Source organism: Neolamprologus brichardi, chromosome 17, assembly GCF_056152115.1.
Source record: "Neolamprologus brichardi isolate AB-2024 chromosome 17, ASM5615211v1, whole genome shotgun sequence".
NCBI classification, from domain to species: Eukaryota; Metazoa; Chordata; class Actinopteri; order Cichliformes; family Cichlidae; genus Neolamprologus; species Neolamprologus brichardi.
In genome coordinates this window covers 3,734,529-3,806,617 of record NC_142120.1, presented here as the reverse complement: position 1 = coordinate 3,806,617, position 72,089 = coordinate 3,734,529, and the positions used below count along the sequence as shown (strand labels likewise).

The following is a 72,089-nucleotide window of genomic DNA, read 5'->3' as shown; positions in this document are numbered from 1 at the left end:
TTTCTTTGTGAGTATTTATTACACAGCGTGCTGCAGGGAAAAGCCTGGTGGCTCTTTTTTACTTTTCATCCGTAAATAATCTGCTCTTTCACGTGATTCCGTTTATTTTGAAAAGTCTCAACAGGATCTTGAGCTTTATTGTGAAAGGTTTATGTGGAACATAAACAACGCATGCTAACCACAACGCATAAAAACAGGCGCTTGTCCGTCTGTAGTGTGGTTATATTAAGTATAAGAGAAAGAGAGAACTTTAAGAAATTAATATAGCCACTACAGCGACCATCAAAACCATGATAAAAATATTGCCGTAAAGAGTTTATTTTGCGACACCACGAAACAAACGATAGCGTAAAATGAAATGATAGACGTTTTTATATCGTCATCCGCTATATATCATTATATCGAACAGCCCTAAAGGGTAAGCTATATTGTTATACTAATTGTAATGAACAACTGGTGCTATACTCAAAATACATCATTGTTAGCATAAGCAGACTCACTACCACATCCACTTTCCACTATCTCTATGCCTAGCTTGGAGAGTGTGCATCCATGTTTGAAAGCCTGGTGAGTATAGTGCCGCTACCCAAATGCTACTACACGTGTCTTTCTGAAAGATCACAGTATCAAAACATTCACATTCTGCCACACAAAAGTCAACTTTAGAAGTTTGAAATCACTCACAGTTGTTGTTTTCTTCTTAAATAATTTGCACAGGTACTAGATACGACATATTTCAGTCACATCTCCTGGGTGGACATCAAGTATGGCCTCCAAATCTTTTATTGTTTATGGTGAGTAGATTACCTACCATTCACAAGGTTGGTGGCTTGATTCCCAGCTGCTGCTGTTTGTTTTTAGGCAAATACCATGTGGGTGTGCACAGTGTATGATGAGCATTAAAAATGGGTCTGTGGATGCAGCTTTGTGTGCTAAGAGAGAGTAAAAAAGAAGAGTAAAAGTTGCAGAGGACAAAGATGTGATTAGATTAGTTATGTGATGCAGCCGATATAACAAATAACTTGTGCACTGGTTGCTTTGACATAGGAAGTTTCTTGGAGTGAACCCATCCACAGACCTGCTTGTCAGATTAATTGGCGATGTTAAAGTAGCTGCTGGTGTGACACTAAATAGTTATCTGTCTCTCTGTGTTAGCCTGTTACATAAATAAGCATTGTGCCAGCAATGAGAGAGCTGAGCCAAGGGTACAGGAAAGCCTTCATGCGTCAAATACATGACATTCGGGAATAAATTAGCACTGGATGAATGTTAAATGTCTGAACGTCATGGCGCTATCAGAAAGCTTAAAGGGCAATACTCTCATACTGACCTGTCATCGGACCATTGGAGCAACATGCAGCATATGTACCACTGCAATGATTTTAAAGACTCTCTGACAAAGTTATAAATTTGACTTGCAGTAAAAATGACAATTCAAGAGTAAAACCTCTGAAATGTATCTAGTGGTTGAAATGTTGCTTCCTAAAATCGAAATTATGGCCAAATAGGAACATTTTGAAATTTTAAAACTTCAAAAGGCTAATGATATTTTTCAAATGAATGGCTCCAGAGGGCCAAACACTGCAAAATCTGGTACTTTTATCCACTTTGGAAAGGTTGATTCAGTTAACGGCTGCACTAGTGCGACTGTTTGGGAGTTTCGAGAATATGTCTCCAAAAACCAATTTGTTGAGTGCAGTGAAAAGGTGAAAAAGTATGCCCAATTAACTCCATCAAAGGCTTTTTTTCCCCCAGTATCCAACTTTTCTTTTGAACTCTACTGCTGTTGGTTTACAAACTATTAAGACAATGTTCTGAATTTATCCGACCTCTAAGGTGAGAACTGCTTTTTAATCAGTCAGGTTTCAGGAGAGAATGATGCTTCATCACCCTGGTCATTAAACTGCTAGTTTCAAACCCAGAATATTAGCACACGGTCGCTTTGAAAAGCCTGTTTTAAAAGAGAATCAGTCAAAGACAGACCCATCAGGCCTCAGTGCAGTCCTTCTGGACAGATCTGTGGATTTTGACTCAGACAGGGTTTGTCTGAGGAAAAAGTGGGAAATCCCCCCTTTCTCTCCCATCTCCTCAGCTCCTAGCTGTTGCTCCTGTAACTGATGTCATAATTTCTCACTGAACCCTTAACCAAACAATAATATTTGACAGCTCAGTTGCTTTAAAAAGCCTGAGCTGTTTGCACAACAGTGCCTGCCAGAACATGCTCACAAAGCTCACTGGGTATGATGGTATTGTCAGAGACCAGGTTAGAAATGCAAAGCTGCGTTTCTTCTGTAAAGCAACTCCTGATTTCTGTCCTTACACTCTACTCTTGTCGAACTTCTTTGGATCTGGATTCACTTTCCACCCAGCCATGATGGAATCCAGCGGACAGACTGGCCACATTGTACTCATTAATAAACTGGCACACATGAAGAAAGTATCAAAGAATTGCTGTGACATTTCAGCTAACGTATAAACTCAGCGGTCTAAACATTCCTTCCCAAAGAAGCCGTTGAAAATCCAAGTGAGTTGTAGGCCAACCATCAGAACATCATTAAACCTTTGTTTGGAAGTGTCGCTCCCCAGTATAGCACAGCAGGTTTCACATGCACCATTTGGCGTCCCTGGGTCTCAGTAAATAGTAAAGAGGTTAACTTATGAAAACACTCACACCCTGTTATCAGATTAGGACTCTACAAAGAGCTCTCAGCATCAACAAAAGGGAGAGATTTTTTTCAAAGAAAGAGGCTCGATGAACACTGTGTCCTGTTGGTCTTTGCTGCCCCCCCAAACCAATCCCCATTCCTTCCTTTGCTTTCATTTGTTCGAGCTGTTGACAGCAGGCTTGGCCTGAAATTAAAAACCTTTAGTGTTTGTTTGCTCGTTGTCAGCGCTAGGCTTTTCCCATCATTTCCCAGAGACAGCATCACTCACGTCTTTTGAGAACAGCTTGGTGGAGGGGATAGCATCCAAAAAGGCGAGGAGCGTCCAAATATTAAAGAATGCATGAAATTGATCATTTTTTAAAAAAAGGAATGCAACAGGAACACAGCATTTGCTAACTAACAAAAAAAGCATAGTTTCTATGGCAAGTTTGCATCAGTTTGTAGGTGTGAGATTTTTAGCACATAATCTGGGGTCAAGCACACACTCAGTGTCAGTGTGTTTGACCCAGGAGTGTCTGAAGTGTTGATGCTCTATAAGGTCAAAAGTCAGGCGAAGAGTGACGACTGAGCTATTCTACCAAAGGCCCCTTTAAAAACAGTCTAAAAGCAGGGAGGGTCTACACAAATCCATTTGTCGTCGTTTTTATTTGACAAATTTTAGCATTTTTTCCACTGATATTTATTTTTCGCTTTATTTGAGTCACTACTTGCTGCTGTGCATTACCCCAAGAGGATCAATACATTGTTGTATAATTGTTGAAATCCCTCTTCTACCAGCTGTGTGCAGTGTAATACTGAAAAGATACTATATCACAAAAGGCTCTCTGAGAGATTACTTAAGTATTCAGTAGGAAATAAGACAGTAACAGCAAAATAAGCACTTTGCACTGAAAAAATTATGGATAGATGTGCAACTGAAGCAAGAGCCCACATGTAAAGATTTAGTAAGATTTAGAATTGAGTCAGAGTTGGGCGTGTTGCAACACGACATGCCAAACTGATTAGTTTGCTGTTGTGTGGATCTTTATTTCTGCCTATTAAAGGTATTACTGCGATCTGCATTTGTCTGTCTGAAATATACAGAATGTGGCTATCCATAATTCACCTTCTATACTGTATCTGTGGGTGTTTTTATCATCATCTGCTTTGAAATGGCTCTCCATATACTCTGTCAAGGGGATCAGACAAACTGAAAAGATAATTGCAGACCGTTTGCAACAACTACTAGCCACCATAGCACAGCCTTCTTTACATACAATGAAGGAATGCAGCCTGTCTGAAGCATCAGATGGGCAATGACAGGATGAGCGGAAACCACCTGGATCTTAAACTTAACCCACAAGGTCACCTTTCCTCATTTATCTCCTACTGTGGCTTGTAAAAAAGGGAAAAAAATGTGGGTTAGTGCTTCACCAGACCTGATTTATCCAGACCGAATGGTTAACCTAAGCTAAATATCAACAGCAATTACTTCCTAATTGGTAAAGTGTTTGAGAGTTTCTGGGTGTGGAACAATGGAAACAATATCAGTTGTTCTCAGTAATGTTCCTTTCACTTTAAAGATAATTTCAGATTTAATAGAAACTTAATTATATGGTATCAAAATACACAACATACAATTTGTTAGTTTGCCATTTGCAATATGTAGGTATTCGAGAGATAAGTAAGAGCTGTTAAGAAACAAAACAAACAAAGCAACTATATCCCAGGTGCAGGGAAACAGCTAACCCTCGGGCAGTTTGTTTTCAGTGTCTTGCTTATAAACCTACACTCTCATCACTACCAGACCTCACACCTCACTCCCACCCACCAAAACCTTATTATAAAAAAACGTATCTAAAACAAGGCTGGAGGAGCACAGTTGAACTCTGTTAGAGAGCTAAAGCTAATCTAATAGCATAACTGAAATCATTTATGCTAAGCTAACTAGCATCCTCATCATAGAGTTCTCCAGGCAGAACCTTTGCCCTTAAGATGCCATAAATTTAAGATGCCAATTCAGTACACCTTTAGACAATTATGTAACTTTATAACTTATAATATATAAATATAGCAGTTGTCAGTGAGTACAGTTTAAAGTTTTGCTATAGGTGGTGCCGAACGCTTTTAGCATGCTAATATTAGCTAATTCCAAAAGGTAAAGCTAATAGGAGTGCAAAGTTAGTAAATATTTGTTTATGAACTAAAGTTATATTGAAGCAGATGACTCTAGATGAAGCATTAAGGCATCACTAAAGTTACTACAAATTAGTCAACGTTGAACAGGGATTTTTGTCCTCTATTTCATGGCAATACATGCATAAAAAATGTTGAGTCATTTCTTTTGAAATCCTTTATGACTTAGGGGTTTTAGAGGAAAAGTCAGGGGATCTCCAAAGTAATTAGGATTCATCCTCTGGGTACCTTGGATATCTGTACAGAAATTTCATGGCAAGTCATCCCACAGTTTTTGAGACACTTAACTCTGAACCAAAATACTTCCATCCCTGGAGCCCGCCACTATCTCTCTTGTTAAATCTGTGCACTAACTCTGCTCCCACTCTATATGATAAGCTAATCACTCAGCACTTAAGCTTTGTGAAAATTTGGATATTTTTTAATGTATAGTACAATGACTGATCCAAACTGCCAGACACTTTTCTGTAACTTTTGAATCCCATGATTTCAAACTTTCCATCCAACTTCGTCAGCCACTCCTCAAATCAATTTACAGCGTAAAATAACCTGCAGAACAGGAAAAATTGGACTTCAACTGTCCAATTCCAGCGGCCCTTAATTGGCTTCCCCTCCTTGTCAATATCAGTGTAAAACTTTTAAAAGTTGCACGGATGGTGGTGAGGATTTAAGCTTTGAAAGTTGCCTACAGACAGCATTTTGCTCCAAAGCCCCAGAGACTGTGATTCACAGCCTGGTCTCCATCTCAGCCATTATGGTCACGTCTTTTTTACGGGCATGGGGGTGTCGGTTACAGACACACAGGCAGACTGACTGATTTAGCTCTTTAGATTTGTGTGGAATTAGTCACAGTGGAGGGCTAGCCAGGCCAGTGGGGAGTTTAAGACATTGTGGGGGAAAGAGAAAGCCTGGAGTGGGCGGGCTTTTCTTTCTAGTTTTACGACCCCTCAGGTTTCCACCTGTGCTGACATGGCTGAGGTTTTACAATAGTCCTGAAAGAGTTACAAGCAGCCGGATAGAAATTCCAGACTTCTTTCTGTTTTTTTTTTACCCCCCTTTTCTTTTTTTCTCTCTCTTTTACTGGAAGGGTGGGGTGGGGGCTGTAGTTATTGTGGAGCATTTGTCAGGCAGCCAGTTGCAGAGGCAGGGCCAACTGGTGATTTATGGTAACATCTGCAAGATGCAAAGCTCTTGTATATGCTTTTAATCATACAAAGAGCTAGAGATTGAAAAGAGATGGGCTGATGGAGGTTTATGGAGTCCATGCTGGGATTCACACTGATGGCAACTCGTGTGAACGTCTCACGCGGCCAGGGGATTTCTCTAGCTCAGTGTTTCCAGGCTGAATTTGGCACTGGTGTGTTTTTGCCAAGCAAGTGCTGTTTCTCTTGTCTGATACGGTCAGTAGATTCTCTGCAGGCTTGAAGATAATCTGTAATGATTGAAATGTTTTGCTACATAAAAGGATAACCCAAACGGACAGCCAGGAAAGGTGAAAACCTTCCAAGAAAACAGCACTACACAAATCTCTCTGGATTCATCTGTCAGCAGTTGAGAAGTCAGAGTGAGTGTGACCTTACATACCAACAATCCAGGGTCACCTCATTTTTAAAATCTGTATTCTAGTATCGACAAAGCATATATAATCCTGGAAAAACAGCTCAGCAGTCGTAAATTTCAGACACCAATCCCTGAGCAGCTTTCCCGAACTTCATAACAGAGGAATAATCATTTCTATGAGCCGCCTGTAGCTATTTAATATAATAAACATCTGTCTGCATGTCACCACATCTGGTAATAATGAAAGCAAATTAGCTACAAAATTCAGGGTGTCTGGCAGTTTGATAAGAACATGGCATGCTAAATTCATTTTCTTGGCTCAGACCCTGGGGGGTCGAGAGCAACGATGACCTAAGGAGCTGAACCTAGATCGGCATGCGACTGCTATTGTGTATACAGTAGAGTTTGAAAATGGAGATCAGAGTCTGATCTGAGACCAGGATTAGTGAGCTCCAATGTTTGTCTGCCAGTCATTGGTGGTCTGGAGGAACAGTCAGCTTCCTGTCTCGTTTCTCTGGACACAGAATCAAAGAGGGGAAATTATTCTGCAATCTGGCGGGTGTTTCCCCCGGCTGGAAATGGGAAGGTTGTCACTGACTGCTGGAGACTTCTGGATACACAGTCTTGTTTTTTTTTTTGTTAGAGTGGGAACCTTCCATGCCTCAGTCGCTTGTTAGGCCACAAATTGTTTTTTGGTTGCAGCAATTTCAGAGACTTTAGGAGTAAATAAACCATTCTGAGGGGAATTACATCCACCCACTTAATTGTAACATGCATAGTGTAAAACCTTGCTTTCAAGAGGCAGATCACATATTGTTGATAAGAAGACTCGAATCCACCAGACCAGCTGTAAAATACTAAAGTGGAGTTAAAGTTATTCCCTCTGTTACAGGAAAGGACCTCGAGCACAGCAGTTGGGGTGAAAAAAAAACCCTTGAGAATTTCTTGCTGTCAGCAGACTTTAATCTGAGTTTTTTTAACATAATTCTTGCAGTCATTTTATAGGATGTGAAAAAGGTTGTTTTCCATCAGCCTAGCTGGCCTATCTCATCACCAGCCAAAGATTTAAACTGAAAACAGTGAGATAGATGTGGATATTCCATCAGCTGTATTTAGCAGGTAGAAAATGGTGGCTTTTAATAATAATCAAAAACTATTTATCGAAGATGGATGAAGCCACAGCGATAGAACCCACTGGCGTGTGGACCACATTATTGCCCCAAGCATTTTGGATATGAACATTTTGGTGTTTAAGGGCCAGAAATTAGGAAAAGGTCCAGTAGTAGGCTATCGGCTTACGTCCGTTAGCTTGGTTTTGGAATGTGAGCGCATAGACTGTATGGGTGCGTTTCAAACATACCAGCCAATTTCCTATTCATAAAATACTGAGAAGATTTTCTATTTGTACTCTATTGACTACACAGAAAGTTTCAATTTGCTAAATAATAACATTAAAAATACTACCAAAACCACAAATATGATTGGGAGATTGAGGACGCTCAACTGTTACCCAAAGCAGTATGGGTTGCTATGTGGTTAATTGTACTAACAGACCTCTCAGGTCTGTGGTCCATTTTTGATAAGTGAAATTTGATTATATGTATCTATTTCATAGCAACAATTAGCAGTAATAAGTGTCTGTGCTTTGGATGTGTACACTTTATTGCACTTTGTTAACCGAGCTTGTTTCAATTAACTGATTACCAGAGATGGGCAGTAATGCGTTACAAGTAACGCGTTACTGTAATCCGATTACTTTTTTCAACTAACGAGTAAAGTAAGGGATTACTATTGCAAAAACGGTAATTAGATTACCGTTACTTTCCCATAGGAACGCTGCGTTACTGCGTTACTAAAACCGTGATTTTTTTTGCGAGAATGTCTCATGACAGTGACGTAAGCAAGTGCGAGGTGAAAATAGAGCAACAGGACCGCTAGTCTTTGACTTTATTTATTTTCTGCTGTGTTTTACTTGCATCTATTTGAAAGAGTGAGTGTAAACACAAATATATATATATATATATATATATATATATATATATATATATATATATATATATATTTTATGTGCTGGAATGTGCAGAAAATAGGTTTAAATATTAAACAAATTTCTTCCAGTCAGAGAATGTTGCATATAATTGAATTTTTGCTTGATGCATAAAGTTAAAAGATTAAAACTAATAAAACAAGTTTTAAAAAGAGACTTTTCCATTTGATTACATTTTGTATGATGGATTATGTAGAAAAAGTAGAATTGGGCTGACAGAGCTATCGCTTTATCACCTATTCAGGTTGTAAATCGTGTTTTTAAAAAGTAACTAAGTAACTAAGTAACTAAGTAATTAATTACTTTTGAAAATAAGTAATCAGTAAAGTAACGGATTACTTTTTGGGGGAAGTAATCAGTAATTAGTTACTGATTACTTTTTTCAAGTAACTTGACCAACACTGCTGATTACTTAGTGCTACACCCTCAAAAAATAAAAAAGACTGGCAAGAGGCTAATTGCCCAGTTGAAACGTGAAGTCCAAAAAACTAAAGGTGATGTCACAGTAACTAAGTCTAACTTTATTCATTTTCTATATTTTATTTCTGCTCTGTGATTTAACATGGAGCCAACAGATGTGCACACTTTTAAAGCCAGCATGGTAAACTCTGAATCTGCTGGAAAGGTTTTATATGTCTGTCATGCATGGCTTGGGAATGCTTTGGGATACCCCAGGATGAACTGGAAAGTGTTGCTGAGAGGGGGAGAGGGACTTCTGGAATACCTTGGCTCGTGCACCTCCCCCGTGACCTGACTTTCGGTAACTGGAAGACAACAAATAGATGAATGATGACTGTATACTGTATCAGTCATTATTTGTGTTTTCATTTTCTACAGAGATCTAAAAGATCTCTAGACAGGAATATCTGTAATGTTCTGCAAAACACAAAGCCCGTTGTGTACCACGGTCAACATGGGTGCACCAGGGCCAGCGTGGAAGCTACTAACTGAAATATGTTACTTTACAATGCAAAAGATTTCTACTGTTTATGCACAGATTTTGCAACAAAAGACAAAGAAAAAGTTGCCAAGATAACTCTCCAGATTTCCAAACTTCTCTTCTAAAGTACTTCTAAGTATTGTGCAGTGTTTGGGTATCTGATGCACATTCATAGTCATAAATCTACCATTCAAACTATTTTTTCCCCCTTTCTACTTCTTCTCCTTTTTCTTCACCACTGCATCTCCTGAAAGTACATTTTCTCTTCTGTTCCAACATCTGTTTATGAATTCCTTACATACAGCACCAGATCAGCATATATCATCGAGCTCACGCAAAGGTTTGACTATTTACTTGCAAAACAATACAATGTGACACTCCTATAAATATCACCACATTTTGTCGAACAAGAAGTGTAATCAGAATCCACTGAGTTTATCATTTATCACTCCCCAGCCGCATTTTATCCATGCTTCAGGGCCGTGTTTGCGAGAAGTCCTTTTGTGATGTGAACTAGCTCGGCTCTGCGCTGACTTTAGATTATTAGACAAAAGTGGACCAGTCCTTGAATGTTGCTTCAGCAGCAAAAGCACGGCAGCTGCTTCCCAGGTGTTTGGATGTGTGTGGCTCCACCATCTTGTCTTAATCGCAGCCTCCTCGAAGAACTGGCAAGACTTCCAACAAACCCCCTCATTCCTTTAGACTGGGGTAAAAGCATACAAACCAGACCAGCGTAGCCAACAGCCAGGTGTACTTAAACATTAGTCAACCAGAAGGATGAGAGAGAAATAACACATCCTATGAAAGCAAGAGTCTACATCAGTGTTTCCATACACAAACTGAGTGCACGAATCCAAAGAACTTTACGGTGAACATGACTACAAGAAAAGCAGTCAGTTTCACTGCTTTCCTCTACAACGCTTTTCACACAGTAGACCGAGTGCAAGACTAAAGTTACTGCTCCTGAATAGGGGATCTGATTAAACCCTCTTCCAAACTGCCGGCACCACCATCGTGAATCTGCCATTTCATAAACACACAGCTCCACTGTGGCAGCCAGAGAGCCGCAAGACAAGTTCCAAGTGCAAGTTTCAACAGCTAGCCCGGCGCACAAGCACACCTTTTTTCCTCATGTTGAAGAGGAGAGGCCTGAAACAACAAACCGCCAGGCAAGAAGGGCTGGGGGGATTAGGGGAGGGGGATGAGTCATCCAGCAAACAGAGAGTCTAGTATGGAGTAAGGTATATTGTGCCATACTGTTCTAACGGCAGTTTGTGGGGTTAATGCAAATTACATGTTGTTACTTAGTTATAAGCACCGTTATTTAAAGAGCTATTATTAATGATAGGCTACTGGCCCCTGTCATAGTTTATGCTGGTTTATCTTTTTGTATGACATTAACACTTTGTTTTCCTTGATACTTTGCCTGCTAAGCTGAGGGTGGAGGGGTATTAACAACATTTCGGACTTACAAGATTTATTCGTGTGGTGCAGGATGGGTCTCTTCAGTATTCAGACATAAAAACCAATAGCCAATAAAAAGTAAGCAAAAGGCCAGTATTCTGCCAGTGACACATGGCGTTTCAATATTTATTAGCTCTGACTCTAAAACAGTCCGCTCATGCAGGATTTATGGCCCCGCATTGATCTTCTTTGTTTGCTTTTTGGCTACGTAGAGCGACAGAGGGATTTTGAGAATTCTCATACATTTCGTTTTTTTTGAGCAGTCCACCAAAAAACCAACAGCGTGTAGCCCCCATGGTGATGACACTGTGAGTAAATTGAATGGCGATTGGTTTAAAAGTTGGCTTGAACATGAAAGCAAACCACAGTGGAGTTGACTACAAAGAAGGATAAAAAACCCCAAAACAAAACGCCATCAAAGATCAAACAGGCACACACGAGAAGCATGGAGAATGGCTGCTGTCGACAGTTTTGGTTGTTGTTTCTAACACTCAGTTTCACTCTGACACAAAGAAGGGTTTCTTTTGGCAAAATATGACTTCTGCCCTTTCTGTGGTATGCCACAAATCCAAAGTATCAGCGACAACCGAAGAGCAGCCCACCTCGTGGGTTCAAGGCTCACTTTGATACACAGCTACAACACATAGATACTGGTCTGCAAAGCTGTGTTAGCATCTGTTACCAGCTTACAATCACGATGGGTTCAACTATGCTGAAAACATTCCTCTGAGAATCTGGTTCATATTGACATGACAGCATCATACAGTTAATGCAGATTTGCATCCCTGTTGCACCATATCCCGAAGTTTCTCCTTTGGATTGAGATCTGGTAAACATGGAAACCATTTTATTAACAGTGAGCTTATTTTTTTCAAGAGGCCAGTTTGAGCTTTGTGCATCTTGCTGGAAGCACCATTGGAAGATGGATGCATTGTGGTCATAAAGGAATAGACATGGTCAGCAATACTCAGGCTTTTGTGTCTAAATGGGTTTAACTCTTCGCTAACGACGGGTTAGGGTTTGAAGCAGAAGTGGCAACTCCAGGCCTCAAGGGCCGGTGTCCTGCAGGTTTTAGATCTCACCCTGGGTCAACACCCATCCATCCATCCATCTTCTTCCACTTTATCTGGGTCTGGGTCGCGGGGGCAGCAGCCTAAGCAGAGAAGCCCAGACCTCCCTCTCCCCAGCCACCTCCTCCAGCTTATCCGGGGGAACACCAAGGTGTTCACAGGCCAGCCGAGAGATATAATCTCTCCAGCGTGTCCTGGGTCTTCCCCGGAGCCTCCTCCCGGTGGGACATGCCCTCACCCAGGATGCACCCAGGAGGCATCCTTGTCAGATGCCCGAACCACCTCAGCTGGCTCCTTTCGATGTGGAGGAGCAGCGGGTCTGAACTTCTTACCTTATTTCTAATGGAGAGGCCAGCAACCCTTCGGAGGAAGCCCATTTCCGCCGCTTGTATCCGCAATCTCGTTCTTTCGGTCACTACCCACAGCTCGTGGCCATAGGTGAGGGTAGGGACGTAGATCGACCGGTAAATTGAGAGCTTCGCTTTTACACTCAGCTCCCTCTTCACCACGACGGACTGGTGCAGTGTCCGCATTACTGCAGCTGCAGCCCCAATCCGTCTGTCGATCTCTTCTCCCATCACTCGCAAACAAGACCCTGAGATACTTGAACTCCTCCACTTGGGGTAGGAACTCATCCCCGACCCAGAGTGGGCACTCCACCCTTTTCCGGCTGAGAACCATGGCCTCAGATTTGGGTCAACACACCTGAATCAAATGATTAGTTCATTACCAGGCCTCTGGAGAGTTTCAAGACATGTTAAGGAGGTAATTTAGCCATTTAAATCAGCTGTGTTGGATCAATCATAGATCTAAAACCTGCAGGACACCAGCCCTTGAGGCCTGGAGTTGCCCACCCCTGATTTAAAGGGTTAAATGGTGCTGAGTTGGTACAAAGGGGCTCAAAGCGTGCCAAGAAAATATCCCCCTACTATTACATCACCACCAGCCTGAACCGCTGATACGAGCCAGGATGGATTCATGCTTTCATGTTGTTTACAACAACTTCTGACCCTACCATCTGAATGTGGCAGCAGATATCAAGACTTTTCCATTCTTCTCTTCATCTTTGTAAGTCCGTGTGAACTGTAACCTGTTGCCTGTTCTGAGCTGACAGGACTGGCGTCGTGGTGTTCTGTTGCTGTAGTCCGTCTATTTCAAATCTGAGCTATTGTACATTCAGAGATAATTCTCTGCATATCTTCGTTGTAACGAGGTTATTTGAGTTACTGTTGCCTTCTTCCCAACTCGAAGCAGCCTGGCCATTCTCCTCTTACATCAAAAATAATAATAATGGATTGGATTTATATAGCGCTTTTCAAGGCACCCAAAGCGCTTTACAATGCCACTATTCATTCACACTCATTCACACACTGGTGGAGGCAGCTACAGTTGTAGCCAAAGGTGCCCTGGGGCAGACTGACAGAAGCGAGGCTGCCATATCGCGCCATCGGCCCCTCTGGCCAACACCAGTAGGCGGAAGGGTAAAGTGTCTTTCCCAAGGACACAACGACCAGGACAGAGAGCCCAGGGATTGAACCGGCAACCTTCCAGTTACAGATGCGCTTCCCAACCCCCTAAGCCACGGTCGCAATGTTTTCTTCCGGATAAACATTGCTTACAGGATATTTCCTCCTTTTCTGACCATTTTTCGTAAACCTGAGAGACGTGTGGGGAAAATCAAGTGATTTTGAGTCGCATTTTAATCACCTTTGCTTCCCATTCTGATGCTCAACTTAAGCTTCAGGGCATCTTGACTACATGCCTTAATGGACTGAGTTGCTGCTGTGTGATTGTTTGGCCAGATATTTGTATTAATGAGCAGCTGAACAGGTGTACCTAATAAAGTGGCTGGTGAATATCCCAATATGGCACTGAAACATGAATTTGTATGATTACTATGAAAGTCAATAAACAGTAATACCCAGTTGTTCCCAAGCTGTTTCTGGAGTCGGACCGTGATACTTAACAGTTAAATATCCTCTCTGTGTGGGGGGGCTCACTGATGACAGACCTAGACTGTCCTTGGTGGTTTGTGGTTCTAAAAAAAAAGACTGGGTATAAAAAGTCAGCATTAACCTCCCACCCCCGACATATGCCACATGGCCACACCTCCATCTCTTGCAAGATGAAGCGAGTAACATCGTGAAGCCTTCAATGAATTTAGCAGCACACATTTAGGTGTTTTTATTGTTTACATAATGTATGTGCAAAACAATGCTTCATTCAAAGCTGGAATAAGTGAATAGGCAGAGCTGCAAAGTACTCAAAATGTAAGCAAAAATAATGAAATCTTTTTTTATATACAATTTACAAAATATAATAAACTTTAATAAAAAATGTATATATTGATCTTTAATATTTAACAGAATCTGTATCCTCAACAACAGCTGGTAATATGTTCCTTTTTCTTTCTGCAGGAACATTAAATTGTCCTTTACATTCACTCGTTGTCCACATGAGGAGTCCTTTTATTGCAAAAGTGTACATTCAGTGAGGTAGAAATGTTCTTTTTTTGGGTTGTTCTCTTCATGAAAAACACTAGCTCACTGGAGCTCAGTCGCTCAGCTAAGTGCTTGATAGACACTGTGAGGTGGAACCAGTCCGAGTGTTGTCAAATGGCTGTTCATACACACTGTTGCTCTGCTCTGATGAAGAGTCGTTGAACTCCTTGTGGTCTGACTCTGCATCCGGAGCAGTATAAGGATTCTCGTGCAGAGTTATGCCATTCTGTGTTACTGACAGTGGGGTGAATCCTGGATGGAGTTCCTGAGGCCTCCAATTGGGAGCTTTCCCAAATGTTCCTGAGTGAAAACGTGCAACAAGAAGTCAGGCCGGAGCACAGGAAATTCTGACGTAAGAACGGTTTGGGAAACATGAATTTAAGACCTACCCATGAAGGTGTTGCAGGGGGAGAGACATTCATTAGGTCTCCCGTAATCGACCGTATCCCCCTCCTCCACTGATGAACGATGGTCGCTCTGATGGTAGGAGGAAGCATGATGCAAACTAGCATTGGGAAGCTGGGTCAGGACAGTGGACGAGCAGAGGTCAAAATGCTCGGTCAGGAAGTAATCCCTCCTTTTAGAGTTTGTCAGGCTGCCGTTGTAGGAGTCCATACAAGCTGGCCTTTGGTCAGCGGAACAACCTGAAGGGTTTGAAAAACAGTCAGAATCTTTATAAACAGTCTGAGATTTTTAAAGTACGTCACATACACTTGAATAGATTTTTATAGCTGAACAAGAGTAATGTTGACAGACTATTTTGCAGACCTGTGAAGACTTCAGTTGGGTCAGTCATGTACATGTTATCTCTCTGAAGCAGTGAGCCAATTGGACCTTGGTAATGGCAAAGCAGAGGATCAATGGCCACTTCCATGTCCACTTCACTTCCTGTATCCAAATGACAAAGACCTGTCAGGACAAACGAATGGGCTCGACTAAAAAACCTTACTGTTTCTACAGCTTTCACTTTGGAAACAAAGAAGAAAAGGCAGCTTTTTACCGATCATTTCTTTAGGCTGCAGATAGAAACCACTAATAGAAGACGTCATGTACTGATGGCTACTACCGCTCTCAGACGGTATATAACCATCCTGTCGGTCTGCTAATGTGCCCTGAGAGGACAGGTAGCTGGGGATGTCGGCAGGAAGGTTGGTCTCATCTAAAGCATAACGACACTTGATTAAGTTTTGCTTTCATTATTACATATTAAATGTGCAAGGAAAAAGAAATCAGGTACTGAATGATAATTAAATAAGCCCCATGAACTGACCTGTGTTGGTGACACTACAGTCTTCGTTCCTTCGACGGGTGTGGTAGATGATGACTACCCAAACCAGGGAAGTACCAACCACACAACACACCACCGCTATGATGACGATGCCTACTGTGGTCCACCCATCATCGTCAGATCCTGCCCCAGTTCCAATACCCACCCCAACGACGCCCTGTGCTCCAGAGTCGCAGTTGGGATTCGGCACAACCGTCAGTCGAACGTTGCCCCTCTCTGTGCCCAGAGTGTTGGACATCTCACAAGTATACTTTCCTGCATCTGCCTCTGCGGCGTCAACGATGATAAGGAGTTGGTTGGCAGCTGCGAAGAAGTGGCGCTCTGTAACCACTAACGGACTGTCATCTTTGGTCCAGTTCAGCTTTGGGGGAGGACTACCGCCAGCAATGCACTGAAGGACGGCGGTCTCACCTTTGGCCACAGTGCGATCCATGAGTGGACGGAGAAATGACGGTGTTTCTGTAAGACAAGCACAAGGATAGAGTTTAAAATGGGCCAACAACTTCTACATATAAGACTTTGGACCTGAAATTGGTGCCTTTCTCTCACCTAGAACTGTGAGTGTAGCATTTGCAGAAATGGCTCCAGCTGTGTTTTGAGCTGTGCAGCTATAAACGCCAATGTCTTCAGTCTTGACATCCACTATAAAAAAGACATCATCCTCAGGCATGACATGCATCCGGCGTTCACGGGCGGCAGGAAAGTCGGTGCCTCCATCTTTCTGCCAGGCGATCTGGGGGGAAGGGTGGCCAACAGCAGCACACTCCAGCCTAGCCGTCGCCCCGGCGCGGATACTCAAGTCCATAGGTGTCTTCGTGAAGGAAGGGAGCACTGGAAAAAGACCAAAATACATTCTGATTAGACTGTTTAGGATCTTTAAAGGTCCGTGCTCATAAAATGACGCATCCCACTCCAAACTCACTGTGGACGGTGAGTCTGGCCTTGGTAGAATACGAAGATCCAAAATGGTTGGAGATCACACACTGATACCTCCCCTCGCTGGAGAACTCGACGTTTCGGAGCTGCAATGTGGTCGTATACTCCGTCACCTCCGTCTCACCTCCTGCTCCCCCCTGCACCCGTAGGTGGGCCTGGTTGTGGATCTCCGCATCATTAAGGACCTCATTGTCTTTTTTCCAGGCGAAGGTCATCGGCGAGTCGCTTGAGCTGGCCGCAGAGCACACAAACGTCACATTGGCGCCTTTGAGGGCCGATTGGGTTTCCGGCTGCACAGTGATCTGAGGCTTTGGAAAATCCTCTGTGTGAATAAGAAAAAGGAATTTTTGAGCTGCAAGTACATATATAAATATATAACATGTTAGCTTAGCTTAGCTCATTCCAATTTCATTCCAATTTCCCATTTTTTAAGATTTTGGATTTTAATAACTGACATTATATCCTCAGTTGTAGAAGGTTTGAGGACCTCCTATATCTCTTAATCAAAAAAAGTCTTTCAGATAACTTTTTAATTGTCAGGTTAAACGACACCTTGCAGATCAGCTCTGATATGATGTTATGTTTTGTTAGTCCTTATCATTATTTTAAAGAGCCAAGACACGAGTGTAAATCTTAGGATTTTATCTGTAACTAAGTGCAGATGGAGCCCTGAAGGAAAAACGTAGTAAACTTCTATCATATTCCTTCTCGAAACCCAGAAGTCAAGGAGGAAAATACCCAACAATCTGGGCCAGTCTGTGAGTGGAAAACCTGTCGTGGATAAATGGCTGTTTCTCAGACATTATGGGACATTTGTGTCAAGGTCTCGCACCAAGTGGATGCATCACTCACCACACACAAACTCCTCCTGGCGGACGGCGAACACGCTCCTGCCCTGCAGCATTTGCGGGTGGGCGCAGCTGGCATTGACGCAGTACAGGAAGGTTTGTTCTGCCACCCAGATGGGTAGCCACTTCAGCTGGCAGTCGCACAGCAGGCTGGAGGTGTTTAGACGCCTGCCGGGGGGGAGAAGATACCAGAAGCGTTTAATTCACTTTGCAGTAATATTTAGAATGGCTGGTAGTCTGCGTTTCCTCACACAGCCGATGAAGGTAAAGCCGCGTGTCAAATAAAGACCACAGTGGAATCTACAGAGGGAGATTTTTATCAGTACAAGACCATCGGTTTGTGTATATGAATCAGGTAAATGTAGAAGTGAATACGTTTAGGAAAAAAATAAGATTTATATATTGTTTGGTATTTATACTGGATATTTAATGTAGATATAGACGCACAGACATACTAAAATATCACCTAAAATCCAACTACAATGCACCTGTTTTCTTCAGGAAACATTATTCCGGTGTACTGTGTATGTAATTTGTCAAGACTTGCACTGAATTTGAATAAATTTAAAGGTTGCTTTGCTTGTGTTTTTCAGCGAAAGCTTTCCTATAATGAAGGACACAAAGAAAACCGTGAACCCGTTATTAACACTGGAGTAAGCACTGTTTGCTGCAGACTTTTTCCCAGCAGACCATAATGAGTTTCACCTGGTGTTCTGTCCCACATCAACATTGGAAACACTAACTGAAGCTGCCCGTAGACACTTACAGCTCCTGCAGGTTCTTCATCTGGGAGAAGGCGTTCGCTTGGATGGACATGATGGCGTTATTACTCAAATCTCTGCGGAGTGGAAAGAGAGAAGAAAATTAGGGCCGCTAAGATCCCCGCGCAAAGATGGCAGCCTTTTCTGCCGACATCAGCCGTGTGGAGCGAAGGCTACAAAAACTTCAATCGAGTGAAGAAAAAGGTCTGGGCTCCAGAACAATAAAACTCTGTGCAGCAGTTTGCTGCGTTAATCAAGAGAGGCCCAACGCTGGGCTGCTTTTGAGCTTTGGCAACGGCTGGGAAAAAACTCTAATTAGAATCAAATGCAGCTGTTGCACCACCATCCCCAACACACACACACACACACACACACACATTTACACACAGACTTATCTCCACTTGCCTCGGTGATCGATATAGTCTGGCACACATGTAAAGATACTAATGGCAGAGTTTTCTTCTTGATTCCACATCAAAGCGGAGGATTGGGAGAAGAAACAAACAGCCTCTCTGTCTTAGTGTGATTCACCCTGGTTAGTTTACAGCTCGGACTTTTGGAAACAATCAGTGAAACACGAGGCCGACTCACAGGTGCTGCAGCGCGTCCAGGCCTGAGAAAGACTTCTTGGTCACCGAGCGGATCTGGTTCCTCTGCAGAAATCTGGGAAAACAACAAAAGTCTTATCAATTTCCAACCTCACTTTTGACTCGGTGACCTTACATTGTTTGTGTTCCACTAGGATTATGGCAAAATGATCCCACACTCACAGTTTTTTCAGCTTGTCCAAAGCAGAGAAAGGTCCGTTCATGTCTTCGATAGTCCAGGAGATTTCATTATTTTGGAGATCCCTTTCAGGAGAAGCAAACATAAAAAGCACTTTTAAAAAACAGGAAGAAAAAAAATCCACACCCAGAAAACAACTGCGCTTGTGATGTTAATAAAACTTTATGCGGCTTTACATTTCGCGTGATGGAAGGAAAATGCTCGAGATGTTAAAATTACAAAGTGGCCCCGTGCCCAAACAGGAAGTCGCGTCTTGGCCGTGGTGGCACTTTTTAAAAGTCTGCTTTGGCATTTCTGTGTTGTATAGTGGAAAAAAGTTTTACAAGGAAGCTCGACAATATAAGCTGTGCTGCATTTTAAACTGCATTCGAGGGGATGATATATTCCATCATCCCCAAAGGAGTTTACCAAAATATTAACATACACAAAGACACTTTATTTATTCTAAAATGGACCAAAACCAACATATCTTTCTATATTTATTGGTTAAGCTCTCCTGATATTAATTGCTCATTATGTCCTTGTGAGTTTACATATTTCAGCCATTTCCAGCGTTATATTACGTTGGCTTTGTGGAAACGACTCAAGCAGCTAGCAAGTCTAGTCTCTACATGCGAACTACTCCAGTGGGAACATTAAGTTTCCACTCAATGTTTGAGTTAGAACTTTGAACTTCAGAATTTCCCCCGTGGGAATAGAAATAAAACACGAGGTTGAAAAAAAAGAAACATTACACAGAGAAAAAAAAATGTCTCTTTGAAATCGAGAGACTGTAACCAACTGTTGATGTTGATGAAACATTTTCTGCTACCAAAACTAAAAACTCCTGGAAAAAATATGGTTACATTTATCCTGCTGTCCACAGAAAGAAAAATACACGCAAAACAACTAAATACACAGTTTTAGGGTATGAACATCAGTAAAAGCATTTCCCTGAGAAATTGCCTGCTTTGATCCCCGAGCGGCTTTCCTGCTTTCAAACAGTTCTTTTTCTCCTTGACACGCCTGCTATGGCTGATACAAACTGAGGAAGTGTGTATGTGTGCGTCTGTGTGTGTGTGTAGGGGGCATTTGGTTTGAAGGCCTGAAGCAATCTACGTCTAACTAGGTGCACACCTGCCCTACGATGACCTAAGGAAGACATTTGGTTCTGGTTAAAAAGACCTAACTGGGAAAAATGTTAGGGAGCCTCTCTGTGGGAACAGGGGACGATGGGTGTATGGTGTGTATGTGTGTGGGGAGGAGGGGGTGTTGAGGTTGGGTTTGTGGCTCTCTGAAGGGTTTTTTCTCCTTTCTTTTATACAAGCTGTGTTCTTTCTCCCTAGCACGGAGAACCTGAAAAGAAAAGTTTGAAATCTATTTTGCCTCGATATGTTTGCCAATGAACTTTGGGTTAAGACTGGGGTAGGTAAGGACTTTTTAAGTGTTCGAGCAATTTAAACGAAACATGATTAGTGGTTCTGCTGTTTCTAGAAAGGTAGAGAAATGAAACACTCAGAACAACAGTGTGAATAACGTTCTACACAATGATCTAGAAACTACTTACAGTAATCAGTGCTAGATGTAAAGCAGTAATCACATTACATTTACTTACATTAATTTTTGTTTGTAGTGCAAGAGGGCAAGACAATAAAGTGCAAACCGTGATTAGGCCACGAAAGACTATCCACTGCTGCTAACACTAAACTGACACTTTGCTAGCTCTTGCAAAGCATAATATGCATAAAATGCATTTTATGGTAACATAACATGCATTTTATGCATATTATGTTACCATAAAATTATGGTAACATAATATGGCTGCTGATCCCAGCCAAAACTTGATTTTTTTTTTTTTGATTTGTCTTTTAAACTTAAATAAAAGATCATGGTAAATGGCCTGTATTTGTATAGCGCTTTACTCAGTCCCTAAGGACCCCAAAGCGCTTTACACTACATTCAGTCATTCACCCGCTGGCAATGGCAAGCTACATTGTAGCCACAGCTGCCCTGGGGCGCACGGCTGCCGGACACTGGCACCACCGGGCCCTCTGACCACCACCAGTAGGCAAACATGGGGTTAGTATCTTGCCCCCGATATTTGGCATGCAGCTAGGAGGCAGCCTAGGATCGAACCACCGACCTTCTGATTAGTGGCTGACCTGCTCTGCCACGAGCTACAGCCACCATGTGCATGTTCTTATTTTATAAGGATTTATGTGTGGGCACGGAGCAGCAGGTTTGTAATTTTAACTTGCAAACATGTAACAATTCATCTCAGGTATAGACAGTATAAGAGATGGACGTAGATGCCACGACACCATCCATTGGTTCGTGCAGTCCTGTTTAAAAGCATCCAGATTAGCGTTTTTACCATCTGCACCTTGGCTTCCAAAACCAAAAAGGCCTAGTTGTTTATTCAGTATGGCCCGAATTGACTTAATACTCATAAGCTCATCAGGAAAGAAGACTGACGGTCTTATTGTAACCCCAGCTATCACCATGGTGTGGCCATATAAAAGCAAAATATAACTCAACAAGTTGTGTAAGAAATTACTCTTGTTAACCCTTTAAGACCTGCCATAGAACCAAGGCCGCCAGAGCTTACTTTATATTTTTACATGTTGTAGAGCCATTTTTGGGAGTATTTCAAGTTGCTATAACAATACAACTGTTATAGCCCATATTTTAATAATATGTATGCATTTAGTCCACAGTAACTACATAAAAAGTGCAATAAACTACAAAAAAATTGAAAATCGTTTTTGTTTTGTTTTTTACATATATTTCTACTTGGAGAAATTTAAGAGGAATTTTTCCGCGAAAATGACGTCACTTCTGGTTTCGGGCAGGTAATGGCGGACATGTGATAGTTCGCGCTGACGTCTGTTTCAATGTGGGAAGTGTTATGAACAGCTGATCGGAAAGCAAAGTGTGTTTCTGGAATATTATGTTTTTGTTCCTGCAAGCGGTTTTTATGCAGTTTTTGCAAAGCTATATGTGGAAGGAAACCGTGACTTAGGACAAGCTGATGGCATAAGATGTAAGTACAACTCCTCCGGTTTCATATGCAAAAAAAATTATTGTGCTAGCTTACGCGGTTCCGGTTCTACAGGGATTTAAAAATAGTTACGCAAAACGGAGCGTGCTGCTCAGACTGGCTTTAAAGGGTTAAGAGAGTAAGGCACTACTTACTCAACAATGAATACAACTTACAGCATCTGCAGGTTGGAGAGACCACGGAAAGCTCCATCAGCGATAAAGCTCACGCGGTTGTTTCCAACGTCAAGCCTGTCAAGCACGCCGAGATTTGCGAATCCCGATTCGTCCAGCCTGGACAGGTGATTGGAGGACAGGTTGCTATGGGAAAAACAAGAAGGTAATAATAAATACATTTCTGCAAAGCGCTGATTACAAACTGTCTCGGCTGTTGTGACGCTTCATGTTTCATATTTAAAAAACAAACAAAACAGAACTGCCTTTATATTTCCAGACCAACCTTATCTCCAATCAGTCTGCAGAGATCACATTTTGCATCAAAAAAGAATTTGTGAATCACTCCGAACAGACTATATTTTTTTTCCCCTCAAAGTAAACTCTGATGAGAACAAATCAAGATAGCTGAACACGTTCACAACCCACAGGCGACTTGTTTACTCTCAGACTTGTGTGATAAGAGCGAAAAAAAAGTGGGGAAAGAGAGGGAGGAAGAAGGAAGAAAAGAAAAAACAAGCTATCCGTGAAAAAAGCTCCAGACATGGCGAACACTAAAACCGGCCGCCGCTGTAAACAACAACCACAACAAAGGAAATCCAATCCGCTCGCAGGAACGTGCGCTGATGGCTTGAGAAATCAATTTTGTGGGTATTTCAAAGAAACGAAAATGCAACTAATAATGGAATTTCCAAAAAACAAACAAACAACTAACAGGACTTCCAGAGGCCAATGTTTTGGCTCAAGTGACAGCAGAGCAGAAAGGAGGCAAAGGGGTGTGTAATATTTTGGCAGTGCTTTAATGTTGGCACTGACTGGCAGAGCACAAGAGACGCTGCTTTGTCTACGTGTGTGTGTGTCGGGGTATATTGGCGACGGGAGGAACTGGAGTGTGAGGAAGGGCAGGCGGGAGTGCCAAAGAGGAGGAGAGGGCAACAGAGAAGTGTTGGGAGTTCAGAGTGTGAATAGAAAGTGGGGGGAAATAGATAGAAAGGTGGACTCACAGCTCACTGAGTTTCGGGCAGGGCTCCCAGGCGTCAGATTTGATCTTGCTGATGGTGTTGTGGCTGAGGTGGAGCTGCTGCAGAGACAGCAGGCCGTACAGCCAGCCTTTGCTCACCTCTGTCAGGTTGTTGTAGTCCAGCTGCCTGCACACACACACACGTGCACACACACGGTGAGACTTTATTCTGCACACAACATTACCTTTCAGGAATAAAACACATCACAAAAAAATGCTTACAGGACTTCCATATTACTGAGACCCCAGAAACATCCGTCCATCAGGCGGTTGAGGCTGTTTCTCTGCATCTTCAAGGAGCGAAGACTTGGGAGGTGTTGGAAAGTCAGCCCGTCCACCCTGCGAACCCGGTTTCTGCTCAGCTCTCTGAAACGCACGCAGAAAGTTTAAAGTGGAAACAGGACTCAAACTATTTTCACAGTGAAAAGCAGTACAAGCGTGCCCCGCGCTCACGCTACAACTCCGTCGAGGAGGACGGCTCTATTGTCGAGGTGTCACCAGCATGCATCTCTCAGCACAGGTGGATACACTATACTGCTAAAAGTAATCACGTGCATGGCCACAGGTGGATGAAATCAAGCTCTCAGGCATGGAGACTGCTTCTACAAACATTTGTGAAAGAATGGGTCGCTCCCAGGAGCTCAGTGAATTCCAACGTGGTACCACGATAGCAACCTGTGCAACAAGTCAGGTCGTGGAATACGACAAAAGAGTGTGCGAGCTTCCTTCAGGTGGATTTTAGCATAAAGGACACAGTTCCTACACGAGACTGCCCGTGGATTGTCCACATGAGCCCAACGTGGCAAGTGACAGGCGATGTCCAAAATTGGGAAACCAATACCAAAATAATCTAGATGGACAAACAGCCCTTAGAAGCCAGAGGAAAATGTGGAATTATGGGACAACAAAACTTGGGAACACCTTGATGGTGGCTGGGATGGGGGACATCTGGGCTTTTCTGTTGAGACTATTACCCCGATGACCCAGAGCCGTAAGTCCTAGAGATGGATGGTCAAACTGTCTAGCAAGCCTTTGTAATGTTTTTGCTTACAGATGCTGTAGGTGAGGCAGGGTGAAGATCTTGGGTCCTATGTTGGAGAGGCGGTTGCGGTTGAGCCGGAGAACCTGCAGTGAGCTCGACAGATTGGTAAAGCAGCCAGGCTCCAGAGAGGATAACCGATTGTTGTTGAGGAACCTGAAAAAGGAAGATATGCTTGTAAAACCTGCTTTAAATACAAACGTTCTGCAGAAAAACAGCAATATCTACTGTTGAACTACTACTGTTAAACCTGCCTAAATTTAGTGTGCATCTGCAAGCTGCTTTGCAATCCACCTCCGCCCATTTTCATGCCATCTATGACTAATAAGACTAATAAATGTATTGTGTTATGTGCCAATTGACTGCTGTGGGGTCCCAGAACAGAAATATGCTGCCAAATATAAACGACTACAGCTGGAAACACCACCTTTCTTTGGCTCTGAATGAACGAGTTTCATGACAGCGCCATGCTCATGCTCTGATCTGAATGTTTTTCTTAAGATAAAGAAAATCATAACACTCACAAGTTCTTGAGAGGCAGAGCAGGGAAGGAGCCGGACTTTATTTCCCCAACATTGTTGTTACTGAGGTCGAGGGTTTCCAGGGCAAGAAAGGGCCGGAGCTGAGCCTCGGAGATCGCAGTGATCTTGTTGTTTGCTCTGAAAATACAGACACCATTGCTCCAATAAATGACAAAAACATCATGTGTTTGGCTAGCGGTGCGCATCGGTTTCACATTTCCAGATACACAAGCACTCGCATTCCCAAAATTAGGCTGCGGAATTAAAAAAATGACGAATTCTCGCGCTCTTAAAGCGTCAACTTACCACCCAACATGAAGTTATGTCATCTTTTTTTTCTGCTGAGGTTGCACGCGCATTTCATTAAAAAAGCCAACAAATTATTCAATATGATTAATGTTGCTGCTCTTCACACCAAACAAGCTTTCACTTTACTGATGTGTTATTTTGTTTATAAGGTAATTACCAACAAGGTATTTAAAAAAGTAACCTGCCAATTACTTGGCTGATGAATACCATTCCCTCAGTGAAAGCATGCCTCAGCAGAGGCCAGCAATTTCCTGAGCTGCACGCCTCCTAAATTGCAGTGCAGGGACTGCTTAGTTATAAACAGAGCCTCTACAGTGCCCTCTTTGTGCATGAGACTCTGCACCAGAGAGGGAGAGAGCAAGTGGAATGGAGGGGGGGTTTCCCTCCAAAGCTGCAGACTACAGGCTTAGTTTTCATTACTTACAGTCCCTCCTCCAGCTACACCTTGCTGACCAGGAGAGGTTTTCCTGAAGCCTCTTTCCAGCACCAAAAAAAAAAAAGAAGAAGCAAGGACAGTTTTATAATTTAGGTTTAATATGAGATGCGGTGCCATTAATGTTTAACCAATGCAAATTAGCTGAACCTGCGTCACGCTGCTATGAAACTGTGGTGTGCTGCAGATTCGTAGAACTGGGTGGGAACTGCAACACCTTTTTGTAAACTTCTCATTCACGGGGTGATATGATGGGAAGCAAAGAGTTGGGAGAGATGGAGGAGTTTGCCGGGCATGGAGGCTACGTCCACGCTAATACATTTTCGTTTGAAAGCGCATCTTTTCCTCTCCGTGTTGGCTTTCTGTCCACACTGAGGTGTTTTTTGGTCAAGGAAAACTGAGCTTTTTGAAAACGCGCTCCAAAGTGGATACATTTGAAAACGCTGTCACAGTGTAGACATAAATGGGGGCTTTTCGAAAACCTTGACACATTTTAGTCATGTGATGCAGTCATGTGACCAATTCAACCAAGATGGCGGATGGCATCGTACAGCAGTTGTTTTGTTTGCTCCCAATTTTGACAGCTTTTCTTCAAATTCTTTGATTCTCACTTGCTTTTGCAACTTTGTACTTTTGTGTTACTCGTAGCAACAACTCCACCTCATTGTTAGTCCATTTAAAAAACTCAACATTTTACCACGATGTTTCAAAGAGCCGGAAAGTAAATAAGCAGCAGACGGAAATGATGCAGTTCAGTGAAGGAACGTAAGCATTTCTGGTCGTTTCAGTGTGGATGAAGAACTGTTCGGAAACGATTGAAAACGACAGTGTGGACGCGGAGCGTTTTTAAATAAAAACACCATTTTCAAATGTATCCGGATTAGCGTAGACGTAGCCCGAGACTCATATGTTCATAAAACATATGAAAACATTGCTCCATTAAACTGTCACACAGAATCTGGCGAGCGTGCCTTCACTTTCTTTTCTTGTTCCACGTTTTTCGAATTTGTCCGGTCTTCTTCCTCTCGTCCCAAACCGGTCACGGCAGATGGCCGCCCCTCCCTGAGCCTGAGTTTGCTGTAGGTTTCTTCCTGTTAAAAGGGGGTTTTCCCTTCCCACTGTCGCCAAGTGCTTTCTCAAAAGCAGTCGTCTGATTGTTAGGGTTACCTTACACAATAAAGTGCATAGATGTGAATGTTGTCATGACTTGGTGCTATATAATTAAAATTCAATTGAACTGAATTGTCAAACCTAAACATATGTTGCGGTGTGCACGAACTACATCATTACCGAAGTAAAACACATTGGCTCACTGTCAGCAACTTTTGTTTGGAGATTTGCAGCGAGCCCTCCGTGCATCACAGCCCTCGGGTCCCAAACAAAAGTGCCGCACACCACCTGTATCTCAGTTTTCATGTTCCCCTGACTGGTCGCTGAGAGAAGGAGGTGAGACAGAACCAGTCTTTCCAGTTTTGCTCAGAGAGAGAGCTCAAACAGGGGACAGGTGGAGGGGCTCGGTGCCTGCTCCTCGCTCCCGGGGAAGAGCTTAGCCTTCGATTTGACTGCTAGATGGTATCATCGCTGTCTCCCGTGTAATTATTGCACAATCCGTTATTTCGCAGCAGAAAATATCTTCCGCTGTTCATCTTTAAACATTAACCCAACCGTGAACTCTCTGTGCGACTCTCTGTGCGACTGCATGCCCAGACAATTGCGGGACTGTACGTCGAGACCCTGCTTTCAGTCTCAACATCTGCACTGCCACTCAAAGAGTCCTTGCCACACACAAACAAACAGAGCTCTGTACACTTTAAATCCACTCACTCCAAACTTGTTCGTTCAATCTAATGTGATTATGGAGTCATTACTAGTGTGATTGCAGGGCTTTGCTGCAGCTTCTGGAAGTCCGTGGAAGGCCAAGCATGTGTCAATAACAGCCCAATGGATGCTGAATACTGATGAAATCTGCACTAATTATTAAACTATGGTAACGTTGTTGTTGCGCAGCTTTCGTGGCTACAAAGCGATTTAATCGCAGGTAGTGGTCTTTTTTTTCAAACCTTCTCAAATGCTTACAATGTGCAATATAATCAGGTAAAGGTTTTTATACTCACAGGCCGATTACACCAATAAGACAAAGGTTTCACACAAGCTTATACCTGTCAGCACTTGTTGCATAGCTCGATCGTATTTCTGGCCTCAGCCACCATCAAGCTGACCACATTTACTCACCGCAAAAACACGAGATCCTCGTCGAGGCTTTTTATTGTTACTGCCCCGTGTTCAGCAAAGCTCGCTGCAGTGACTGGCAAATAATACTTTTGGAGGGGGAAGTTCTTTAAATGGAAAGTCGCTTTTTTTTCTAAATGTATCTTGCCTGTGGTGTGTGTGTGTGTGTGTGTGTGTGTGTGTGCCTGTGTGTGGTATTTCCTATTGGAAAAAGAACAGAGTTTGCAGAAGCCATCTGATGACTCTCTCCCTCTCTGCAGTGGCGCCTGTAATGAAAACCAGCGCTGTGCTTCACTGTTGAGACGCCATATTAAACTCTGCACATATCTGCATATCTCACTTAAATGGCAGATCATCTTAACACGTCAGTTAGTGAGAAGAACACACTGTGTCAACGTGAACTGAAGGACGCTTGTGTAGAACAAGGCTGTACGTTTCTGCACTGCACAAAGTACTAAAATAGGGATGCAACGATACCAATTTTTTCAAACTGATACGATACCGATACTTGGATCTGAGTACTTGCCGATACAGAGTACAAAAAACGATACTTCTACCACACACACACACACACACACACAAATACAATTAATTGGAAGACAGGTTTTATTATATTCCCTGCCGATAAAAAATAAAATCTTAATGAAAATGACCACAAAAAAATTTCAAGTGAAAAATAAGCACTTCTGTTAAATTATTGCAGAGTCTCCACATTGTAATTTAACAAAATATCACTGAACTATTGGCACTGTCTCGAGCTTTCAGAATAATAAATAAACACTTCTGTTTGGAATAAAATAAATACAAATTAGGTTTGCGAATAAATTAAACTTTTAAATTATTGCAGAGTGTCCATATTGTACACAAACAAACAAAATAATTATTATTAAATAAATAATAAAATATAAAAAATTATAAAATAAATAATAAATAAAATAATAATTGCCCCCCTAGTGGCCAATCTAAAAAACTACAACAGAAATGACAAGCCACCCTCTGATTAATGAAATAAGTTGGTATCGGTTAACTTTTACGAGTATGAGTACACACACATTTTACAGTATCGGCCCCGATACCCGATACCAGTATCGGTATCGGTGCATCTCTATAATAAAACACATTGTTGTATTTCTTAAATTCTATCAAATACATAATGTTAGAATGCTGAATACCAATAGTGAACATAGTCAAATAGTAACAATTTCAGCTAAAACCTCAGGTTTCAGACTGCTCTAAGAACTGTTCCTGACACTTTTTTCTGCTCTTGGCTCTGTGTGACATCAGTAAGAGTGTATAACCCTAATATGGTCAACCCTTGACCTACACTCAGAAGTTCTGCCCACAATCTGTAAATATATATTTTCTGGTGATGAGGGGCAGCCAATCAGAAGAAAGTTGGCTTAAAAAACAGAGTGGCCTTTCTCCGGCTACACATTCACAGGTATTTGTTTCAAACAAGTTCATTTTGAAAAACATCTTTGTCCACACGAAAAAGATGAGACTGTCAAGAACATGCCAAAGCAACTGCTGGCCATATATTCTTAAACATATATATATGTTGCCAATTAAAAGCTTACAAAGACTAACACGGCACACAGTATTACATTAGTAAAAGAGATACAGGCACACTCCTTTTAAGATATAAGAGAAACTCTGATTTCTTTGTCTACATACAAACGTAGAAACAGAAGGAACCCTAGAAGGAGCTCAATTTTTAATTTTTACATGTGGCTGAAAGGCCAAAACACAGAAAAAGCAACATTTAATAAAATGCCTGAGTATGCATGGACAGGGCCTAGGGTAGAGGAGCAAAGACTGCTTGTATCAGAAAGACGAACAAGGGCTGGTATACGGATTCCTCGGAACTATTAATCATACAATTCTACTTAAGCAGACCCCAACAGCCAAAGTATGGAGCTGGAAGTGAGCATAGGTAAGAGCGAAAAAGACAACGACAAGAAACAAACTTTTAATCCCTCCTTTAATTGCAGTTTCTCAAGTTTAACTGTCCATCAAACCATCTGGTTGAAGCACTGAGGCAGACGGATGATCTGATGTCGTCGTGTTAGTGTTGTTCCAGGATCAACATTGCAAGTGACCAATCACATTGTTGTGACGTTATTCTTTGGTGCGCCAAGCCATTTGTGCATTTATGAAATTCCAATGTTGCAAGGTTGCAAGTACAGTTTTTTGTTTTTAATGGCGTTTATTAAAGGGTCAGGGTCCGTTGATCGGCGGACAGAGGCGGTTTCTCGTAGCTTAAGTACAGTTTTTTGTTTTACGGCGGTTTTTCCCGAAGTCGCAAAAGTATGACGTCACAACATTCTGATTGGTCACTTGCAATGTTGATCCTGGAACAACATTTCCTATGTTGATCTGGGAACAACACCAACACGATGATATCAGATCGTGCAAGGCAGACATTTTTAACTTTGAGTTTAAAGAAACGCTACAGTGACACACTTTTCTAAATCTAAACATATGTGACCAGCTAACACAACTCACACTAACCTCACAGCCATCTTCCTCACATAACAAAGCTGCCATAGTCTTTTATCTGGAGTACAACCAACAACTCAATTAGCATCAAATCAAGTTTAGCTTAACCCATAGCCAGGCAAAAACAACTAAGCACCTTGTAAAGGAATACCGCCGGGACTTTTAAAGAACAGATTCAACAAAACCCTGATTTATCAAAACCAACAAACATTTTCATTAGCAGCTGAATCTCTATCACATGAAAAATTCAACAATTACTTTATCTGTGCCAATTTTGCTTTGGATCTCTTAATTTCAACAAGGTTCCCATTTCCTGAGGAACACAGAGGTTCACCTCCTTATACACCTAATCCAACCTGGAATCTCTATGGTCATTTGTTGAACCCTCCTTGAACACAAGCAAAGGGATTTAGTGGTGGTGGGGTTTACCCCCTCCATAAATTCCTGGGAAATTGTTCAATTAATTAAACTGATCACGACTCAATTACTACCAGCTGCAGGGTTATTGCCGTTTGTTTTTACTCAGAGCAACGGGGTCAAAGAAGTCGACGAGAGCTGCCGCTATGTCTGACTGGCTGTTTGAATAAGTGGTATTCGATACCCCGAGGTCTTTTTCCCCCCTCTTTACAACCCTCCCAGCTTGGAGAAACTAAAGGAGGGAGAGAAATTCTGGAAAAATATTTCATTGGAGGGAAAAATCACACTGTGCCATTTCATCTGAAGGAGGAGGATGGCTAGTGAGAGAGCAAGTGTTCACTTTTTCTTCTGCGTGAGCTCGTTTTCTTCACTCTGGTTTTTGCATATTTCAGATGAATTGTGCTTGACAACAATAACAGAGTTATAATGCGGTGTGTTTTGGGTTTGACAAATACGGGAGTTTTTGAATGCTGGCAAACCCGCTGATAACCACAGTTTTGCAATGTGATCTTTTTAAAGGCAAAATAGCCAGTATTTACTTAATTATATAGCACAGGCAATGTTTCACAGAACATTCTTTTGTTTCTCAAATTAAAACTGACCTTGAACTGCATATTGTGAGCTTTTTGGTTAAAAACAAATTTGTATGTCAGCAAAATAGGATTCATGAAGCTCCACGGCACTATCCACTTACAGAAAATTAGCATAACAAACTGTAGCTATTAGCTAGAATAGTTTGTTTGAATGAAAGACTGCTCAAAGATGGACGTAGCCCTGCGTGGGCGTTGCCATCTCATTGAGTTAAATACGACCGAGACAAAAGAGAGCTCACCTCACATTTACTTGCTAACGTGTTGTGATTGATAAGTTGTTAGCCAATGAGCACAACCTTGATATTTCTCCTTTCTGACTCTTAGAATTACCAAAATGTACAAAAATAAACTTCAATTTTTATTTAGCATGACCTAAAACTAGTGACTGAACCCATAAACTCATCAGGAAAATGTTTGCAAGAAGGAAAACGAGAGCTGTTTTCCTTTAAACCAGTGGTTCTTAACCTTTTTGGAGGTACCGAACCCCACCAGTTTCATATGCGCATTCACTGAACCTCTCTTTAGTGAAAAATAAAATAAGATTTTTTTCAAATTCAAGACATGCATATGTTTTTTACTGGTGCACAAAATGGGCCGTGCGTGCATACATGCACGGCGGAGGCTCTGCCGAACCCCTGAGACCGACTCACCGAACCCCTAGGGTTCGATCGAACCCAGGTTAAGAACCACTGCTTTAAACCTTATGTCCTTTTGTAACCCCAGAAGTCGCCCCCTAGTGGCAATTAAATAGAATACAGTTTAAAGGTACTTCAACACTGGCTCCACCTCTCAAACCTGGAAGCTAGTTCCATCTTGTTAAACAGTCCATGGTTAGCAGAAATGTGTATTAGCTAATATTAGCTCCAGCTTCTCGTGCATCCTGTTTTTCACTAATTGTCAGCATTAAATGGTTTTATTTCAAAAATGGCTCAAACATTTGCAAAACCATTTGCAGAATCATCCCAGCAGAGGCTCCAATCTGGCTGTATGGCTTTGAATAATATGAAGGGAAGGAATTTTAACTTATGTTAACAAAATTTAACATCAGTTTCCTACTGATAAACACCTCCCCCTTGGCCATTCATACTAGACCAAAGTAATTACGTAATAGACAAACAATTCACATTCACTAAGTGCTTAGAAAGGGGTTTAAAAACAAAACAGACAAACAAACAAACAAACAAACAATGGATTCACAGTATAAATAAATATATCAGACATTTTCTCTAAATGAACAAAAACTTTCTGTTTTATAGTTACAGGACAGTCTCTGCAGTAGGTTACAGAACTTAGCAGCATTTTTAAATCATAAATAAAAACTAAGATGTGTTGTTGCAATCGCACTTGTTTACTTAAAATATGTTAGCGATTAAATGTGTAGTTAAACTTCTTTACACTGACAGAAAACAGAGTTTCGGTGATCCGGCCCACTAAGGCTCAAACTGGGCTGTAAGTGCCCAAAATATAAAATGAGTTTGACATCCCTGCTCTAAAGTATGAAGGTTTTTGGGGTTTTTTGGATTTAAAAAAAAGTCTACCCTACTCATGTTTCTGTGCTAAGGAAACTTATAGCTGGAGGTGACGCTCTTGAGTGAAATCTGTAAACAAATTGTCAATTGACTGACTAAAGACTGCACGCCCTGTGGCGACCGCGGCGTTTCGTGTTGGGGCTTGATGAGGAAAAGGCCTCATCTAGCTCAGAGTGGAGGCACATTCCTCCACAGTAACTTCACTTTGGCTGGTTTTGAGAGACGTGCCACAGAAAGCAAATAAAATTGTTGCGGTTTCACACACTAATATCTGGCGTTGCCCCGAGAGCACGTATTGCACAACAATACTGGTTAAAGTCTGACAGGGACCGACTACGACAAGTCAAATCGCCTTCTGCATACTCAGCATCACTCAAGCACACGAAGTGATCGTTCTCAACAAAAGTTAGAAAAACTGATACAACAAGACAATGCTGAAGCATTTTCTTCCAACTCTCTTTAAAGGACTGGACGTGACCCATCCACTTGGGATCACACCAAAAAAAAACCCATTTTTCACATGACAGATTTTCTTTCTTCCCAGTCTCACGTCACTGCCTCCAGTTTAAAAATACACCAACAAGCAGGGAAAGCCACCAAAATGTTTTATTTTTTTTTCCATTTCTGTTGATGGCATTTGTCTCGAAACACGTGACCCGTCTGGGGCTGACTGCCATCTCTCTGACTGCCCCGTCTGGGAACCAGCTCAGTCAAATGGGTTGCTCTCTGGAGAGAAGGAGGAGGGGGAGGAACCACTTCCCCACTCGCTAGTTTAACCAGCCATGACAGCCCCGGCGGAGAATTACCCTCCACACCACGCTGAGGTGAGAATCCAGAGAAGCTTTCGATTTAAAGGAAAGGTTTACTTACAGAATGAGAACTGTGATGTTTGAGGCGTAAGGGCCCAGATCTGGTATCTCCTCCAGTCCATTGTGGTTCAGCTTTCTGAATATATCATCAAAAAAGACACGGAGTTAGTCACAGACTGTTTTGGAAAAGCCCGAGTTTACTCCGAAATGTGCGAGGCGTACTCACATTTCTTTTAAATGTTGTAGTTTGGAAAACAAAGTGCTGTCGAGCACCTGCAATTTGTTGTGGCTCAGGTCCCTGCGGGAAAAAAAGGAAGAAAAATTAAGGGAAAAGTATACCCCACGCACTGTAGTTTTCAGCTGCTGCAGTCTTACATTTGGGTCTGCGCAGCAAACATAATTACATACAAATTTGGTGTGTTATTGTGCCTTAAAACTGTGAACAGTGAAAGCGGATCAAAGAAAAACTCACTATAATGTAACTACGAGGTTAAAGCTCCAAGACGTAACAGAATGCTTAGAGTCGCATTCTCGACTGGTTTGAATTTTAGTTCCAGTTGTTTTTAAGGGTGGGCGTGACTTTGGTTTCAAACCACAGGTATATCCCTTTGAAATACAGTCAAATAGCAGCAACATTAAGATTGTTTGAGGTGTTTTAGGGAAGTGCAAAAATATTGGACAACATCTCAAAGCAAGAGAAAAAAAAGTTCCAACACAACCTTTTCCCCTCTGAATGCTTCACAAGTTAAAAGGCTGCTTCTGACATTTGGTCTCTCCTTTGAAACACAGCTTCCTTCAAAACCAGACGTCAGCAGAGAAAGCCAAAACCTACAACCTGATAACTTATTGTGTGTGTGTTTGGGGGGGGATGAGACGAGTGGAGTCGGCAGAGGTTTGTTAGTAACCGAGTCTCTGTACAGACGTCTTTGTTGGTGTCTGGACTCGTAAATCCCTTTTTTCTGACTTCGATATTTACAAATCCTGAAAATCAAATCTAACATGTATTAAACATGTACTTTCAGTGTTATTTAGTTGTGTAGTTGACCTCAAAAACCCCTAGCAATCACAACTCCTCTAAAGTTTTGACAGATTTGGAAACTCCTGAATATAATACTCTATTTAGAAGTATGAGTACATAGTCTGCACGTTGTTTGTTTTAGTCTTGACTATTGCTCAATTGGATCTGGTCTATGTCTTGGTTTTGTCTGAGCCCCGTTTGGATGGAGGCCTGGCTCAAACCGAGCCTGGTCTTGGACTCGTCTGAAGCAGCTTTGGCTGCAGCTCACTCGGGGTGAGACTCTTGTTTTTGCTGCCTGTTTTTTTGAAAAGGAGCCTGAAAACCAGCTCGAGAAATCTGGCGAGCAGAGCCTCGTGCGCCATAAAGCACTGGAGTTATTGATGCTGCTGCGCACGATCGACGCTGTGGTGCCAGACACTTTTTTTTTTTACACCTCCCCTCCTCCTCTTCGCCCCCCTTACCTCCCTCATCTGGAATCCATCAAGCAGCTCTGGAAGGAGGGGGAGAACCTAACAACTGCTAATGTATTCTCAATGCCGGGAAAAGTGAGAGGGACGCCTTTCATACGCCTGAAACACCCCTGTTGAATTTTCTGGGGCCTGTTTTTGTTCTTTGGTGGAAAGTTTCTCAAGCCACTCAACCAGAGTTTTACTCTAACTAACCTCCGTCACCCCCTCCCCCCATTTTTTTCCTCCAAGCATGCAGCTGTGTTTTGTTGTTGTTACAGCTCCAGCGCTGGGGGCCATAAGGGAAAGGTGCCCTATCATACTCCTGAGATAAACCGTGAGTAGCCATGACACTTTCATATCCCTCACAAAGCAGGCTCTGAGAGGAGCAAGATAACAGGCAGTGCTGCAGAACTATATCTGCAGGGCTGGTGAAAATGTACTTATCACTCACTAAAGAAAATGAATGAGCTACTCTACACACTACAAGAGCTGTCATTAACATTTTACAATAAAAGGGGAAATATCAGATTTCAAATTAAATATGACAACTGTTTAGAAAATAACGATGCATAAACACCACAAGTTAGCCACAAGTTTCTGATTCTGAAATCTGATCGTCACATCACAAACTACAGTTAAACCTAAATTATTCTCAGCTTTTTAAAAAATACCAACCACAGAAAATAGGATTTTGGAAAGCATGTAGCAATTACTAGCTTTCAGATTTTAGACACCACACTAAGGAATTAGCTAAGTAGCTAACAGATTTAGCATCAGCTATAATGGCACGTGACTTTTAAGAAAATGTTCTTATGGTTTCTACCTGGTCAGATTAATGTTTCAGTAAAGTTATCCAATAAATGTTTAATCAAATATACACTATTTGTCATATTTCAAATGTCATAGAAAAACTAATAGTTTGGCTAACTGGCTAGCAGCTGCGGCTCACTAGTTCTAGCTAGCTAAACGCAGAGACATCAATTTTTTTTTGTTTTTCACCTCTTTTTCAGTGTTGCATGTTCTAACAAAGTTTGTGTATAAGGAAGCAGCCCAAAGTAATTGCTAGTGTTATCTGTCCTTGTGTTAAAATAAGCAAAGCCTGGCTGATGTCAAATGTCAATAGTGGTTGCCCCTAAAATGTACTTGGTTCAATGTGACTCTTATACTAAAAGTAAGTTACCACAACATTGCATTGTTTAGCACTTGAATACTTCAAGTACTAAACAAGTATCTAGGTAAAATTAGGCTAATTTTAAAATTTGGCTAATGTGCTAGAAAATTCACATTTATGACGTACTATCAAGTCATTACTACATTTCAGTCGACTGATACCGCCACATGACAGATATATCTATATCTTCAACGTGGTGTCTGAGATTCACTCACATAAAAACTATTTTTAAAACATAAAATGCAAAGTAGACGTTTTAATGTAGAAACTCTGTCACTATCAGTATATTTATCCATCTGTGATATTGGGTCTCCCTAAAAAAATAAGATTATTGGCCCCCAAAATCATGTATTTGTCGAGGTACAATAAAGTTACCTTGACTTGACTGTATATGTTTAACATTATGCAACTGAGACTTTTTTTTAGAAGGAACTAAAAATCAAATGGTGCACTTTCCATTTAATAAATATGTTCTCAGTTTAAAAGTTGGACTAATCTTTTGCCTTTTCTCTCAACGTCCCCTCATATATGTGCGGCTTAATCCTACTTCTCCATACTTTCTCCATGCCCCCCTCCTCTTTCTGAGACTAATCCTACACGCTCCCCCTTAATCAGTACCATCGCTGGCTCTTGTGTTGCTAATTCAGCAGAAATAATGGGGTGCTGGAAAACAAAGGGTCGGGCGGTCTAAGGGGTTTAAAATGTGCTGGAGAGCCACTCGTAAATTAGCATGCCAGAGTGAAAAGAATTTTCCCCCCATATGGAACTTTTTTGTTTTTTTGGGAAGACTGGGCCTCGGTTACGAGGCTCAGGCTGGCTCTGTTTTCTCTGGCAACTTCAAGTTTCCAGAGCAGCACATTTTAGGGAGAGAGAAAACTCACTGAGCAGCAGCACTCAGAACTACAACCAAGCACCGAAATCAAGCGCTGTGACACGGGGCAATAAAAACCAAGCACTCCACCTTAAAGCCAGGATGTAAAAAAAACAAGTCACTCAGAATAATTATCTAAGTAGAACACATCTAGGATCACGCTGTTACAGCTGGGTATGGTGTCCCAGCTTTAAAAAAGGCCACAGGCCAAGCTCAACCAAAAGCAGCCTGTGGACAGAGTAATGGAGGTCTGAGTCGAGGAAAGACTTCAGTGCTGCAACCAGACTGCATCTGGTTTACGCTTTTATGGCTGTGGGGAGGCCCGCGGGGGTTTGTGACACTAAAAATCTGGACAGGGAAAACACGAAACACCCAAACAGTGCGGATAAACGTGTAGATGCCCGTCTCTCAAATCGAAACGCAATATTCTTCTTTATTAAAAGCACTTATGCTCATTAATATCTGCTTACTGGCAGCTTCTGTAGCTGCTTCTATGATGCTGCTTCCCACGGGAGAGCCTGACTAAACGCCCAGTACCTGCAGTCGTTCGGTGGATTTGTTCACAATTAACTGCAGGTTATGTAGAAAGGGGGGGTTTGGTGTATGTATGATGTGTTGAACGCTTCCCTCACATAAATGGCACGTTGCTAAAAAGGATCAGTGAATATAACGCACACAAGCGGATTCATGACTAAGGTCACCATTACGCGCAACTTTTTCTGGACTCCTGACTGGATCTATAGCAAATAACAATAGAATCAAAGCAAATTAAGTCAGTCTTCTACTTTTTCTGCTTTACAACCCGTTCCCTCTTCAGTGCGACAGGAATGCGGGTCATCCCATCTCATCTCAAGAAAACTAAACGTGTTCCCCAAGAGGTGCGCAGAGCTTTAAACCCTTATTCACAGCGATGCAAATCAAAAGCTGATCCAGTAGACTCACAGTTCAACTGTCCACTCCGGGATCACGGCTGGTAGTGTTTGTCCCCTTTTCAGCCGACCGCAGTCCACGAGCTCCCTGAGACAAGCGCAGGGAGACGGACACGTCCTGGCGTTAGTACCAGATCCGCTCTCCACTCTCAACAACAGCAGGAAAACCACAGCGAACTTTGCAAAAGTGCGAGGCGGCGTAGAGGAACGCATTTTCCCCCCCAAGTGAACACCTCCCAACTTGTTTTGCTTTTATCTTCAGATGAATCCAAGTTATCCAAGTGATCACCCCCAGAAAAAGAAACACGAAGACGAAATAAAGTCCAGATCTGGAGCTGTCTGTCGGGGCGCAGTCGATCCTTATATCCAATCCGTTGTTGCTGTGGGGATCGCGGGGGTGAGGTGTAAAAGAAAAGCGTTCTTCTCAAACTTGCCCATTCCTGTGGAGAAACTTTTGTACCGTGAGCCTCGCTGCTTCTGTTGGGGCAACTCGCGCTGAGCAGGATCCCCACAGCGCAGCGTGAGCGCACGCCAGAGGTATGTGGGCGGGACGACAGGGGTGCACGGGAAACGTAGTCCATAGGACTGCTGCTGGCGTAAAGTGCTGTGTACTGTGTCCTTTAGTGCAACAATAATATAATTCTGCTTATATTTTATGTATCAGTAATTAAATATTTGTAAAATGTAGAGTTGAATCATTTTTAATTACGCACACTTTGCACACACTGTTGGTAATCCTCCTGGAACTTGTATTTAGGGCTCACAATCACACTGGATTGCGGTCTTGCTTAATCGATTATGTTTTTAGTCTATCAAAAGCCTGATAATTGCGGAAAAATCCCAGCTGTCAAATAGGAAAATTTGGTAACAGTGACAAGTCCAAATGAAATTCACTGTAATATTCACGTTTAGGAGCTGGAAGCGGTGCACATTAAGCGTTTATGCTCAAAGGAAAGCAACAAAGAGATTAATTTTCTGTTGCCTGACTTGATTAAGTGACTAATCGTTTCAGCTCTACTTGTAATTGGGTATTTTCCATCGTGGCCTCATTACGTTTAATTAAGGGAGGCTCTGAAATCCTCCTTTGCAGGTCTTGTTTGTGCTGGTCGTTGTCGCAGACAACAGAAGCCACTGCCTGGTGCAATGGTTGATGACACCCACCTGTAACCTATCTGTAACATTTGGGTTATGGACAATAATAAACCTGCAAAACAGACAAAACTACAAGAAATGCTTTGTCATTTAGACGGTGGCTGGAATCGATGTTTTCTTTACATTCACTGTGTAATAGTGCAGGCTTAATTCATGAGCAGTGCTAATTACACAGAAGGTAATATTTCTCCTTGTTAGGAGACCAAACAGTGTCCTTCACCTTAAAGATATTAACAGAGGATTTAATTGGCATTCAACACTTGAAAGCCCATTGATATTTTCTAATTTGCAATTTAAAAGGTGGGAGTTCTTTTGTAAATTTCCACATGAAAAGACCCCTCATAGGAAATTCATGGCCAGGCAGATGTGTTAGTTTCACCTTAGGCAAAGTGTGGAGCAGTTTCCTGTGTGGCCAAAGGCATGCTTTCTCTGCTGACTGACCTTTCAACTTCTCAGTGAGGACACAGACTCATTATTACTTATCTTGATGTTGGATAAAACTAAATGCCATCGAGTCACTCTGTATGCCATCTGTGGCTCAAAGAGGCATGATATGCTTCAGACAAAGGTCATGTGTTTATATATTTTTTAAAAGTGCCCACTCGAGGTATGATTAATATTCAGCTCTGTATTAATTAAATGATGGGCATTTTTATTAGACTGTGTTTTAATGGAGCCCCTTTTGCAGTTTGTGTGCTAAAAGCAAAAAATAAAGGTCTTACTGCTTAACACGATGTAATCTCCAAACATTTATTGACAGGTCATTTTTCTGAAAATCAAAAAGGAAGTCAGAATTGCATGATGATGTTAGAATAGGACCACAAAATTGTCATAGGGAGGAGACTGGGCTGGATGGATGGTAGGGGTGGGGGGGATCGATACTGTGTAGTATCATAATATTTTGTTTGCTAATAATGTATCGATACAGCAGAAATCGATATTTTGTTACAAAAAAAGGTTTTTGTGCTCTGACTTCAGAGCACGTTGATCCTTTTTCTGAGCAAGAATCCTGACATTCCTTCACTGTCCAAATGTGTTTAACTTTTTATGGCAGCAATAAACATGACAGTTTACTTATTTTAATTTAAGACATGTTTTATTTTAATTAAGTTTAAAACTTTTTTATTTAATGTAAAATTATATTTTGTTTTAATTTACTTTCAAATTCTTCAGTTGCTGAAGGGGCTGCATAGTTTTCATAAACTGCATAGTTCAGAATAGCTATAATTGTACCAGATGGTTGATTCAGTTAAGTTGGACTAGACTGTAATACAAACCGTTCAGTTTGTCAACAATAAAACTGAAATGAGAGAAAGACTGAGTGTGAGACTTTGATATTAGATAAAATGAATATTGATAAAGTTTACCTTTATGTACAGAATCTGAATATTGCAAAATATTTTAAAAAATTGCAATAATATCGTATCGTGCGTTAAGTATCGTGATAATATCGTATTGAGGGATGTATGGTGATTCCCACCTCTAATAGATGGGTCTAAAAGATACTGAAGACTGTTTGTTTTCAGACAAGCTGATGATATTAAACCACACCGTTCAAAACTTAAACTTTCCTTGCTGCAATCAAGCTTCTAATATTTGAAGCTTTTCTACTTTAAAGCTGAATATTTCTGAAGACTTATCTAGCTAAGCTAGTTAGTAGTATAAATTTTACGTTGTTACATCTAACAACTATGACTATGCTCATCTTAAGAGTCGGATTAGGGCACTGTAGGATTTTCAACTTGCTCACCCACCATATAGCCTCTGCAAAATTGCAGACTATGTAACTGTGCTATATTTATAGCTTATGTTTCATTTGATCTTTTAACTTCTAAAGTGCTTTTTAAATGAAGTGTTAGTTCCATCTCAGCTCAGCTAAAACACCTTTCTGCAATATGTCAATACGCACCAGTGTCTGTGCCTCACCAATAAACATCCCATTTATAGAATACCCATCAGTACTAACATCACTCTGAGCTAATACGCTTCAGTAAATTCAGAGGTTCTCGTGTGATGGCTGTTGTGATTTTACAACGCACGCAACTGATGGTAAGCAGCTCCATTGTTTTTGCTTTGTTTTGTTTGTTGCCTTCTGAGTGGGTTTTATTGTCTCAGTAACAGCTATTGGTGCGAGAGTCATCCTCTAATCAAGCAGCAACTCATTTATGTTAACGGAAAAGCGAAGCGAGAGCAACAGCTAACGGAGAAACATCCCTGCACACCGCTAAGAACTGTGAGGATCGTTTATTAAAATAGACAACATTGTACCAGATAAATGTTAATAAACATCCCCACATTTAATATCACAGTTTAATCAGATGTTTAACTCGGTTGTTTCATGTGTTTATGCCTCTTTCAGCGCCTGTCAGCTGCTTCCTGTTGCTCCATTTGCTGCCAACTTCAGTCATTTTTAATTACAAATTTTCAATAAATTGGATTGTGCCAAAAAACCCTGAAAACAAGGTTGTTGAGCAGTGTATCGATTCCACTCCTATGAAGCAGGATGCATTATCAATACTAAATGCAAAGACATTAATCGAATGAACCCAAATCCGTGTTTGTTTTTTTAATTAAAACAAAAAAACATCTCCTAACATTAGCAGAAACGAATTAAAAGGCAACCAATTCCCAGTGGATGGCACACCGTCTTAGGAAATACACAAATCAAATCTCTCTCTGGTGGTTAAAATAATGAAAACTACATTTCTGCAGTTGTTGTTTGCGGCGGCATCAATCTAAACTATTTGTGTAAAGATACGTTTGTTTTTCGTTTGAATAGATGAAAAGTTTTTCTGTTTGATGTCAAATTTGATATAAAAGCCATGTGGCGTGACTAACTGGCAGAAACGTAATAAAATTGAATCTTTACTGGAGCTGAATAACGATAAAAGTGCCAATAGACTCAACAGATCAAAACTACGAATAATAACTCACTTTTTTTTTCAGGGAACATGCTGTTCTTCACTAGCTCAGTATACTGATTTGACATTCGGGGGAAAACAACTGCAAACTTAGCAGGAATGCAGGGCAGGAATGGCATGTCTGGGTATTTATCCTGCTTGTAGTGATTGATTGGATTTCAGCAGGCTCCTGGAGGATTTTGGAGAGCGGAGGAGGGGTTCAGACATCCCAACAGGCCCACTCATCGATGGGCTGATTGCTTCCTCATGGCTTCATCTGCTCGAGGTCTCAAGCAGGAAACCAACACCAGACAGCAACAACAACAGCAGCACCTCCCTCCAAGCTTAACAACTTGCTTAATCTCCAACCTAAGGAGAAAATCTTTGCTGAGTATGTAACAGTAACTTTCTCCCACTTTTTTTCTTGAAAAAAAAGTTTTAAACAGCCTAAAATCAAAAAGCACAACTGCAAATGTTCAGCCCAGACCCCCTGAGCACTTAGCTGTCCTTTAACGTGAGCCCTCGCCAGCTGCAGGCCCGCAGAACCGACTCATCCCATCCTGCCGTCGTTCTCACACAGCCATACAGTGTGCGCCCGCCTCGTAGCGTCTCAGCTCCTGCATTCCTCCCCTGGTGAAATCATATTTTCTAGCCGCCGCTGATTTGTTTGGTCACAGCGGCGCCTGCATGATAGATGTTTTTCTGGCTGTGAAACACCTCCTGTACCCCTCTCTGCATCCCCTCCTCCACCCAACCCTCGGCCCCAGAAAGTTTGGAGGTATGTGGACCTGAAAAGAAAAAAACGGTTTGTCAGTCTCTGCAGAGTCTGTGTGAAGCACCTACAGATGTTGGCAGTGAGCTCGTGGAGCTGCTAATGCTGTGCATGGCTGGCCGCCAGACATTATACTCAGAATAGCAATGGCACTGAAAAATGCTTTCCCAGCATGCTCAGCTCCAGGTATCATCTCTGCCAGGAACAACATACAGCAGAGGAGTGGAGCGCTAGGAAAGGTTCGGCTGAACACGCAGCCAAACTTTAAGATTATTTCCTAAATAAATGAGTAGAAATCTGCAGATGCACATTGTGAACTCATCAGTTTTTTTTTCTTTTTTCCCAAAAGAAGAAGAAGAAAATCATCTGGGAATATTTTGGGTAAACTGTGGCATCTTCATTACGTAATACACTAACCAGTCATTTCATTAGGTACACCTCATCACCTTCTTGTTAACACAAATATTTAATCAGCCAATCATATGCCAGTAACTCACTGCTTTCAGTCATGCAGACATGGTATAGACGCCCTGCTGAAGTTCAAAATGAGCATCAGAATGGTGAAGAAAGGTGAGTTAACCCTTTAAGACCTACCATAGAACCAAGTCCGCCAGAGCTTATATTATATGTTTACATGCTGTGGAGCCATTTTTGGGAGCATTTCAAGTTGCTATACATCAATACAACCATTACAGCCTAAATTTTAATAATATGCATGCATTAAGTGCATAGTAATTACATAAATTGCAAAAAAGTGCAATAAACTACAAAAAAATTGAAAATCGTTTTTGTTTTTTAACATATATTTGTAGTTAGAGAAATTTAAGAGGCTTATCCCTCAAAACTGTAAATACAAAAAAGTTGCACAAAATAGTTTCCCACCACAGGAAATTTATTTTGAGTGTCTTCATAGTTTTATTTTTGAAATACACCAATTTTTATATACTGCAGGAAAAACGAAAATAAATATTATAGTGCAAATTTGCAAAAAAACAGCATATGCATCAAAATAAACTATTTCCAGCAGTGCAATATGAGTCCTAAGCATCCCAGAAACGACACAGAAAGTCATAAAGTCAAACATAACTTTTAAAAACACCAGTATAGGCTCATGAGGCCCTGATGGTAAAAAACTACATTTCCGCGAAAATGACGTCACTTTCGGTTCCGGGCAGTAAGTATTTCAGAAACTGCTGATCTGTTGGGAGTTTCCCACACAATCATCTCTAGGGTTTACAGAAAATGGTCCAAAAAGAAATGAATGTCAGTTTTCCGGGCAAAAATGGTTTGTTAAAGTCAGAAGAGAATGGCCAGACCACTCGTTACAGAACAGCATCACTGAATATATAACACATGCATGTTTAACCTTGAAGCAGATGGGCTACAGCAGCAGAAGACCGCACTCCTGTTAGAAGATTGGGGAAAAAAAAGGGTCAGAATCTGGCGTAAACAACACCATCCTGTCTGTGGTGTAATGATGTGTGGGATGTTTTCTTGGCACACTTTGGCCCTCTTAGTACAAAGTGAAAAATATTTAAATCCCACAGCCGACCTGAGTCCTGTTTTTGACCATGTCCGTTCCTTTATGACCACAGTGTACCCGTGTACTGACGACTGCTTTCAGCAGGATAACGCACCATGTCGCAAAGCTCAAATAATCTCAAACCGGCTTCTGGAACATGACAATGAGCTCACTGTGCTCAAATGACTCTGGGTTCCTCCGGCTCTGGAGGTAGAGGAGGTTCGACACCCAGCTAGTCCGGGCTGCATGTGGAAGTATCCTTGGGCAAGATGCTACAGAATAGTTTCCCTGATGCATCCAATGGCGTGTAAGTGTGTCTGCAATGTTAGACAAGGTGCTTGTGTAAAAATGTGTGTGACCAGGTGAATTAAGTTTATAGTAGAAATAAGTGCTCAGTTAGAGAGAAAAATATGGAAGTCCATTCACCCTTTTACCATTTACCACAGTCAGAAGATCTCCACCAATAAAGCATGTCAGTATGGACCACAGTCTCTCATAGTGTTTCCTGGTAGAGGAGCCAAGATTGAGGAACACAAACGTTATAATGCTAACATGTCCTTTACAAACAGAAGGTTTTCATGGTGTGGAGTGGGACTGCTTTATTAACCCATTTAATCCCCAATTTTTCCCTGCAAAATAAGTGCATGCATTTTACCCCTTAGACTCCCCCTACACACAATATGTTTAATTTGGTTCATGTGATAGGGGGTCAAAACGGTGGGATTAAATGGGTTAAGAATATGTCTTCTCTATGGCTACGTTCACACTGCAGGCGAAAGCGCATCAAATCCGATTTTTTTGACCCTATGCGACCCATATCCAATCATGGTATGACAGTGTGAACGGCACAAATCCGATATTTTCAAATCCGATCTGGGTCACCTTCGTATGTGGTACTGAATCCGATACATATCCGATGTTTCAGAAAGCGACTGCTGTTTGAACGGTCACGTCGCATTAAATCCGTCTTTTACGTCACAGACACAAGACAGACGCCAATTATCAGCGCCAGAGAAGACATCGTGAACGCTTCCTGGCCATCCAGCGTAGATGTCAGTGAAACTGTTGGGAAGACAATGTTGGAGAAACGTGAACATTTTATTTGTACTGTATAATCTGCAGATTCTGACAGAAATCTGAAGCTATCCTTTGAAGCAGCGCTCCTCTACAACAGCAATAAGGATCATTATTAGGTTATTTACATTATTATGTAAATAACAAAATAACTTAAAGCAAAAATTGGGAAACGTGAAGTCCGAAGTCTTTATATTAAGGGCCATCTGTCAAACAATATTGTTGCTCTGGGTCTAAACAGAGCGCGTTGTGTGTGACGTCTTATTTTCCGCATGCGGGCCGCTTTGAGCGTTCACACTAGAGCGCGTTTGCTGTCGCATTTTATTTGTAGTGTGAACGAGCAGACAAAAAAATCGTATTTGATCAAAAAATCGGAATTGAGCATCAAGACCTGCAGAGTGAACGTAGCCTATGACATCATTTAGCCAAATACTGTAAGAAGCCAAATATTTAATGCAGTCTGAAGGTTGAAATTTTGACCAATGTGATGTACTTGCACATTCATTTACCTCATTTAAATGCTGTAAATATAATATTATGAAGCTTTAATGGAGGTTTCTGTTTTGAGGCAGGGTTTAGACAACGTAAAACGGGTCTGTCACTGACATAACATATGGCTCTTGTAAAGTAGTCCTTGGCATGTTGTTTAAACATCCTGGTTAGAGTCTTTTTTCATTCACAGGGTTAAAGGTGTGAAAAGGTGCACTTGAACCGAAACTATAGTTTAGGTTATATGCGGTGTAGTGTATTGCTGAAGTAAAACACAAAACCCGTCTGAAAACTGGGTAAAAAAGTCTTCAACACAGTGCCTCTTAAACAAGACGACTCCAGCGTTTGGCCCTCTTACTCTGCAGAGGTTATTTGCTCTTTACTAAAGGACTGTTTGCTCTCGGTCAACAATATTATAACAATGACAGCTGATAACAACTGATGTGGCCTTTGAGTCAAGGCACAAATGCAAAAGACCACTTAGGCTACTTTCACTCTGCAGGTCTTGATGCTCAATACCAATTTTTTTGATCAATTCCGATTTTTTTGTCTGCTCGTTCACACTACAAATAAAATGTGACAGCAAACGCGCTCTAGTGTGAACGCTCAAAGCGGCCGCATGCGCAAAAGAAGACGTCACACACAACGCGCTCTGTTTAGACCCAGACCAACAGCATTGTTTGACTGATGGCCGTTAATATAAAGACTTCGGACTTTACGTTTCCCAATTTTTGCTTTAAGTTATTTTGTTATTTACATAATAATGTAAATAACCTAATAATGATCCTTATTGCTGTTTTAGAGGAGCGCTGCTTCAAAGGATAGTTGCAGATTTCTGTCAGAATCTGCAGATTATACAGAACAAATAAAATGTTCACGTTTCTCCAACGTTGTCTTCCCAACAGTTTCACCGACATCTACACGGGATGGCCAGGAAGCGTTCACGATGTCTTCTCCGGCGCTGATAATTGGCGTCTGTCTTGTGTCGGTGACGTAAAAGACGGATTTAATGCGACATGACCGTTCAAACAGCAGTCGCTTTCTGAAACATCGGATATGTATCGGATTCAGTACCACATACGAAAGTGACCCAGATCGGATTTGAAAATATCGGATTTGCGCCGTTCACACTGTCATACCATGATCGGATATGGGTCGCATAGGGTCAAAAAAATCGGATTTGATGCGCTTTCGCATGCAGTGTGAACGTAGCCTTAGTACAAGCAACGTCTGACTGAACTGACAGCCTGACGTGAGCATTCACTGAATTTACCTTGAAGTTGAATCTTCTTCATTTCTGGCTAAAAAATGACTGAATAGATAACTTGGGGGATGATTAATAGGGAGCATCAAATTTCTAGAGCAATACATTGTACTGCCTTACAATGTATGGTGGGTTTATGCCTCATGCTACTTGACATTTCCTGAAATGAAACAGGTTGCTCATGTAAAGTGGGATCCCTTTTATGTCATTTCAGGAATACTCACCTGGGCCGTTTTAGTTTAGAACCTTTACTGATTTTGCTGAGAGTCACAGCTCTCATTGACATTTACAGCTATGTAAAGTTCAAACTAAATTAAATGGCAAACATGCAAAATTAACAGCTAGTGGGGTGGGATTTAAAGGCTAAAAAGAACGATTTCACCCAAACAGAAGCTAAAAGGGAAAAAAACTGGACTGAAATGACAAGAAACACATAACTACATGACTGATAATGTTTCTTTGTCTCTGCCAAATGTGTAACTAACTTTTCATCATCATCATTTATTGAAGACAACGTCAGTATTATGTTAAGACTTGTTTTGGTTTAATCCAACCAGCATCATCTGCTACCACATCACTTTCACAAATGAAGCCCAAAGAGAGTTGTGTCAAGGAATTTGGTTAATGAGACTTTTGAGAATTCTCATGTGCTCATTTCTTTGTCAGCAAGTCAGAAATCTGGTTTGATTTGTAGCTCGGTTGTAAACTTTCTGTTGCGTCATTGCGTGCTTTTTATTAATATTACAAAAGTCTGTCTTTTTTTTTAATGAACCTGAAGTTCTGCAGGTTTAATCATGTGGTGGTCTGACTGTTAACCCTTTAAGACCTACCATAGAACCAAGTCCGCCAGAGCTTATATTATATTTTTACATGCTGTGGAGCCATTTTTGGGAGCATTTCAAGTTGATATACATCAATACAACCATTACAGCCTAAATTTTAATAATGTGCCTGCATTAAGTGCATAGTAATTACATAAATTGCATAAAAGTGCAATAAACTACAAAAAAATTAAAATCGTTTTTGTTTTTTTAACATATATTTGTAGTTAGAGAAATTTAAGAGGCTTATCCCTCAAAACTGTAAATACAAAAAAGTTGCACAAAATAGTTTCCCACCACAGGAAATTTATTTTGAGTGTCTTCATAGTTTTATTTTTGAAATACACCAATTTTTATACACTGCAGGACAAACAAAAATAAATATTATACTGCAAATTTGCAAAAAAAAAAAAGCAGCATATGCATCAAAATAAACTATTTCCAGCAGTGCAATATGAGTCCTAAGCATCCCAGAAACGACACAGAAAGTCATAAAGTCAAAGATAACTTTTAAAAACACCAGTATAGGCTCATGAGGCCCTGATGGTAAAAAACTACATTTCCGCGAAAATGACGTCACTTCCGGTTTCGGCCAGGTCATGGCGGACATGCGATAGTTTGCGCTGACGTCTATTCCAACGTAGGAAGTGTTATAAACAGCTGATCGGATCAGCAAAGCGTGTTTCTGGAATATTATGTTTTTGTTGCTGCAAGTGCTTTTTATGCAGTTTTTGCAAAGCTATATGTGGAAGGAAACTGTGACTTAGGACAAGCTGATGGCATAAGATGTAAGTACAACTCCTCCGGTTTCATATGCAAAAAAAATTATTGCGCTAGCTTACGTGGTTGCAGAGCTACCGGGATTTAAATGTAGTTGCGCAAAACGGAGCGTGCTGCTCCGACCGGCTTTAAAGGGTTAATGCAGAAGAAACCCTCTTTTGGTGGTGGGGTGATGCTGAGGGTATCAATGCTCCTCCATGGCGATGATTTGTGTATTTTTAATGCTACACTGGTGCAGGAGACGTTCCGTGGATCGTGCTGCATCAAGTCTCATTCCAGGTGTCAAGCCATATTTGTGTTCTCTGTACCTAACACAGGATCTTTCAAGCATTAAAACAGTGCGTGTGTTGTCAGGGCCGAGCCTGTGTGAGGTTGATGTTGACAGGTGGCTGAGAGGCTCCAAAGTGGCCCGTGTTAAGGTCTGCGCTGTGTGGCCTCTGCCAATTACAAAACTCCGAGCCCGAAACAAAATGTCTGCTGTGCGAACAGGTCAGCGGGAATAAACGAGGCAGTGTGCGGCACTCGGTGAGGGTGCCTGCCTCTTATAATTAATGGGACGATTGACTTTGGCATGGAGTGTGCCGGCCCAGACTGATGGCCATATGATTTGTCAACATGTGTCCTTTCACCTCATAATTCCACCCCCACCCCCGGCAAAAACACACACATACAAACACTGCCTGAAAACCAAGCAACAGTTTCGCCTTTGAGCAACTTTCTTATCATACAAATCGTACCTATTTTCACTATCTTGCCCTTGACACCAGTGTGAAGGGAAATTTCACTTTTAATATGGAAATAATTAACTACATCAATACCATTAATTCAACTGTGAAAAAAAAAACCATAGCATATACATCAGGCTCAAGGTCAGACGATACAGGACTTTAGCGTAAGGTTAGTATTGATTGTAATTATCTTTCACCCTGAGGTAGAATTGTTGCTCATTTGTAACCCAATTGTCCTGTATTTGCTAGCTCTTATTAGACAGGCACGCCTATCATCCAATAATCCCGACACACTGACCGAGATGCACACAGCTCAGTCAGCTCAATATCCAATTTAACTTCCCAATCAACCTTTTGCACTTTCCTTCACTGACATTTACTCCACATCATACTCTGGTTCTCCGTTTAATGAGCGAGTATGCATTTCTAAAATGTTAATTCACGTGGATAAACATAACGAAGAAGGAGCAGTGAATGGGCATTTGTCAAAAAAAAAGAGTAGTTATAAAAATATTTCGTTGCAAAAGATATATCAACAATAATCAATATAATAGTGCATCTTTGGAGCTCACTCTAATGGGTTTGTGTCCGCAATTATTTTGAAAAGTAAGATGCAAGCAAGTAAACACATGCTTTCAGTTTAGCTGTAACTGTGTTTGCCATATAATACAAGCAAGAGAACGCTACAATATTAGAAACAAAATAACAACATTTAATATAAAGCATAATTAGCTATCTGTGTCTTTGCATTGTATCAATATTATTGTCTAAATATAGTAACATCTGGCTTCCAAGAACAATATCATGGGTAGCAACAACACCGAGGCTTCAAAATGTTCAAAAATGGGTTAGCGTTGCTGTGCCTCCATCTTTTATATACAGTCTATGGTAGACATCGACATCAGCATTTTTGCCCAAAGAACTGCTGCTCACTGGATCTTTACTCTTTTCAAGAAAAAACGATTCTTGCAGGATTTCTTTGAACCACATGTTGTGAAAGGTCAGGGCCTGAATCCTTACGTGACCTCCTGTAGTCCACAGTGGATCTCTGTCCTGGTGTTTGTGAGTGTGTCCTGTGAAAAATGAGGTGTTATTTTTCTTTTCACTAATATATATTAAGTACTTGTGCTCCAGTGTTCATGATTAACCAGAGTAGTGTAAATCTCTTGGTGATGCCTTATCCTCGACTGAGTTCGGCCAAACAAGGCAGTAGTCACAGCCCTCCTTCCTGCTGAGTGCTTCCAACCTCGGGACCCCCCACCTTTACTTATTCACCTCACTTACCCCTCCCAGCAGGAAGAATCAGCGGTAGGTCCACAGCGGTGATAAAGAAAGCCCAGGTGTTAAAACAGTTGGAAGGAATACAGCGGGGATGGTCGGAGGAATACATCAGCTTATTTAATTTACAGAAATGAATATCCATGCATATCAACAGACCACTGATTAATCAGAGCAAAAGGCATCACGTCAAACATGACCCTGAAACCTGTCTAACTTGGTGAGATTCTGTTTGACCCTATTTCAATTTCTAACTAAGAGACACATCTCCGAGAAGATGTTTTAAATGTTTTCCTCTCATTGCAAAAAAGTGCCATATTTATCTGGTTTTTATGGAAAACTAGGGAACGACTTTATCAGCAGACTAACGCGCTTCGGTTTGTGGCCTTGATCTGGGCCATTACAAAATACAAAACAGTTAGTTTAAATTAAAAAGTATACTACAGAAAAAAAAAATCAAATGAACCAATCACACATTCACACATAAACAGGCTGACTAATTGGCATTTAAAGGGAGGGTACTCGCCTAACGGTCGAACCAGAGCCCAAATAGGCGCTGGATTGAACCACTACAAATTTAAAGGGTAAATCACCCACAAAGTCAACCACGGAGTAAACAGTGAGCCCCCAGCATGACGCAGATTTTAATGCAAGCTCCACGTAAGGATAAAAATAGAATCAAAGATCTGAGTTAGCATTTGGGAAGGTCTCGTGCTGCTTGAATGCTGCTATATTGAGGTTTCTCATGTGACATCAAGTGCACAGTTCTCAAGAGTTAACCCACCATATTGGATCAGATAGCAAAGTTGCTAGCAGATTGCCACAGTAGCCTACAAATATTCACTAACCACTAGCTGAATGATAGTAAAATGTGCAAAAACAAACCAGAAATGGAGAAGCTTCGCCTTCAATGCAAAACCTGTGCTGTAGCTAACATGTATGAAAAGCCCCAACTTTTACTTTGAAGGAAAAGGGTCTCAATTTCCACTTCCTGTTTACAATTTCACTGCAGTTCAGAGAGGAGCTGATCACCCTTTTTTTGAGTCCATCACTTTCATTTAAACTATGCTTAAAGCACAATGTTAGCCAAACCAAAGCAATCACGAGGATGTTTTTGCTAACTGTTTGGGGAATACACGTTTTACCCTAGCAACAGGTGGTTGCCAGCTGGTTACTGACATGTCTGTAGGCCTATGTGACTCAGGCCTTATTCACTTTATGTTACAGTGATGGTCACACATTCGAAATAGTGGACAAGCTAACGCCACATGGTTAAAAAAGACACGGGTTTGCAAAAGGTTAGTATGTGATTGACTGTATAGCATGACATACATTACATGCAATAGACATGCAAACATGTCCCATCTCTTCACCATTTTTAATAATGCTAGCTAACACACAGAGTACGAACCTATGCTGCCTGAAGACATGGACAGTTTTGTTAAAATCCATGGATGTCATTAATTACAACATTTTTTCACTGGCTACACAGAAATGAGTATGTTCCAAAATGCTACCGGACCACCGAAATGTCCCTTTTTGGCAGTTAGCTCATTGCTCAGATTATCCTTCATTTAATTTGTCATTTAATTGTTAATATATAAATGATTTTGAGATAGTATCAACAGCCATGGGGGAGGTCTCTCAGTAGAAAACGCTGTAAAAGTTATGAAAATACACTTATGAGTCCAAAACCTATGCTGTCCAGTAGGGAGTCTTTGCTTATGTTTGACACCCCCATGTTATAGTGTCCATAACAAATACGCTAGGATAGGGTAGGTTTTGAAATAAGATGATCAAAAAAAGAAGAAGTTGTAATTAAAAAGGAACCTATATTCAAGTATACAAAGGTAACATAGCCAGGGTCACACATTTGATCTCGACAGCTTGTTCAGAGGCAGCCCCGGGGCAAAACCCCTCACTGAAACCCACAAGTAAGAGTTACTGAAACAAAATATCAAAAATCGTCGCTCACCTGCTGATCAGAGCTGAAAAACCCCCCAAACAGTGTCCTTTTGCTGCTGACAGTCTGTGTTTGCGCATGTGTGCTCCGGTCATTGCTTTTGCATTTCAAAGCATAGTTGTTTGATTTAATAGCTTGGCTCTCAAATCAGTAACGGGTTGAAGGGTCACTGCGGAAAACAATGTACCGCTAATAAGTGACTCATTTTGAATAGAATAGAGGAAGCAAGCATATCTGATGGGAGATAACAGGGAGAGGGCCTGCAGGGGACACGCAGTTAATGAGGACTTTACTATAACACAAATATACAATGGATGCTCTTTATGGTTCGTTTGATAGTTTTTGAAATGTTCTGTGTTGAAACAAAAGACTCTGAATGCCCTCGAAATGATTTTGCATTTTAAGTTTTGCATTTCTAAACATTAACTGCTACACATTATCACTTGTTATAGTGTAACACCTTTACAATAGTTAACTATTAGCAGTATAATCAGGATCGGGGCAGTGCACCTTCACAGGGATTCTGACATCTCAACCCAGCACCCCCTCCCGGCTTTTATCCCCCAGGAACCTCCTGCTGCTTGTCTCCTGAATGCTTTCCCTCCTCCTTTCACCTCTTCTGTTTTTCCATCCTGACCTATTGTTTGCCGACTGATGAAGCACAACATTCAAACCAGCTTGAGCTTTTTGTTTCCGGAGCAGCAGGACATACCTGGTCAACCACCCGAAAAAAGGAAGGTAGAATCTTTAGGTTTGTGGTAAGTACATTCAGTATTGTTTAGTTACTTTCCAAGAAAGAGTATGAGCTCTGACGGTCAAACACTATGTCCTGCTGAAAAAACGCCCCTGAAACTTCTGAAGCAAGATTTTCATTTGCAGTGACCAGAATCGTGGAGTTAATCGTCAGAGAGACAGCTCAGGTCAAGGTGTTTGAAGACAAAGTTAAAGAGGCGAGACAACGATAGTTTGCACATATGCAGAGAAAGGATAGTGAATACATGGGACAAAGGATGAAGATGAAGGCAGGAGGAGAAGAGCAAGACCTCTGAGTATGTAGTGAATGAGGACATGCACAAGGTTATAAGTGGTTTAGATTTAGACCGGACGCCCCTCTTAACCCTGAACGTTGACCTGATGAGTAGTTGCATTTCTCAGGAGGTGGACGTCAGGTTATGTGGAAGGTAGGTATCTGGGTTTGAATCCACCATCTGCCCCATGTCTGGGCTCTCTCCGGGTACGCTGGCTTCTTCCCACAGTCCAAAGACATGCAGTTAGTTTGGTTAGGTTAATCGGTGATTCCCATAGGTGTTAATAATAATAATAATAATAATGGATTGGATTTATATAGCGCTTTTCAATGCCACTATTCATTCACTCTCACATTCACACACTGGTGGAGGAGAACTACAGTTGTAGCCACAGCTGCCCTGGGGCAGACTGACAGAAGCTCGCGCCATCAGCCTCTCTGGCCAACACCAGTAGGCGGTAGGGTAAAGTGCCCAAGGACACAACGACCAGGACAGAGAGCCCGGGGATCGAACCGGCGACCTTCCAGTTACAGATGCGCTTCCCAACCCCCTGAGCCACGGTCGCCCCAATGATAGTTGGGTTGGGATCAATGGTTATCTGTCTCTGCAACAGACTGGTGACCTGTCCAGGATGAACCCCACTTTTCTTATTCTATAGCAGCTGGGACCCTGAACTGGATAAGCAGAAGAGAATAGATGCATAGATGAAATAAAAAATCATTTAGTGCGAGGTTCAGTAGTTCAGTTTTCACTTTGCTTTTCTCTTGGCTTTTGGTCTCCAAGGTTTCATTGTTTGTTAGCCGTAATATCTGCACATCCTTTACAAAGAAAACAGCAAAGTCAGTATGTTAAAAAGAATACCGCAATTTCAACTTTGTCAATATTCAGTTTTGTGTATCATACTGTATTGGGATATATTAGAAGTATTTGTATTTGCTAGAGCTATTTTGTAATATATTGTATTATTTAATATTATTATCACTCTTGGATTAATGAAGGATTCTGATCAGGATGGTTTCAATGATTTTTTTTTTTTCCATTGATCTAACCAATATTCAAATTGAAAGTACTGATTTGTATGGTGCTATGTATGAATCACTACTTAACAAACTTAATTCAATTCAATTCAATTTTATTTATATAGCGCCAAATCACAACAAAAGTCGCCTCAAGGCGCTTCATAGATACAGAGAAAAACCCAACAATCATATGACCCCCTATGAGCAAGCACTTTGGCGACAGTGGGAAGGAAAAACTCCCTTTTAACAGGAAGAAACCTCCGGCAGAACCAGGCTCAGGGAGGGGCGGCCATCTGCTGTGATTGGTTGGGGTGAGAGAAGGAAGACAGGATAAAGACATGCTGTGGAAGAGAGACAGAGATTAATAACAGATATGATTCAGTGCAGAGAGGTCTATTAACACATAGTGAGTGAGAAAGGTGACTGGAAAGGAAAAACTCAATGCATCATGGGAATCCCCCGGCAGCCTACATCTATTGCAGCATAACTAAGGGAGGATTCAGGGTCACCTGGTCCAGCCCTAACTATATGCTTTAGCAAAAAGGAAAGTTTTAAGCCTAATCTTAAAAGTAGAAATAGTGTCTGTCTCCTGAATCCAAACTGGAAGCTGGTTCCACAGAAGAGAGGCCTGAAAACTGAAGGCTCTGCCTCCCATTCTACTTTTAAATACTCTAGGAACAACAAGTAGGCCTGCAGAGCGAGAGCGAAGTGCTCTAATAGGGTGATATGGTACTACAAGGTCATTAAGGTAAGATGGGGCCTGATTATTTAAGACCTTGACCTTAAGAAAACACCAACAAATAGAAAAAAGCTGCAAAAGCACACAAAACAAAACAGAAGTTGAATAAAACACAATTACAAAAAATTCATGAAAACTCACAAAACACAACCAAAGTGTTCATGGGGAGACAATAACGTGAAAATATCACATGTGGAAGTGACAAGCTAACAGTTATCGACTAATCAATGAATCCTTCCCTTTGGGAGTCGGTCTTGTTGCAATCTCTGGCATGTTTTGGTTCCTATCACTTCCGAAGCTGTTCTATAACATTATTGTGTACACCTTCATTGTGTTTTTGTTATTTATTTTTTACATCCGTTGTGTTTTATTTAACTTCCATTGTGTGTTTTTTTCCTAGGCTACAGTGAGTTTGACCTCTCAGGACCACCATAGATCATGCAGCTTTTCAGCATTTTACATAAATGTGAAAACCTTCAGCTCAATGTATTATCGGACAAAACTCATCTCAGACGTGCTGCTAAATAGACCACGTAAGGGAAAATTTGCAGTTCTTTTAGAGTTGCTTTTTGAAGTGTATTGAATGGTAATTTGACTGTGCTGTAAAATAGGAATGTGTTGGTGTGAAAAGCAGAGACAGGTAGCTGCAGCTGTTCAGTGTCTCCTCTCTCCTTCATCCCCACCCAAGTGGGAGGTGTTGAGGTGAGAATGAAGCCCTCCCTCCAGCTGCAGTCCCTCTGACCCAAACAGTCAGGGCACTCCCAGCTTTTGTGGAAACAAGCTGACAGGAAAGGTAAACATCAAGGTGTGGAAAGAGCCTCTTCCTTTGGTGGTCTCATCAGTCACAGAGCCCCGCACCAGTTTAACTGCAGCTTTAAATCACGAGCGGAGGAATTCAAACATCGGCCAGCAGAGATGAGAAATTATGATGTGAGAGCTGACGTGATGATGTGAGGGAATGGAGCTGCTTTTCGCCTGTTGTCACGGAGATGTCTGGTGTATTGTGACCTCTAGGGGTGGAGATCATGGAGAGGACATCACACTTACTGTACATTTGTACATCGCTATTAAAAACTACACTGCATGTTTCTGTGTTCTTATATATCTGTACAAAACACTCCAGTGACCGATCTGCTTTATCTTTATCTTACTGCATACTGTTTTTTATAATTAAAAACTTGTTTTTATGAGCTTCTTATTTTCTTTATTTTTTCCATTCTTATTTAACTTTTTATTTTTTATGATGGGAAAGCTGTCTTTAAAGCAACGCGCCAAAAACAAACTTATAACAACAAATACAACTTGATACAACTGATTTCTGGTATCCATCCATCCATTTGCTTCCGCTTATCCTTTTCAGGGTCGCGGGGGGCGCTGGAGCCTATCCCAGCTGTCATAGGGCGAGAGGCGGGGTACACCCTGGACAGGTCGCCAGTCTGTCGCAGGGCCAACACACAGAGACAGACAACCATTTGCACTCACATTCACACCTAGTGGCAATTTGGATTATCCAATTAACCTATCCCCACTAACTAATATATAAATCTTATAAAGTTTTTATCTGTCTTGTATGAAACTTGTATGAAAAGCATACAAGAGTGAAAACACATATAAGATCCCTTGAAAAATTATATAATGAAACTTGTATGTTTCGTATACTTACTAAAAAATATATATGAAAGTAATGAGAAAGTGGCCACTTTCATGAGTAAATCATATACGTTTTTACTATTTCTTTTCCATATGGGTAATTTGTGAGTCTATACCAACCAAAATACTCTCTTTAGTTTTTAACATTATCTGCCTTTCCAGGAAAACAAAAACTTTTCAGAAGTACTTAAGTTTGTGAGAGGGTACAAAACCCTGTTTACTCTTTCCCTCCCAGGCTTCTAGACTTCTGATTGGCCAACATTTCGTTTTTAGCGTTTACATGCGGACGGAGATATTTTTCAAAACTGCACGTGGACGGGATCTAAAAAAACAAACAAATGGAAAATCTGTTTTCAAAAATACCCGTGTACGTGTGGACGTAGCCTAAATCTCTAAATTAAGATTTTTTTTAAGTTCAGCGGGTCCAGTAATGGTGAACAACGTTTAACTTCCTGTGACAGGATATAAAAAGACCAAGAAAGTAAATAATAAAACTCATGCTTGTTTATTTGTGAACTCTGTTGTATCTGATGAGTGTATTTATGCTGGATGCCTAGTAAGCAAGCACTGTTACCATTAGCTAAAATGGTCATTCACGCTGGTTTTTGTTCTGCCCCTAATCAGGAATGAGGGATTTCTGTGTTGATTTCCTCGTTCCTCATCAATCAAGTGCTAAATAAAGCTTTGAAGGAGACTTGGCTCTCTGTGGTGTGTGGTTGTGAATCCAGCATGGTGGACTGGAAAAACCCGTATGGGTCATATTTAAAGAGCACGAGCGCTTCATCGGAGCACTTGTTGGTTCACATCATAAAATATACTATATGCATAAAATAAAAGAAATGAAGTTTAGCTTTTAATTACTGTAACATATTCATGGATTATGTGGTAATTCAGTTCAGTTCATTTTGATTACAAAATATAATTCCATTCTTTTGTTTTTAAAGGAGTAGGCAGAAGTATACACTTATTAGTCCCTACCCCCTCAAATTAACCTTAATTAACCTTATTGTACATGAACATTGTTTGCAGCTGCAAAATCACGAACAAACAACAACTTGCTGAATTTGTTCCAGCACACAGATGTTAAAAATATGGGTTAAACTAGGGTTACAGCTTACAAAAAGCTATTTTTTTACTTTTTGAAAAGAAAATTTGAACTATTTTAAAAATAAACTTTAAGAAAAAAAGACGTAAAGTAAAAATATTTTTATTTTAGACGCATGTTCTAATGTACAATTGTTTAGTAATTGCAGTATCTCTAACCAGAGACCTGAACTATATGCATTTACACATTTACAGAAAGCAAAGCAACAGAAGGAAAGAAAGAAAAATACATAAAAGGGAACTAACAGAAGAGGAAGAGGAAGAGTGGTTGCGGGAGGGTTGACGAGCGGGACACAGGTGCAAACAATCATCTGATTTTAAATCCTTATGTTTCGATTTTGCAGCCAGGAGTGCTGTTGACTTTGTTCCAGTGTTGCTCACTTTAATGGACTTTGAGTCAAACACATCTGCAAAAAAAGGCAACGATCAGGATGGAAACTTCAGTGATAGTTTGGAACTTGTAAGTAAAAAGTACTGCACAGTGTTAGCACCAAAACACAGCTTTCCTTCCATTTTCAGTCATGGTCTGGGTGAGTAGCTGGAAACTTCCACTAGGTTCCTGAACTTCTCTGGTCTCCACCCATGGGCATGGCCACCACACCCTCTACCACCTGGAGCTGATTGAGCTAATTAGGCCGGCAGATTTAAGCTCTGTGCTGATGTCTCTTCTCCGCTAGTTTGTTGACTACTCTACGTTGGTAACCAGGCCGTATGTTTTATGCTGCTGACTGTAGGTGCTTTACTTACCTTGTTGTTTTTGTGTGTCAGTGCTCCCAGATGCTCCACGGCTTTAAACCACACATCCTTTTGGTCTTTCAATTTTCCCCTATATTTCCTGGGATTCACTCCTTGCCTAACCTGCCCGCCCTCCTGCTGTCCCTTGGTCTTGGAACCACAAGGAACTCCGGTCAGCCATATTCACATAATCAAACTCACCCGGACCTACGCCGGCTCTCCTTTAACGCATCCATCTCTCACCCGCAAATTAAGCCAAAAGAATAATTACACATACTTTCTCTGGAACTCTCCTCTGGCTAAGCGCTAATTTGGTTTTCCTTGATTTCCAGTGTGACTATTCCCGCTCAGTTACCTTCTCAGTCCTGCCCCTTTGTTTTACCCCAGCCATGTTGCCACATCACCCAAATCCTGTATAGTTTGTCACTACCAAATATTATTCTTGTGTTGATCAGTAAAACTCTGTCAAAACCTTTTCTTTGCCTCCGCTCTGGGTACTGCGCTTGGGTTCAGTTCCACTTACCAGCCTCTGGCCTTCTGAGACATTTCTCACCTTGGGACATCTCAATATTAAAAGGAATCGTCGTGCAGAGACACTTGGATGTAGGGGTGTGTATTGGCAAGAATCTGGCGATACAATATCTATCATAATACAGGGGAGATGACACGATATATTGCGATACTAAAAGCCAGACGATATTTGTGTTTAGGACTGAATTTAATTAGGAAAACTCACAGTAAACAGTCCAAACTGTTAAATGCTTGACATGAGCCATCTAAAACAAAAACACTCTCTCGTTATACAAAAGAAATAAACAGTAAATGCATGTAATTTTTCAGTTAAAAAAATCGATAACACTGATTTTGAATATCGATTCAGTATCATTGCACGAAATATCGCGATATTTTAATGTATCGATATTTTCTCACATCCCTACTTGGATGTGGTAAATTGTTGCTTTCGATCCAGCATGTCATATAGCAACATGCCCAACTGCCAGACTGTGGTGGGACCTCATATCTCCTATGGGTTAAACACAAAGACAAACAGTTGCAGAGCTGAAGAACAAACTGGTTCCTGTCAGTGTGGCAGCTATCAAACAAACAAGCTCTGTGGAGCTTCTCTGGGAAAGTCTACAACACAAATCTGTATAAAGCTAAAAAAAAAAAAACTTCCTTCACCCAGCTTCAGTACCTTCTCCTTTACACAGGGGACTGTCTCTCCATGATGAGAAGAACGTTTTTCTCAAGCTCATACCAGTCCAGTATGGAGACGGCGGCAGATTTCCCTACAGAGGTGGCCCACTTCCCACTCTAGTCATGGGTAGAACTTCAGTGGAACTGTTCAGGTTTCCCCACAGAAACTGTAAAAAGAATAAAAGTGAATGAGTACACGAGTTTTTCAGACAAGAAGGTGAAACATCTTTATTAAAAAGTTCTGATCACTCACCACTTGTTCACATTGTACATCTTCTTTGTGGATGTGTTTGATCACCACCTACAGGCCAGTCAGGAGTACTTTGGTTACTGCAGGGAACGCTATAAGAGATATATAAGAATATGTATGTTATTACTCACTGGCAAATTATCTCTTTTTCTTCTCCCAGCAAAAACTGATCCAAAGTCGCCGCCTCTGACCATTTCAAGCTTTGTGTATTTGGCCTCAAAGTGGGCTACACATGCAAAGATACATGTTTTACACACATGAACTTTGGATAATGTCGAGATAAAAGGTTTCTGCTTCTGTCAACTTTACCACAAAGCAGGAAATGGTCAAATTTTCACTACTAGAAATACTCCATTTGGTTTGTTTAAAGGAGAAAGATTCTGTAGAAGGATGCTCAACAGGCCAAGTGTTGGTGTAAAATATTACAAATAATATTTCAGAGTACTTGCATTACTTTTAGTTATAAGAAGTAATATGAAAGGTTACCTTTGCAACTTAAGTGATCAGTTCTCATTTACTGGCCCAAAAAAAAATTGTTAACATAACATGTCTTAAGCAAACAAGAACATCCCAAATCTGTCCACAATATTTCAACATATTTCTACACTTTTGTGTTGGAGTCAGCATTTTAGGGCATCCGATCATGTTGATTGATACAAACAGTCTGGGTGATGTTCAGCGTCACTGACTCTTAATGTTCACCATTTTACAAATGAAATAAGTATTTAAATAAAATTAATTAATCAACACACAGCAACAGTTTGGTTAAGAAGTTATTTAACTGAAAACAACCTTAATCAAAGAAGATATTAAACTAATTATATAACATTTGTTTTTATATAATAAAATTTAAAAGTACACAGACGTGTTTTTATCCTTTTTAACTTGAGTAAAAATCTTTAGTGAGTGACTTGTGTGTTCTGAGGCGCTGCGTTTTAATTCTGATGAACCAGGTTCCTTTCTGTGATATCACAAATACACAAGACTGAACTACCCAAATGAAGACTTACTAAAAGAAATGTATTGTATGGCATTAGTCAGTTTGAAAATGAATGATGATCAAACTGTGTTGGGTTTCTTTCCAAATGCAACCCTAGGACACAGAAACTGTAAGAACTTTCCACAAACAGAAATACTGTACGTACAGAGTACCAGTAAGAATAGATTCCTAATTATTTTATCACATTAACCTTCTATTGTCTATTCTTCTTTCACACGTTAAAAACAAGTCTACATTTTTAAGCTCTTTTTTTTGGGTGATAGGAGGCAGCAGAACTGCCTTAAAACCAAAGCATCTGCATTTTACATGGCAGTCACATATTTCCATTTAGCAACAGGTGCACATTTACACATCCAGGAATGTTAGCTTTCATTTGCTGTTTTGTTTCTGACCATTTAATAAGTGTAACATAAGTTAGCTCAACTGGGGTACGTCCACAGTTTTGTCGGTTGCGATGTGTCGGTTGTGAACCAAATGGCTCTTAGAGCCGGGTCTTTGAAGTGAACGACGCGAGCGGGCTCCTTAATTGGGAGCCATGTTTGTTTTGTTTTTTTTTTTTCTTCTTTCTCTCACACTTTTTTTCCGCTTCACTCCGCACGCAAGCCTTGTGCTTTGCGCTGGGAAGAGGGGGGAGGGGGGGTAGTTACACTCGCAGTAGCACAGGAACAGAGTTGCCACGGGTACCCACAAAGCAATGCACGAAAGTCACGTGGTCTGTCAATCTCTATAGTAATCACCTACAACTATTTTCAGTTGCAGATGATAAAGGATTCAGAAAGTTTATTCATGCAGGTCCATATAACAGAGAATGTGCATCTTCTTTTTATTTTCATATTTTAATTTATATTTAATTGTTGTGGTTTGCAGTGTTTTGTGTTGTTTAGCTTTAAATCTGTTTAAAAGGAAAAAGCTGAAAATTTAAATAGTTAAAAGTAGAAATGTAAATAGTTGGTTTTTGTATTATATGATTTATTTATTACATTTTATGTGGAGTGAATAAATAAAAGTATATTTACGGTGGCCCCAAGAGACAAAGCACGTACAAAACACAACAGATGTGCTCTAGGATGCTGGGTGCAGTGTTGAGCTTTTGTAACCTAGTGGCTACATAAGCCAGAAAGTACCAACGACCGGATTTGGTGTGTGGTAGTAACAGGTAAATGAATTTTTTTTTTTAAATTATTTGAATATATGAGTGCTTGTGTATAAATACACACATGCTTTCAATTGTGTAATTTAAGTGATCTGTTCTGTTTTGGTAGTTCAGTTAATGCTACAAATGTGTTTTGGAGTTTGTACGTGCTTTGTCTCTAGGGGCCACTGTATATATTTATATATAAACATATATAAATAAAACCACAGGGTTTTTTTTTAACATTAGTAATTCCTTTTGTGCATAATTAAAAATAAAAAAAATTAAAAAGAAAACCCATGGCTTGCGATAAGGAGCCGGCTCGTGTCGTTCACTTTAAAGACCCGACTCTAAGAGCCATTTCGTTCGCGACCGACACATCACTAACTGCATCAGCCCATCCAAGCCGAGGCATTAGATTTTTCTGAATGTCACTCTGCACTGAGGACAGACTGTTTGGCTACTGAGTCTGGTTCTGTTTCTGTTCTGCGGATTTGTTTGCAGAGTTTTGTTTTTGTGTAATTGAAAATTAAAAGTTTGAACTATTAAACAAAAGTAAGAATGCCTGCTTTTGTAACCGAACAAATACACAAAATGAGGCAATTATTTACTGTATGTAAACCAAAGTATAGCTGTTTAACACTGTAAACCGGCTTACACAGTCTTATAATTATCTATTTCTTTATTAGTTCTATATCTACATTTAGGCCATGATTTTATTTCCATTCCAGCATTTTGAAATATTGTTTCATTATAGCCAAGGACTGCCCACACACGAGGAGAGGACACCTTTCAAAAATTTCATTGAGAAAATCCAGCTCCCAGTATTCAAATTGTAACATTGTCCTCATGTTTTCAGGTATCCCAGTGTTTAGCATTTTGTTTTTCAGTTCAAGTGAGGTTAGTTTTCCCAGTTAAGGTTTAGGTAACTCCCCATTAGTTATTGTTTTTGTCACTTTTGCAAATAAACGCTCACACAGCTTTTGCCTGGACTTGGGTCCTTCCTTCCACAAACACCACACGACTGCCGTAGCAGCTGTGACAGCTTCGTTGCCAGTTGCTTTCCCGGTCTTCCCCAACTATCATTGAATAATACACCAACAAGCGTTATGTGCAAAAATTCTCAACACGAAAAAGATAATAGATGTGGCAATGATGATTGCCTGTTCCATTCTCACCAGATCTCTTCAAAGATGGCTATTTCGTGTGCATCTGGAGAAGGTCGACTGCGACCATTGTTGTTGCTACACACTGAGGTGGGATGGCTTAGTCGAGGGAAATTCCTGCAAAGAGAGCTCTATCTGGGAATTAAGGAGTTTTTCTGTGTAGCTAAACATGCAGAATACAACCAACTAAATGACGATCAGTGACTGATAGATTTAGCATTTTTAACCAAACTGACCAACATGTTGAATGACCTTAATATAGAGCTGCAAGGAAAAGACAAAACCATAATCAATATGATCAGCTCAGTTAATTCTTTCAAAAGAAAACTGCAACATCTGTCCTCAAAGCTGCAGCGCCATGATTTGGCAAACTTCAAGAACAGGAAGGCGTGTGTGCAGCTTGACGGTGCACGCTGTCAGAGTTTAACAAACACTTTCAAGACTTTGTTTTACTGGAGCCAGTTACTACATTCATGTCCTCCCCTTTTCGGGAAGATGCTGAGGTTGATTAACTCGCGTCAAAAATTTAAACACTGTTTTACCTAAACTTCTCTGGAGATTTTGACACTACAGGCTGACATTTAACTTAAGGGGTCATGGAAAGTTCTGGAACTTACTCACAGAGGAAAAGTACCCCAACATGAGGAAATGTGTTACCTCCTTGACTGCATCATTCAGTTCCACTTATTTATGTGATTCAGCCTTTTCCCACATGAAGATTATTAAATCTAAATACCGATCCACCATGATGATGTTAATTAACTGTCCGGCATCCCTGGCTGAGTCCATTCAGTGCAAGTCATCAGAGTAATGTAATGACAAGAAATATACAGAGATGTATTGTTCAATATGGGTTCATACAGTTATGCAAGGTACATCAGCATATATTGTACAAATAAAGAATACTCAATATGTTTGTAAATAAATCTATGTTTTGCATTTTTATAGTAGGGTAGGTAATTTTGACTTGGTCATTTTACGAGTAGGTCCCATGCTGAAAACGTGTGTGCACTCCTGCTGTAGTAGTTGCAAACAAAAGGGCACAGAAATAACACGGTCGGTTATTTGTTGGCCAGATTCAGAGGAGTCTACGAACTGGGACAGCCTTCGTCGCATCGCTGTCACGTAATCAGTCTACAAATGTGTCCTCAGGAGGATGCCTACGTTTTGGGACACAGCTTATACCATGTCTGATGCAATACAGCAAATGCATTGCTAATGGGTAATTGGATTAAACATTTTAAGTATTTAAAATCTATAGACGTCAACCTATATAGCCCTCCACCCTTCTATTTAATATTACTACAGATCCACGTCAGTTATTACAGTAGAGTTTAAAAATAAAGAAGTACCAGTTTTGTTATGCTTTACTGTTTATTGTGCCAGTTTTTTATCCTTATTTGTCCATTGGTATCAATAGGGTATTTCTCATGTGACCTAGTTACTGCAAACCAACACTGATATTTGTTACTACAATACACACGATACACACTTCTACTCTTTTACCACACTTTCATAAACTGAATGATTCTCTTTTTGAAGGTAAGACACTTGATGTGATGTTTTAGGAAACACTTATTTAATTCACTTCTTCACCAAGAACAAGAAATGGACTTGAATAAAGTCCCTGTCCTCAGAGGACACTAAAAACATTTGTCCATGCAGTATGACCTTGTGGAGGAAGTCACCACACCTCCCTCTGCTGGCTGGATTTATTACACCCATTCGTGGGCTGTCATTAACCATTTGTTGGCAGCTTTCTGCAGTCAGTGTTGCTAAAGGTCACCTAAAAAGTAAAACCTAAAACGGCACCGACAGCTTGTCACGATTTCTAATGAAAACACATCATGCAGTACACAAATATCAACAAAATATTTTACCAGTATGCAAATGAATGGGGCCAAAAGACACTAATTAAATAACCACAGTGTTTTCTTACTTTATGTACACAGTATTTTGTTGGTTTAATTTTCATTACCGTCAACCAGACTTTGTCAATCACATGTTACTCAACACCACAGCTGAAGCTGCAGTGTGAAAAGAATCAGTTCAGTGTATTATGATGTATTCCACTATTAATGTTCATGCTCAGAGCTTAAATAGCATAACTGCAGCATTTTCTTTTCTGCGTCACATATTTCTGTCTAAAAGCCGACCAGTTAGTTTCAGGCTTGTTTCAAATTTAGAAAACAAGCCTAAAAGTTCCCATTAACCTCAAGAATCCTTTGTTGTTCCCCTTTGGCCTCCATTTACACCATGCTTGAGGGTGTTTGATGTTTCTGTTTTGCTCCTGGGAGTGCTGTATCTCCTGTAACCAGAACTTCCATGTTTTCTTTTTTTTGTCTTTGTTTTGTTTTTTACGTATGAACCTGTAAATACAGGAGTTTCCACAGACTTTGTTTTGATGAGAAGAAACTTAAGGGAAGTTTCCTCAGTGGAAGGTAAAAAGGGAGGTGATGTCAAACTGAGAGAACATAACAATTCTTTGAATAAATGCATACCATGGAGGAAATGATTATTTTATCCCATGCTGAATTTATAAGTTTGCTGATGTACAAAGAAATGTTTATAGTAATTTCATTTTAATGGAGAAAAAGACAGAATATCAACCAATAATCCAGAAAAAAACACATTTTAAAAGTTATACATTGATCTGCATTTCACTGAATGAACAAGTGTTTCCAAGAATAACATGTCTTTGCACTTAGTGGAGAGACCCTTGTTGGCAAGCAGAATAGAGAGATGTTCTTTTAGTTGGTCACACAGCTCAGGAGGGATTTTGGCCCTTTCTCTGAACCCGAACTCTCTTAGATCCTTTAGATTTCTTGGATATCGCTTGGCAACTCGCCGCTTTAGCTCTTTTCACAGATTTTCTATAGAACTGAGGTCTACAGACTGTCTAGGCCAGCAGTCCCCAACCTTTTTTGCGCCACGGACCGGTTTATGCCCGACAATATTTTCACGGACTGGCCTTTAAGGTGTCGCGGATAAATACAACAAAATAAAACTAGTACCGGTACCGAAAAAAAGAAAATTTATTCATAACACACGTGAAAAGACCCAGGAAAACCGAGTAAACGATAAAAACGATAACAAAATAACGCTGAAAACCGATAAAAACCCTGAAAACTATACATTTCACACCTGAGCCTCAACTCTCGCGGCCTGGTACCAAACGACCCACGGACCGGTACCGGACCGAGGCCCGGGGGTTGGGGACCGCTGGTCTAGGCCACTCAATGACCGCAATATGCTTCTTTAGACACTCCTTTGTTGCCTTGGCCACTGATCCACCCACCACCTGTGTTCTGGCTCAGTTTTTTGGCCAAACCTTTATTGCACCTGTGCCCATCCATTGGCCTCTCAATGTGGCAAAGTTGTCCTGTACTCTTTGCAATAAAATAGCCCAAAGCATTATGTTGCCACCTCCATGCTTACAGGATGGATTACAGTCAATGGAATTAGGGCTGCCACGATTAGTCGACGAGTCACGATTACGTTGACTATCAAAATCGTCGATGACTAACTTAACAGGCGACACATCGTTTGAAGCTTTGTAAGATCCTGTAAGACGCAGGAATAAGTAGTAGGATTTAAGAGTGTAATAATGGACTGAAACAGAAGATGGCAGCACTGCATGTACAAGGATGCCAGCTGCCGTTAAACGCCGAAGAATAAGCAGTATGAAATATCATACCTGTGTCCACATTTCAGGGGCCGCATCCTTCTGAGACTGCATTTCTAGCTCGATTACATCACAGCCACGCGACGAAGGCTGTCCAAATTCAAAAACTCCTCCAAATGCAGCCAACAAATGTGTCCTCCTTTTCGCTGGATTTGAAGGATGAGTCGGGGGTATCCTTCGTGGCCCAACCCTATCCCAGAATTCATAGCGCGGTCCAGCCAATTCCAGTTTCCAATAATGGCGGCAGCTGCTTAGTTCTAATATTAGTCTTTCTGGGTTACAAAATAGACTTTTAAGATATTTTTGGTCGAGAAAGTAGCCATGCAAATATCTGCTTGGTTAATCAATACATCATATATTTGGAAAAGTGCTCTGACGCTTTTGGACTAATTGCACAAATAATCGGTGTCTAGTTGACTATCAAAATAATCATTTGTGGCAGCCCTAAATGGAATATAATCTTGCAGTGCCTTTAAAGCATAGCGTCTAACCAGTAGTTTTCTTGGTGACTGTGGTCCCTACTACTTTCTGATCATTAAGAAGCTCTTAGCTTCTCACCAAGCTTCTTAATGATGGTATTGTAGTCCATTTCAGCCAAGTTTAAAGTCCCCGACGTCCCTGAAGTCTTGCCCATGGTGGTGGAAAGGGTTGAAATGGAATAAATCATATGAACAGGTGCACTTTATACCCATAATTAATGGAGATCAGGAGTGTCTATAATTCATTAATTTATTGATTGCAGTCTGTGTGCCACATGGTCATACAGCCAATTGTGGAACTGAGAATTCTGGCTGGGTTGTAGGGGATCAAACTACTGATTTCACTCAGTGACATGCAGGTCAGTTTATACCTTTTCTTTAATGTATTTTTGGTTGCTATTGGTAAATGGCTTGTATTTGTATAGTGCTTTACTAGACCCTAAGGACCCCAAAGCGCTTTACACATCCAGTCATCCACCCAATCACACACTGGTGATGGATGGCAAGCTACATTGTAGCCACAGCCACCCTGGGGCGCACTGACAGAGGCGAGGCTGCCGAACACTGACCACCACCAGTAGGCAACGGGTGAAGTGTCTTGCCCAAGGACACAACGACCGAGACGGTCCGAGCCGGGGCTCGACCCGGCAACCTTCCGATTACAAGGCGAACTCCCAACTCTTGGCTCAAGGCGATCTGTCTCTCTTCATTCTAATTATACAACAAATAAAGAAAGGCTTTATTTCCATTTATTTGGAAGTGAGCAAGCTTATAAATTCATAAATAAATTCAGCAGGGGATAAACAATAATTCATAACTTATGACAGCATAAACCAAACCCACTAAAATCCCCAAACCAACTTTTGCCACAGAGCTCCTATGTTATCCATCGTGATTAAGAGCATGCCAAAACGGACTAGCTGACATTCTCCTTCATTATAATGAACATGACACATTCACCATCATGCTGCCAGAAAAAAAACTCACCAGAATATCAAATATGTATTAATCCATGACCAAAAATAGTCCTTCAAATGTCCTTTTGTTATGAGTGTTCTTAAAAACTGCAGCACCCAGCTGTTACAGGAAGGCTTTAAATGCTAATACAGGTTAAGAAATAAAGTGTGGACTCTGATTTGCACTGTAACTTTGCATGCATGAGTGTTTTGCACAGAAAAAATAATTTATATACAGTATTATCAGGAGCCGTTCTCCAGATGTCTTGAAAAAGCCCACCTTTGAAAGATGGCTGTTCTATTTTCTGTCGAAATGATCCCACACTGCTTCAATAATGTCGTTCCAACCAGCAACACCTGCAGTTGTGTGCTTTGTGTTTACATTTAAATAAGTGTTTTTATGTCAATTCTCTTGGTAAGATTATCGTGGTAGTGTTTCTTTGGACATATCTGGTTGTTTGTCATGTTGGCCTTGTCTCACTTTGACATCAATTTATGCTCCTCTATTTGTAAAAATGTTGTTAAAAATAAATACATTTTATCTCAGGTTGTTCTTCTGTTTGCTTGGGACTTGTGGCCGTTGGATGCCTTTGATGATGTTTCTTGGTCACCTCTAGAGGGGGCATAACACAAACAACTGTAAGATTTGTCAGTGGAGTCAGTCAAGAATCACATATTTGCTTTGCCTTGATTATTCTTCCTCTGAGATTTCCGAGGTTTAGTTATGATATAGATTTTGCTGTGTGAGAATGACAGAAACCTACTTTTTCTTTAAACTTACACTACATGAAAGTGTGTGGGATGGCTGTCTGATGTATACATTACCTGACTTTACAGGGTTTGAGACAGAAAATATGGGAGGAGCTTGTAAAATGTGCAAGAGAAGCATTAATGAATTAAAAATGCTCTCAAACCATTTGTGTGTTCCTTAGTTAACTTACAAAATGGTAAAACTCTGCCTATATTAGCTGTTAAACCAGTTTAAATATACACATAGTAAATTTAAACAGGTACAGCGGTCCCTTGTTTATCGCGGGAGTTACGTTCTAAAAATAACCTGCGATAGGTGAAATATGTGAAGTAGCCAGCTTTATTTTTTACAATTATTACAGATGTTTTAAGGCTGTAAAACCTCTCACTACACATTTTATACAATTTTCTCAGACAGGCATGAACATTTTCACACTTTTCTCTCTTGTTTAAACTCTCAAAGTTCAAACTTTCTTAAAAAATAAGTCGAGTATTATAGAATGAAACCCTGTTTTAGGTCCAGAACATGGGAATAGAGCAGCTGCCAAAGAATTCAACATTAATCAATGGTACAAAAGTAGAGGAAGCTGAGTAAAGTTTGACTTATCTGACTGTTTTGTTTCACTTAATGCATCTTATAATCCCGAAAAGTAACTTCTACCTTCCTTTAGCATGTCCAGAAGACCAACTTTTTGTGCGATGGTTAGCATCTTCCTCTGCTTTTTGGGAGCTACCGCAGGCGTCTTTGACGGTGCAAAACATTTCGTCGACATTGTTGTGTTTGTTGGGGAGAAAACTGACAAACATTCAGTGCAGCACTTCAGAGTCAACACGTTCTCACTCCCAAACCGTAACATTTTACGCTAGGTGACAAATCGTCAACATATTACGTTTTCGGCTACCCACCACGTTCCTAAATGACGACCTCGGAAAAATGAGGAAATATGAGAACCGTATGGACTCAATCTACACATGTTCGCTCTTTTTCTTCAAATCGCTTAGAAACACGCTATTTAACATCATTAAAGTCTTGGTTAAGGTCAGGAAAAAGGTTATGGTTAGGGCTAGGGATAAGGTTAGGTTTAGGGCTGGAATACAGGGCTGGAACGTCTATTACCGCGGGAGCCTCATTGCACTGGATTTCAGCCATAACCCGCCGCGTACCATAACAACGCCGAAGGTCTCCTTTCGCGTTCCTCAGGAACGCCGCGGGACGTGACAAAACGTCGGCATGTTATGCCTCGGGAGTGAGAACGGGCTGTCAGAGTCACACTGCTAGCATCGAAGATTTATGTACATTTGACAAGCTGACAGGCAGCAGATTGATTGACAATGGTCTACAGCCAATCAGGACACAGAAAACAATGCGCTGTTTAAAAAAAAAAAAAACATGCAAAATTGCACAAAAAAAATCCACGAAACAGCGAGGCCGCGAAAGGTGAACTGCGTTATAGCGAAGGACCGCTGTAGATGTTTAACAAAACTGCATGTAATCTTTTGCAAAATCCACAGTCACACATTGAGGCATCTAGAGGTCTGTACACATGACAGAGAAAACAATGATTTTGATATAGCTCGCAGCTTTTGCCAAACATGAAAGACTTTTGAAAATAAGCATTTTGATAGTTTTCAAAAACTGGTAAAAACTGGTAAAAACTGTTAGATTATTCAAGGCTTTTTCCCTTCTGAAGCCTCTGAAATATTTTGCTCAAAATGGACACACAAAGTGTTTTGTGAGGATTTGTATAAGGCCAGAATGGTGCAGCACTGGGGACAGTTTATTTGCTTTTCATAAAGTCAGAATCAAATCTACAGTCTCCACTGGTTCAACGTTGCATTTGAAACCACCATAATTGAAGTTTGTGCTTATGTTTATGTTACTTTAAATAAAGGTCCATGATTAGTGTTTTCATGTCGTCTGGTGATCTCTGGTAAGAAAACAGGCTGCAGGGCCCAGAGCTAAAGCTGCTGTGTAATCCCTGGAGAGCTGAGTAATGAGCATGGACTTCAGTCAGCCTTTAGTTCTGCTGCTCCTGAAACACTGACTGCAACAATAGCCTGTGTATCACAAATGGATGCACGTTTTAGATGTTAACTTCAGTGAAGTTGTGTAGTTTAAAAGTTTAAACTATTTAATTGCTATACTTACCGTAGCTATATCACAAATTGAATTTCTTCAACAGGTTTAGCCTTGTGCTGCCTCCTCCACCACCACACACCCTACACTATCCTCACTGGTCTCTCTAATCCCCAGTCACAGACGGCTGGCTACCACAGTCTGAAACAGGATAAGATGCTGGTATTATAGAAAACACTCTGTCTAGTTCCTATACCAAACAAGCTGACACCATCTGAGTTTAAGAAACTATCAATCAGTTACTCTCA

General features: G+C 40.9%; 1 protein-coding gene across 1 annotated transcript; it reads right to left on the bottom strand.

The window, feature by feature from the left end:
* Positions 1-14,105: 14,105 nt before the first annotated feature.
* Positions 14,106-38,551, bottom strand: lrig3 (leucine-rich repeats and immunoglobulin-like domains 3). Its single transcript, XM_006799691.3, has 19 exons — positions 38,085-38,551; positions 33,860-33,931; positions 33,695-33,769; positions 24,819-24,953; positions 24,307-24,450; positions 23,478-23,621; positions 23,239-23,382; positions 22,238-22,381; positions 19,027-19,107; positions 18,848-18,919; positions 18,262-18,333; positions 17,500-17,663; positions 16,634-16,969; positions 16,261-16,542; positions 15,694-16,170; positions 15,424-15,582; positions 15,192-15,311; positions 14,813-15,067; positions 14,106-14,723 (listed from the first exon to the last, which is right to left on the bottom strand). The coding sequence occupies exons 1-19, from the start codon at positions 38,282-38,284 to the stop codon at positions 14,488-14,490; spliced, it is 3,312 nt and encodes a 1,103-aa protein (XP_006799754.1). The 5' UTR covers positions 38,285-38,551; the 3' UTR covers positions 14,106-14,487.
* Positions 38,552-72,089: the final 33,538 nt, after the last annotated feature.

Excerpts from the sequence above, each read along its gene's own strand:
- lrig3 (XM_006799691.3), bottom strand. The coding sequence starts at position 38,284 with ATGCGTTCCTCTACGCCGCCTCGCACTTTTGCAAAGTTCGCTGTGGTT. Across the intron at positions 23,383-23,477 it reads CTCAGTAATATGGAAGTCCT|GCAGCTGGACTACAACAACC; the intron begins GTAAGCATTTTT and ends GTGTGTGTGCAG. Across the intron at positions 19,108-22,237 it reads CTCTCCAACCTGCAGATGCT|GGATCTCCAAAATAATGAAA; the intron begins GTAAGTTGTATT and ends TTCTCCTGAAAG.